This window comes from Orycteropus afer, unplaced genomic scaffold (assembly GCF_000298275.1).
Source record: "Orycteropus afer afer isolate SDZICR_OR568_19922 unplaced genomic scaffold, OryAfe1.0 scaffold00312, whole genome shotgun sequence".
NCBI classification, from domain to species: domain Eukaryota; kingdom Metazoa; phylum Chordata; class Mammalia; order Tubulidentata; family Orycteropodidae; genus Orycteropus; species Orycteropus afer.
This window is the reverse complement of record NW_006921899.1, coordinates 1,193,036-1,254,788: the sequence shown is the minus strand read 5'-3', so window position 1 is coordinate 1,254,788 and position 61,753 is coordinate 1,193,036. Positions and strand designations below refer to the sequence as shown.

The window sequence follows — 61,753 nt, the reverse complement described above, 5'->3', positions numbered from 1 at the left end:
AACGTGTTATTATGTTGCGGAAATTCCACATTTCTGGCTGTACCTGATCTTCTCATCCCCTTCCCTCATTTCCACTGCTGATATAGTTTTTCCCTATTTATTTCTTATATTTGCTTTTATTAATTTTAAGGACATGAAAAAGAATGTCTGCTAGCTTCATTTATAGACCATTAAACATAGATCACAACATTTAAATAACTTGCCCAAAATTTATGAAGGTGCCAATGTTTCTGCCAACAAGTATTTTACTTGGAATCCTAAGTGTATTTGCATTCTTGATTAATCAGTATCTTTGATCACTAAAGACTTTCAGAACGACAAACTGAAAAAGATTCACAGTGGTCCAGCCAACTTCACAACAAATCACTAAATAGCAACATTTCCAAGGAAGTGGAAAAGCAGACGTCATGCGGGTGTTAGCTTCACTGAGATCACTGTCCGTCTTCCAGTCAGCTTAATAGAAGTGCCTAAATTAGCCACACTGTTTTTTCTAGCCACACATTTTAAGAATACTTTGAACATGATCCCAAAAATCATCTCAAAGGCTTATAACAAAGAGGAGTCTTGATAAGCTGTGTGTTTTTATTACTGAAAGGTCGTAAATATCACTTGAAATTTATATTGCTGTGAACCCTTGTTTTCATATAAGTGTGAGATTTTTATGCACATATAGTAACTCCACTTTACCTTTCATTAAGGATTTAAGGGGCTGGTTTGACTTAATTCTGTTCTTTCATTATCACTTCCAATTCTGAAAATTCATGTTTATTAAAAACAAATCAATGTGAAAGGGCTATTTGTAATACACAAAAGGAAAAAGCAGCACACACAGGCGGACATCAGACACTGCGGGTTTGGTTCCAGGTCACGGCAAAAAAAGTGAGTCATACAAATTTTTTTGTTTCCCAGTGCATAGAAAACATGCTTACAGTGTATTATAGTCTATTAAGTGTGCAAAAGTATCATGAAAAAGTTTGAAATACTGTGAGAATTGCCAGGATGTGATATGGAGACACCAAGTGAGCACATGCTGGTGGAAAAAATGGCGCCGGCAGGGTTGGCGCCCCAAACCTTCAATTTGTTAAAAAAACAAAACAAAACAAAAAAAAACCCTGCAAGTGAAGTGCCATAAAACAAGGTATGCCTGTGTGTATATAAATACGTATTTGGTGAGGCCTTTTTTGTGTTAAAGTAAGAGGTCTGTTGGATAGCTTAAGTAAATGAGCAGTGGTGCAAAAGGGCTCAGAGAAGAGCTTGTTCCAAAAAGAGGTTTTGTTTTGTATCATTCTACACAATGGAAACAGCACACATTAAAGGAACTTAAGACTGGAGAAAGTGGCTAAGACATAGATAGGGGTACCTAGCAGTGAGTAAGGGAGCTCTGGTAGCATAGTGGCTAAGACACTTGCCTGCTAACCAGACGGCTGGCGGTTCAAACCCACCAGCCACTCCTCGGAAGGAAGGTTGGGCAATCCTACTTCCGTAGTGATACTGCCTCGGAAACCCAAGGAGGGGTCGCTATGAGTTGGGTTTGACTCGACGGCACGTAACAACAACAACCAGTGAGTAAAGTGTTAATTAGCTTTCTAGTCTGCGATCACCAGTTTAATCATCTGGAGGTCTTGCTTCCATCCACTGGGCATGCTGAGAGAGAGTTCTTTTATAGGTATGATTGTAATGCTTTGAATTGTAAAAGTATGTACAGGTGTGTTGTAACGCTTTTAACACACTCAAGCAGCAGCTTTGGAAGGATATAAAACTCAACCCACTACCAACAAGTCAATTCAGACTCATAGGGACCCTATGGGAGGAGCTCTGGTAGCGCAGTGCCTAAGGTACTTGACTGCTAACCAGATCGCTAGTGGTTCAAACCCACCAGTCACTCCTCGGAAGGAAGATGAGGTAATCTACTGCTGTAGTGATACTGCCTCGGAAACCCAAGGAGGGGTCGCTATGAGTCGGGTCCCACTCAACGGCACATTAACAACAGGGACCCTTATAGGACAGACAACTGCCACACAGGGTTCCCAAGGCTGTAATCTTTACGGAAGCAGGCTGCCACATCCTTTTCCCACAGAGCGGCTGGTGGGTTCAAACAGCCAACCTTCTGATCAGCAGCCAAGCACTTCCTAACCACTACGCCACAAAGGCTCCTTATTGGAAACGTACTATTCCAAATCTGTAAGTAGCTAAAAATCATTTTCCTCACTTAAAAAAAAAGTGTCCTATCACTGGTTGTCCGTGAGTTTGCTTTTACTGGCCTCTGCATGTACTCCCTTGACCACTTTGTAGATGAGAATATTTGCTTGGTGAAACATAACCTCAAAGGTTACTTTTAAAAGTTGTTTTATCCTATTAATTCAAACACCGATTGATTACCTACTAGGTGGAAAGCAGTTTGACTTCTGAGATACGGATAAACCAGCTACATTCTTCCTGAGGAGCTCACGTTCACAGTCCAGTGAGGGTTACCCAAGCCCAGCCTATTGAAATACAATTTGGGAAGTGTGACTCCGTTATGTTCAGTGGTGCTACTGCACCTCGAGTGTGCATGGGGTAGGCTGTGGGAGGCAGGCAGGCACCGAGGGAGAAATTCAAAGGCAGGAGGGCACGCTAACTCTAAATGATGAGCAGGAAGTTGTCAGACAGGCAAAGCAGAAAGGAAATTTTCTATGTTGTCTTGACACATCCACCTGACAAGGTCAAGCTGGACCAGTTAGGCATTAGCATGAGTAGTCAGGGCAGTGGAGTTTCCCGTTCAAAGCAGTTTGATATACCACGAGCCATTGGAATTCTGAAGGACTGAATGACAAGCTATGGCACAATGACTGGCAAGATCACTTTCTAAATTTTCTTTCAAGCCTGCATTTCTTTAAGCAGTGTTCAGCACTCAAATTTAGGCTTTAGGTGGAGCAAGATGGGTAATGGGCAGCAGACTTGGGGTGTTATCACATGGTTGAAATGATGGGGTACTGGCAATGCCAGGAAGGGAGGGCAATGGAAGAGTGACTAGGATGAGTTCGAACACTGGAAGACTAAACAAGGCCAGGATGAAGCTGGCCCAGGCTGCGGATACATTGGAATTTAAAATGTCCTAAGGGGGGTCACAGGTGATGAGTGACTCCAGGGAACATTCGCAGGAGTGGGCCCACTTAAAGGTCAGTCGAGCCCGAAGTTAAAAGAACAATGAGCCTGGATAATCCATCTCAGATGATGGAACTGATTAAAAATCCATTCTAAGTGCTGAAGTCCTCAGGGCAAGTGGGAGATTACCATCTGATTTTGGGTCCACTTTTGCAAGAATGGAGTGTAATCTTGCTGATTATCCAAAAATTGAGGTGGCAGTTATGCTGGCTGGGGACAGGTTAGGCCATCCCGAGGGAGATGAAGGTGTCTGGGAATGAACAAAGGTGATTCAAGCATCAGGACAAAAGCAGAGCCATGAGCGGAAAGCTGGGTTCATTCAAACTGCACTTCCCGAATTTCACTCATTCTTGAAGTTTTCACCTTTGTATCATTTGTCTATCACCTATAAAATTCTGCCATCACTTAGTATTTTTCTTTAAATATTAAATGTTACTTAAAATATACATTTAAGAAAACGTGTATGTGCCACTTAAAACCAGCTACCAACAGTGGACTACAGTCCTACATGCATGTCATACTCTGAAAACACTGCCTCAAACCCAGAGGTTGGGGTTAATAAAAGCAAGCTGCTGCTCCCGTAAATCCTTTCCTCTCCTCCCAAAGCATCTTGCCACAGTGCTCCAGGATTGCCTCTAGACTAGACCTGGTCTCTTTTCTTCCAACTACTACCTTCTTAATCCCTTTTGACATCACCATGTTTTCAAAGTACCATTCTTAACCCTTGTCCTCAAATTCTTTTAGCAGCTTTTTATTTCCCACACAGTACACTTCCTGATCCACAGCAAGGAAGGAAACGCGTCCTAGACTTGCGGGCGCTTCTGGACCTATTACTGCTTGCTTCTGCCAGCCAGTGAAAGGACGCAGATGCTCACTATGAGTGGTCCTTAACTGGCTACTTTACCAAGGAATTCAATCCTCATTTATCAGTTTCAAGAAAGTAACTCCTCACCTCCAAGATTCGAGGTCAAACTTCTAACTACTATACTCAAGACCAAGTAATCGTGATTTGGCCACTCACCATTAGGTGACCAACAAAAATCTTTCCTATTTACTTCAGAGTTTTGTACATTCACTTCAACACTCAAAAGAATTTTTCAAATAGAGAAACAGAAGAGGAAAGAGGCATGACGCTATTTTCTTCAAATAATGCAAGCATTCTACATTTGAAAAGTTTACTGAAAACTTTTATTGTAATCAAAAAGTGACATAACGGGGTTGTAATGAATTCAGCAAATCATTCTGCTGATATTTTAGAACTGATATCCGCTTCTGCCAGGCAATTAAAAAAATTCAAATGTGAAAATTTCACAGTACAGTAAACTCCACCCCAACTAATTAATGGTGGTTAAAAATAATAGGCCCTAGCAAAACCTCTCATGTTACATGGTCACAACTCACAATTCTGTACAAAAGTTCGTGTTATAAAGCTCTGATGTAAAAATCAAATAATCAAGCAGCAATATTTTAAGTGCAGCACAGGGTCTTCCATCTCACTATTTACAAGGTTTGAATCTCTTTACATTATAACAAAATTTAATACAGATGACTTAGTAATTAAGTCAATTTTTAAAATCTGTCCTTTTACACAGTGACAGATTTCACTTTTTGGTCATCTTTCTCCTTCTCCTTCTCTTTATCTTTGTTCTTCTTTGACTTCTTCTTCTTGTGTTTGTGTTTTTGGCTTTTTTCCAATTCGACGTCAGTGCCTGCATGCTTCTTATGCTTCTTGTGTTTTTTATGTTTCTTGTGCTTTTTCTTCTCTTTCTTCTTCTTCTTCTTCTTGCTGTCCTGACTTTCCGCTGAGCTGGCGCTGCTACTGTGGCTCCGGGTTTGGCTTCCAGAAGGGCTGTGACTTCTGCTCGGACTAACGCTGGGGCTGCTCTGACTCTGACTCCTGCTTATGCCCATCTGGCCAACTGCTGCTGGGACCAAGTTCTCTTTTGCCCTCTCTATCACTTTGTCTTTCAGTTCCTTAGAAGTCTTTCCTGTTGTTTCCTCTTCTTTTACAGATACATTACTTTCACTGTCACTTTCATTATAGTCTGGTTCAAAAGCAGCTTCATCAGTTTCTCTAGTTAAGTCGGAGGAAAGTCGAGAAGAATGGCTTAACTGGGGTTTAGGCTTGATGGCATTCTTGTCAATTTGCCCAGTAACTTGCTCTTTTTCAATCTGTGCGTCTGGTGGGTTAAGTATATACAGCAATTTATTGGCACTTAAGTCTTTACTATTCCTTCCTTCTGACACATGCTTCTCACGGTCTTTACAAGGATTTTTATCCACAGACTTTGTCTCTTCACTTGAGCGTTTAGTATCATAAGCGGCTTTGTGATCATGGGGTTTTCTGTCTCTTGAGGGACTTAAATTACTTTTTTTTGAGTCTCCTGTTCCTTTCTTAGGCAAATCTCTCTCGTCTCTGGGTTTATTTTTTTGTCCAGATGCAGAATCTTTACTCCAAGGAGGAGAGTCTTTTCTTCTTGCTGACTCATTCCTTTCATCTCTACGTTTGGAACTTGAATAATCTCTGTTGTCATAGTCGGGTTTTTTGTCTCTGCTGGGAGTGAAGTCTTTATTTGAGGAACCACGGACGGAATCATGCTTATCTGAAGTTCTCGTCTCTTTGGAAGACTGAGACAGACTTTGAAAGCTCCCTTGCTCATTCAGACGGTCCAAATTACTGTCTTTCTCTGGCTGAATGCTGCTCTTCCTCTTTTCCAGGTTGTCCTTTTCCAACACCGAGTGATCTCGATCTTTGGTTTTCCCTTTTTCACTAGAGAGAGAGTTTTTTGAACTTTTAACCTCATGCTGTATTATTTCGTGGCTCACTTCTTTGGCGAGTTTCTGACTTTTCTCTGATGGCTCACTTTCTTTTTCACTGTACTTGACTGTGTTTGATGGCTTAGTGCTAACATTTTTTATAACACTAGCAGGTTTTCCTACACTTGATATAGGCTGCGTAGATTTAACATCTTCTTCTTCAGATTCAAAGTCATCTTTATCCCACTTGGATTGAGGAACCTGAATCATAATAATAACATCTTCAGCAGGTGCTGTATTGTCATTATTATATTCTTCCATAGTTTTAATGACAGTTCGTTTTGTATCTGTTTTTTCTTCAGATTTCCGCACAGGACTGCCTCCAGTTGAGCTTGTACTAAAAACAATCAAGAAAGTTTTAATTAATGACAAAACCACTATTAATTATTAAAACAATGACAAATATAAATGCTAACATTGAGTGAAATTACAATTCCATCTGAATACGGTAAATGTCCTTTTAGTATTAAGTCAGTTACTCTACTGTGGTAGATATAAATAATTTAAATATATAACTGTATAAAAACAAATGGCTCTAAAGCATGAGTGTTAAAAACCACCACACACATCCTCAAACTCTTCTTACAACCTTGTCTTTAACAATCTTTCTTTAAAGACAATAAAAGAGTAAACTTGCCTAAACCCCAGGATCAGCAGATCCTTAATGTATTTCACTTTCATGAAAATTAAAAACACAGATAAAATGAAGGGAAATTCCCTACCAAAACATACACACCCACCCATCCATCATCAGGTACCTGGTATAATCCACAAGAGTTGAGCTGGATCCTTCAGTCCCAGTTACTTTTCGTCTGACCTTTCCTTTAACTTTTTCTTGTTTAACTTTGCTAGATGTTGACTCCAATTTTTCAGACGGTTCTTTTGTATTAGATATATTTTCTGTACTTCCAATTTTTTTCCCCGTTTCTCTGTTGAGCTTGATTTTTTTGGCTGGGGCAGTTGATGAAATCTTGTCCTTTTCAGGGGTTCTATCCATCTTTTCGATATCAGGCTCCATTTTGCGTTTTGGTGATGGTTTCACTATTTCAGTTACTTCTAGTTTAGAGATTTTCAGTGAAGATGACTCAAAATCTTTATCTACACCTTTTTCTTCAGCTTTTCTTTTTCTTTTTTCTCCCTTGCTATCAAGTGGCTTACTTTTCTCAGTAGGTTTCTTGGTCTTTTCTTCCTTATTAGTTAGCTTTTCTGATTTGACATCTTTAGGATAGTCCTTCTTCACTTTTTCCTCTTTGACTGGTTTCACCTCTTGGTGTTCTTTCACTGACTTGGAGTGAGCTTTTCTGGGGATACTAATGCTCTTGTCATCTTTCTGAGAGGAAGATGTTGACTTATTAGCACTGTCAGCCTTTGGAGTCTCCTCTTTGGCTTTTTTAAGTGGAGGCTCAGGTCGAGGAGATTTTTCACGCTCTCCGTCTACTTTTTCTGGAGGTCCTTTAGCAGGTTTTACATTTTCTTTTTTAGACACAGTAGAGCCATCATTTTTCCGTTTGGTCTTGTCACCTTTTGTTTTTGGCTTATCTTTTTCTCTCTTGTCTTTTTCAGATACTGATTTAAACGTGATGGAGTCTGCATCCATCGGTTCATCTCTAACAGGTGTTGCATCGTCTCTACTTGGGAGAACAAACAATGAGTCTGTTTTATTTTCCTCTCCACCTGTAGGTTCTCTAGATTTCCTAGATGTCTCTAGTAACTCTGGGTTCAGAAAACATTCACTCTCTTCTCCTTTTCTTCTTTTTCTATGTTTCTTATGCTTATTTCCTTTACCGTCTCCTGGAGCATTTTCACTCTCCTTCTCTTTTGGTTTCGTATTATCCTTTTGATTGTGACTGTCTCTTGTTGAAAGTTTTTCTGGATAGTTGCCACCTATGTTTCGACTTCTGTGACTCTGTCCAGCAGAATAATCTTCTCTGCGGCCCCTTGGAAAGGGAGAATTCCTGATATTAAGTGGTAAAAATCTCTCTGGAGAAAAGTTCTCTCTATTTGCCGAGGGTCTAGGCTGTGCTCCAGCAGCATAACCCTTATAGTATTTTTCATACCACTCTCTGTATTTTCTCTCCCATTCTCTGTAACGCTCTTTCTCAAATGGGTCTCTAAAGTCAACGCTCCTGCCATAGTAAGCTTTTATATCGTAAGGTGGTGGAACTTCTCTGTATCTATTAAAATATTCGCGTTCTGTTTCCCCTTGAGGTACATTACGTTTATTAGGAGACTGTCCCCTAAATGCTTGAGGAGATCTTGATCGCGAATGGTATCGTCTATATGGAGGCGATCTTGACCTAGATCGATGATATCCATGAGATCTAGACCGTGAACGGTAATTCCGACTCTTGCCTCTGCCTCTTCTGGGATATGGAGGTGATCGTGAATAGGAACGAGAGTGAGAGCGGCTAAATGATCGAGAATAAGAGCGTGAACGTGTCGAACCAGATCTTGATTTAGAGTAAGTATATGAACTTCTTGAATATGATGAACCACTATAAGGAGATTTAGACCTAAAAACAAAAACAAAACAATAGTTGATAGTTGAGAAATATATACAAAATAAAACATAGCATCTCAGATTCTAGCACTCTCCCAATGGTGTCATCTTTCCTTGTATCAAGTTTCATCCTAGGTGATTAAAGAGGCACAGCGACCTCTATTGGAATGGAATAAAGTATACAGAGATCAGAGCAATCAATCACTCTGCGACAAAATAAAAGTGAAATCTTAACAATTAGAGTGGAGTGCATTAATGTACTGTGAGAGTTATATGAGCTAATTGACTTAATGTTAAACAAAAGGTCAATTAAATTTAAATTTTACTTCCTATCTGACAGATTTTTTTTTTGTCCTGTAACGCTATAAAATGAAGCACACTGCAGGTGAAAGCTGAAAAACTAAAGTCTTTTTAAACTTACAGGGAATTTTTGTCATTCAGTTTTTCTATCAATGAAGCAATCTGTATTCTACTACTACTTCCTAATTACTCAGGTTAATGTTCCAGCAAGAAGCTGTAGCCTTATGGGAAAGGGTGCTCAGAAATGTTCTTTGGCTATTCCCTATCTCTTTCCTTCCACAGACAGTTCCCAATTATTTCTATAAATAACTTTAAGGGACAAGGGTAATTTAATCCCCGTAACTGCTAGTTCTACACAATAGAATTTACAGAGACATATCAATAAACAGATATTGAGAAATAAGCTACACCTCCATTTCTATAAGCCTAGACCGAATCAGAAAAATTCCTGAAGTGCAATGTTATTTATATCCATAGCTAATCCCTGGATATTCAAAGTCCCATTTGTAATTCTGTTGTGAAGGCTTGCAAAACACTAACCTGGAAAATGAGCGCCTACGCTCCTTTTGAATCTTTTTGTATTCCATCAATTCCTTAGCAAAATCATTTGTAAACTCATCTAGCTTGGACTTTTTCTTTTCCCTAGTAAAATAAAGTTAAAGAGTGAAAGTTAACAAAAACCATTTAAGAAAACTAACAAGACAAATGTAATTAGATCATGAATGAAATGAATGAAATTGCCATTAGTTTTCTACTTTCAAACTAAAAATAACTAGGAATCCCTGAGGAAGTTGCTTGTATGGCTCTGGTTCAATTTTTAGGTGATTTTTCTTGTACTAACTGGAAACACTGGAAAAGGTTCCAAAGATACCTATTTAATGTTACATCAGAGAATGGAAAAGTGTACAACAATTTCAAGTGAAATTACTTACTCTTCTTTTAGCCGCCGCTGCTCTCTATAGAATTCTTCCCTGGACAAAGGTGGTGCTTGTGTTGTTGGGATGGTATTTGAGTGAGCTGTCTGCACTCCTGATGACACCCAAGGTGTTGATAAATTGGTAGGAGCTGGAGGAAACCCTGGAGGAGGGACACTATACCCAGCAGGTGGTGGCTGGCCAGGAGGAAACTGAGGAGAAAACTGTGGTGGAGGAACACCTGGAGGTAGAGGAAGTGTGTGGGGAGGAGGTGGATACAGAGGCGGCGGCGGGACCGGCACAAACACCGGAGTGGCTGGCAGTGATGGGCCTTGAGTCCTCTGTGCTCTCTCGCTGTGGTGTCGGCCACGGTTTATACTCCTGCAGAAATAAATTCTGAGGTATTATTCATTCAAACTAAAATCATCTGAAATAAGTACACTAGTCCCTTCTACATATTTACAGACAGTGGAGCAGAATCAGTTAACTACTGAAGTATAGAAATGCTGATACCATCTATCTGTAAAACTTAACTCCAAAACAAAACCTTAATTTTTAAGGCCACTTAGGAACCACAATGATATACAGCTTACAGGATCTTCTCTATGTGGTGACAGTATATTTAAAATGTTCTCTTTTGTGACATTCAGATTTAGTATCACCCTACAATTCCCTACCTGCTGTGACTTCCTGGGAACTCTGGTGGCATAGTGCCTAAGGCATTTGACTGCTAACCAGAAGGCTAGCACCCACTCCTCAGAAGGAAGGTTGGGCAATCTACTTCTGTAGAGATACTGCCTCGGAAACCCAAGGAGGGATCACTATGAATTGAATCGACTCACTGCAGTGAGTTTAGTTTTTTTGGTTTTTGTGACTTCCTAACCTCAAGGAGCTCTGGTAGCATAATGGCTAAGACACTTGCCTGCTAACCAGAAGGCTGGCGGTTCAAACCCACCAGCCACTCCTCGGAAGGAAGGTTGGGCAATCCTACTTCCGTAGTGATACTGCCTCGGAAACCCAAGGAGGGGTCGCTATGAGTCGGGGCCGACTCGACGGCACATAACAACAACAACAACAACAACAACCTCACAGGAGCTGACAGGTCAATGCCTCTGTGGACCAGTTCTCCCAAAAATGCCTTCCAAGGCCAAAGCTTTAAATGAATAAAAACCTCATCCTGTCATCTTTTTGAAAAAGAAAGTGGGTAAAGACCCTTCAAAGTAGAATACTAGTTTTCATGTTTGTAATTAACAACTGAAAATCTCAGTGTTTTCTCTTAAAGAGTTAAGGACAAACAAGACCGCTGGTCAGAGTTTCTGAATTGTGCCTTGTGAAAGGGACAGGGAGCATATTTCTTTTGCGTTAAAGGGTTCTTCAAATTATAGGTAATCGCTACATAACAGCAGAAGCAAGAGTTTAGCTTTCAAGCTTCTTTTCAATCAGAGAGCAGTGACCCCATAAATATTATTTTCTACTAATGTGATCTAGTGATAAAGTAGTTAACTTTTATAAGTTTGGCAACTCTCAGTGGAGCACTAGAAGATAATCTTAATATTCTTGTCATAAAGTTAATCTGGGGGCTCCTTTTCCCTGGTGGCGACTGGGACCTAGACAGTTTAGGAAGTATGCTGTCCTCTGAGCTCTGCAGGCACCATGGCACTTCCATGGATTACTGCTTAGATTAACATGGCCCGTGTCTGTCCAGGGCAAAAGCCCCTAACAATAACCACGGCCTTGTCTTCTCTTCTGGAGAAGAGAAGGTGTGTGAAGACTGGGAAAGTGGAGTCTAGAAGAGAAAGAAATGTAACTCTTCTTCACACTTGGCGAGTGGAGCCTGTTAACATTCATATGATTGATCCAACACCTTCAATGGCTTTCTTTTACCCCAAAATGATTATTCTGCTGTGTGCTGACAGAGAGAAGAGAGTCACTGGGAAGGAGATAAAAGATACAGCCTTAAAAATCATTGTTTAAAATAATAAACACCAATTCTTCTTTTACAGACCTCTTAAGGACAACTGCTGAACAATCAAGTGAGATAAGCATAAACCAACTATCCTTCTTCCCCCAACCCTTATTGTTCTGTAGGCTCTCTGGATTATAGTTTCCTGTATGCTCATCAGATTATTGTTTTTCAAGATTTCCAGCACACCTTACCTGTAGCAGCTCCTCTCCCCTCTTCTAATTTGCTGTGGTGGAGATACCAGATATCCAAGTTTGTTGGAACTATGTGGAAAAAAAGATCAAATTGGCTCTGAGTAATTCTCCATGCATAATACAGGGCCTTTGAGTGCAAAGATTTTAACCCTTCAGAACACTTTTTTCCCCACTCCCATATATCCAGATAGATTTATGAGCAATTATTGCTCTTACTTATTTTTTTTGGTTAACTATAGTAGTAATTAGGAGTTCTGATAGCACAGTGTCTAAGGCACTTGACTGCTAACCAGAAAGCTGGCAGTTCAAACCTACCAGCCAGTCCTCGGAAGGAAGGTTGGGCAATCTACTTCCATAGTGATACAGCCTCAGAAACGTTAAGGAGGGGTCACTATGAGTCGGGTCCGACTCAGCAACACATAACAACAACAACAACAACGTAGTAGTACAACATAGTAGTAATTAGGAGCTCTGGTAGTGCAGTGCCTAAGGCTGGTGGTTCAAACCCACCAGCCACTTCTTGGAAGGAAGGCTGGGCAATCTACTTCTGTAGTGATACTGCCTCAGAAACCCAAGGAAGGGCCGCTATGAGTTGGATCTGACTCGACAGCAGTGAGTTATAGTGGTAATTAAACCTAAATATAGAGTATTTGGGAACTTTGGTGGCATAGTGCCCAAGGCATCTGACTGCTAACCACTTCTGGAGGTTCAAACTCACTAGCCACTCCTTGGAAGGAAGATTGGGCAATCTACTTCCATAGATGGAAACCCAAGGAGGGGTTGTTATGAGTCAGGTCCGATTTGACAGCAAGGAGTATAGAATATTACCTACATTATATTTAAATGGCATTCTATAAGTTATTCTGTCAACTTACAGAAAAGAAAAAGAGCCCTTTTCTCTGTTGGGCACTACACATCCCAACTCTACAAATGAGGAGACGGAGGCTAAGTTGTCAAAGTGCATGCCCAACTGCTATGTAGCCAGTAAATGGAGGAGGTGGGATTCAAACCTAGGTTGGCCTGTTTTCAAAGCCATGTTCTTCCCACCAGGGTACTCTGTTAGCCTCTAGTTTAACATAGCTTCTTTACAAGAAATTTAGTTTATCTTTCACACAAAATGACCAAAGCTTTAGAATATAAACCAGTCTTAAAGTGCGTTATATAAAAAAAAAGATTAAATAAGTAGAAAAACAGTTAATAAATTGATTTTTAATGCTTTAAAATATCTCATTAAGAAGTTAGGTTCTTTGTGCTTTAGGGTAGAAGACAGAATCCTATGGATTTTAATATGTAGCATGGGACCAGGGAGTGTTTTGTTCTGTTGTACATAGGATCGCTATGAATTGGAACGGACCCCATGGCACTTAATCACAACACAGGTTTTGTTAACACAAAGTCTTTGTGACAAATATTGGTTTTGGTAAACTTTAACTTTAATATGTACTATTTATTCAGATTAAATTTTGATCATCCAACTAAGGTTTGGAGACATTTTAACCTATTAGGAAAATGATTCAGTATCAAAAATAATTCTTTATTTAAAGAAGAGTGAAGAAAATCAAAGATTCAAAGAAACAATTAGTCCAAGGACCAATGGACCACACAAACCACAGACAGCCTCCACTAGCCTGACACCAGAAGAACTAGATGGTGCCCAGCTACCAAGGCCAACCTCTCTGATCAGGATCACAGTAGAAGGTCCTCGACAGAGAGGGAGAAAAATGTAGAACAAAATTCAAAATTATAAAAAGGACCAGAGTGAGTAGTTGGATAGAGATTAGGGGACCCCCAAGATTATATCTGTTAGACCCTTCAAACTTGGAACTGCACCCACTCCCAGGGATCACCTTTCATTCAGCCAAACTAATAGGCCTGTAAAGTGAACAACACCCATGAGGAATGGGATCCTCAGAGCAATCAACCATGTGAGACCACAAAGGGCAGCACTTGCCCAAAAACAAAGTTCAGAAGGCAGTAAAGATGGACGAATGGAAGCAGGAAACCCAGAGAGGAAATGGGAGAATATTCTTACACTGATGGAATGGAATCTAATGTCATAAAACAAAACGTGTATAAATTGTTGAATGCAAAACTAACTAGCTCTGCAAACTTTCACCCAAACCAAAATAAAATGTTCAAAAAAAATTATCTTCTCATTAACTGAGGTTCTACTAAAAATAACTATTTATCAGATATGAAAGTATAAAGAATCTATAGTATTTTATGTTTTACTATTTTAAAAAGGATTTTTTTAAAGAAAATAATAACTCATATAATCTTGAATTTGTAACATTTTGCATACAAACTATGTTAACCTGGCATATAGAAGAGTTTATAAGAAAAGCATTCAGTAACACATTGTCTAGTTAGAAAGCAACCATGAGAAGTTCATTTTCAATTCATACTTACTGTTCCCAGCCCGGTCGACCCCCACCTGGACGAGCTGCATTTATTCTTACTGGACCTTGGAAATAAAAACAAAAAACAGTAAGAAAATATGAAATTGCATGTTCTATACAGTTAAAATTATTTTTTAAAGGAAAAAGGTCCAAACCAAAATATTTTTACTTACCAGTTGTGGGAATCAATTGTCCATGCAACAGTGACTGTCCAAGCAAAGATGGGGTTCCAAGTACAGGTACTTGATAACCCTTTAGGAAGAAAACATGAATAAAAACTTTTGTTTGTTTAAAAAAGGAATAGTTAAAAACAAAATAAAAACCCTAAAAGCCTACCGTAAACAACTCCATCACCACCCGCAACTTAAAGTGCCAGTAACATTTACCTTCTCTTCCATTAGAGCAGTAATGGCGATTGAGGAGGCTCCCTTTGAATGTTCTGATGCAAGGGCTGCAGCTGGCAAGATTTTATTATCAGAATCCCTGGAAGACAATGTAATTTACAAAACATCAGAAAGTTATCAGAAATGGAAGATTAAGAGGAAAACAACCTGTTGTTACTAATCGTTTATGCTATCATCTACATTAGTATGAGTTAAGTCCAAGATGAGGACTTAACACCTGAGGAAAGTGAAAGTGGACCTTTGGAGAGCTCCTCCTACATAAGGAGTAAAGGGGTGAGTCTCCTGGGCAGTGTGACACGTGCGGCAACGACAGACACTGGCTTTGTGAACGACAAAACTTAAGAATACACCAAGTGTGGGACATACAAGGAAAAACGAACACCAGAGTGGGAGTAAATTCTACTTCCAGCTCTACCACTAAACTGAATCGTGTGCCTCTGCACTCTCTGGTTCTTATTCTCATCATCAATTAAATAAAAGATTAAACTAGATCAGTGGGATATTAAAGCTACAGGTAAGGGTCCAGCCCTAAAAACATCCCCTCAGTGTATCTGGGACAGGTTCCTGGCATCTGCGTTTTAAAAGGGATTGACTGAAGACTTTATGAGCTACTGAACTACATGCTCAAAGGTCCCTTTCATTTCTGAAACACTAAGATTTAAATTAATTATCACTACCTTCCTACATAATTATGTTCCAAAGCAATTACTGTTACTGACTTGTCTACCTCTACTAATGCTTTTTTTAAAAAAAATTTTATTATGGTAAAACATGTAACATACGATTTGCCATTTTAACCATTTTTAAGTGTACAATATGGTGGCATTAACTGTATTTACAATGTTGTACAACCTTCACTACTATTTCCAAATCTTTTTTTACCACCCCAAGCAGAAACTCTGTGTCAGCTAAGAAATAACTTATTTCCCCTCCCTAGTCCCCAGTAACCTCCCATCTACTCTTTGGCTCTACAAATTTGTCTCTTCTAGGTGTTCCATATAACTGGAATCCTACATTTGCCCTTTTGAGTCTAGCATATTTCGCTCAGCGTAGTATTTTCAGAGCTCATCAATGTCATGGCAGGTATCAGAACTTCATTTCTCTTTATGGCTCAGTAAGGTTCCACTGAACACATGTACCACCATTTTGTTTCCATTCATCTACTTCTACCTTTTGTCTATTTTTAATAATGCTACTATGAACAATGGTTGCAAGTACATATTTGAGTCCTTGCTTTCAATTCTTTTGGGAATAAAGTTGTCCCTCAGTATCTGTGGAGGATTCATTCTAGGGTGCCGTGTGGATACCAAACTCCACAGATACTTGAATCTGTTATATAAAATGGTGTAGTATTTACATATAACCTACACACATTCTCCTATGTTATTTATGAGTCAGATCCGACTCGACAGCAGTGAGTTTGATATTTCTTTGGTTTATAGTTTAGGTGAAAGTTTACGTAGAAAGTTACTTTTACAATCAATAGTTCATGAACAAATTGCTCCGTGACATTGGCTGCAATCCCCTAAGTGTCAGCACTCTCCCTATTTCCTCCCTGGGTTCCCTTTTCCATGTCCATCTCTGTCTTCTCATCTTTGGTTTTGAGCAAACAGTGTCCTTCTGGTCTCATGTAGTTGACTGTTCTAAGGAGCACATTCTTTGTGGATACTGTTTGTTCTATTACTTGGCTGAAAGGTGGTCTCTGGGAGCATTTTCAGTTCCAAGTTAGAGGGTGGTCTCGGGTTTCTCACTTTCAAATCAGTAAGTCTGATTTTTATTTTTTTAAATTTTGCTCTACACGTTTTATCTATTCTAACTGGGACCATCCATTGCGATCTTGGTCAGAGTCGGTAGTGGTAGCCAGGCACCATCTAGTTCTTCTGGTTTCAGGTTGTTGTTGTTGTTATGTGCCATCGAGTCAGACCTGACTCATAGCGACCCCTCCTTGGGTTTCCGAGGCAGTATCACTACGGAAGTAGATTGCCCCATCTTCCTTCCAAGGGTGGGTTTCAGGTTAGAGGATGGTTAATGTGGCCTATTAGTCCTCTGGACTAATTGTTTCCTTCAGTCTTCATTCTCCTTCGCTCCAGGCAATAAGAGACTAATAGTTGCCTCTTAGGTGGCTGCTCACAAGCTTTTAAGACCCTAGACACTACAAATCAGCCTAGGATACAGAACATTATCTTTATGAATTGTGTTTTACCAACTGACTTAAATGTCCCCCAAGACTACAGCCCTTAGCCCCTGGGTCCAGTGGTTCAGTTCCAACATTCTATGTTTTATGCCCTCTTCTCCACTTATCCAAATTGTTCTTAATCCTGTTCAAATCTACCCTTTTGTGTTGTTCTTGTTAGGTGCTGTCGAGTTGGCTCTCACTCAAAGTAACGCTATGTCCAACAGAATGAAATACTGCCCAGTCCTATGCCAGCCTCACAATCCTTGCTAAACCTCAGCCTATCACTACAGCCACTGTGTCAATCCATCTTACTGAGGGCCTTCCCCTTTTTCGCTGACCCTCCATTTTACCAAGCATGATATCCTTCTCCAGGAAATGGTCCCTTTAACAACATGACTAAAGTATGTCAGGCAAAGTCTGGCTATTCTCACTTCCAAGGAGCATTCCAGCTGCACTTCTTCCAGGACAGATTAGTTAGTTCTTCTGGCAGTCCCTGGTACTTTCAGAAATCATCACCAACACAACACAAAAGCATCAACTCTTCTTCAGTCTTCCTTATCCATTGTCCAGCTTTCACAGGCAAATGAAGTGATTGAAAATACCATGGCTTGGGTTAGGCACATCTTAGTCTTCAAAGAGGCATCTTTGCTCTTCAGCATTTTAAAGATGTCTTTTGCAGCAGATTTGCCCAGTACAATAGGTCGTCTGACGTCTTGACTGCTGCTTCCACTGGTGTTGATTGTGGAACCAAGTAATATGAAATCTTTGACAACTTCCATCTTTTCTCCATTTATTGTGACCACAAGTGAATATTCCCTCTTCTGGATTAGAGAATTCAACATTTAAAAGGGACTGTTGGCAACCTGTACAGTGTTTGGCCTTGGGATGCTCAATCATTATTTGCCTAATCAATCACCTTCGTCTACCTCTTCTTCCAGTAAAACTAAGTAGTTTTGTGTAAGTAGTCCCACCTTATGGTGCATAGTGGTCCAGAGAATGACACATACCACAGGTCACAAAAAAAAAAAAAAAAAAAAAAAAAAAAAAACCCACCCAAAACTGTTAAAAGCAGGTATGATAAAAAAATGCTACATCATCAATCTCATTTGTTCTCTAACAGTGAGAAATACACATACTCACCGGAAAGGTCCATCTGATTTTTCTGAATGGACTGATATGGACACTGTTGCAGTTATATCAGGAACAGGAGCTGGGGCAGAAGATGAATTTCCAGGCCCCGGAGGAGCCAAGGAAGACTGATTCGAAGTCAATGAAGATATAGATGGGGCTGGGTGAGCTGATGAAGATGTAACCGGAATCATCAGCGGATCCTGCTGTCTCGATATTGGAGATCTCATCAGAGGTTGTAGGTGCCGCTGAATAAGTGGTCTTGGAGGTGGTATTGGGGGTGGTGGTGGAGGCAGCTGTTTTCGTAGTCTTTTTGTATAACCAGTTTCATTTTTGAAGTTATTAACAGCCTAGAGAAACCAAACATTAAAATGTTACAGTAATGTAGTATTAACTCAAGTAGTTAAATCAATTAAAACATTATTATTTTTTTTTTTAAATAAAAAGGATACCTGTCGTAAAAATTTATTGGCAATTAAAGCATCAGGAGAGACATCGTTCTGGTGACATGTCGGACACGTGTGTTCCTCTGACTCCAGCAGTGCTGTCCGTATACCTGAGTACAGCAAGCGTCTGATTATTCATAGCAGCACAGGAAGAACTCATTACTTGTAGACTGCATTAAAGAGATGACCTGCATCCACTCTGTTACATTACTGTTTTCCAAGCACAATCATTTATACTCTTAGATTAAGAAACTTAAACAGGTAAAATCGGTCACCTATGCAGCTCTGGTAGCATAGTGGCTAAGACACTTGCCTGCTAACCAGACGGCTGGCGGTTCAAACCCACCAGCCACTCCTCGGAAGGAAGGTTGGGCAATCCTACTTCCGTAGTGATACTGCCTCGGAAACCCAAGGAGGGGTCGCTATGAGTCGGGGCCGACTCGACGGCATATAACAACAACAACAACATGCAGGTATCAAATCTGTACTCCTCTGCTCTAACATCTCTCTGTAACTTATGCTACTTTAAAAAGAGAAGCCATGTATACATTTGTTTAAACATTTAAATTGAGAGAAAAAACACTCTTTTCCAAATAATATTTCCTCTGCTAAGCTAGTAACAGTATTATGGGAGGGGGAACAAAAAAAGAAATAAGAGATGGCCTAGAGAGAGGCAAAAATTTTACATGGGCAAGTCAGAGGGAAAAAGCATCATATAAAAAGGACAATTAAAAAAAAAAGATGCATTATTCAGGCCAGAGAATCAGAGACACCTACAGCATAGCAGGCAGGAGTAAAACTAAGTTTACAGGTTCACTAATGATGCTTCACTGTGGTACAAATTCAGTAATAAGTGCAATAAGTGGTTTGAAAAATTCAAAACACACTCTGAAATAAATCTTAAGTGGCTTCTTCCTGACTTTACTCTTTACTGAACAGGCCTAAAAAAACAAAGGAGATTTGTATTTCAAAACAAGTTTAAGAAATTAAAAAGGCCAGAGCAGATTAAGCATTGAAATTTTCAGAAGACATTATTTTCTTTTAGGTAAGAAGAGATAAACTTAGGTTAAGTAGTAAGGAAAAAGTTAAATGCTAATTTAAGTGATTATGAAAAATAAAAGTCACAAGTAACAACATGGCAAATGTTAAATAGTACAATCACAAGAAGCAGGTCTCAGTAATATGTAACAAAACCTCAGTATAGTCACTCTGATGAAAGTATATACAAGAGGTGCTCAATTCAGCATGAGATACTATATAAAACATTGTTCTACCTCCTACTTTGGCGAGTAGCGACTGGGATCTTAAAAGCTAGCAAGCTGCCATCTAGATGCTCCTCATTCAGAGCAAAGAAGAATGAAGAAAACCAAAATTCATGGAAACAATTAGTCCTAGAGACTGGTGTTATCATCTGATCTGCAGCCTATACAACTATAAGATCAGAAGAACTAGATGGTGCCCAGCTACCACTGTCATCCACTTGGAAGAGGATCTATGTAGGAGATCCTTGATAGAGAGGGAGAACAATGTGGAACAAAACTCAAAATCATTTGGAACTGAAAAAAAAAAAAAAAGGGGTGGGGGGGACCAGGTTTGCTGGTCTTGGAGACAACAATCATGGGAGAAAGAAGGGCTGCTTATACACAGGGAGAGAGCTCAGGGGGCAGGAGTATATGGAGGGATGGACACAGGGAAGAGGTAACTATGGGGATAAAGTGGGAGGGGAGCTGTTGCATTGTGGTAAACTGTGGTCAATGAGATGAGACGACAGTATATGTGAACTGCTGTGTGGAAAGTGAATTTGCTCTGTAAATCTTCACCCAAATCACAATAAAAAAAAAAAGACAAGAAGAAAAAAAAAAAGGTGCTCAATTCTAATGTCTGAAAAGGATAAAGGATGTCTCTCTCTGTATTTAAATATATGTAATATATATTATCTCAAACAAAAACAGACTTCCCACCACTAAATGTTCATTAATTAACACTTATCAATAACCAACATTTTGTATTTTATTATCACAATACACAATATTGCTAACAGCCATTCCAAGCCAATATTCTGGCATATACATCTCTGAAGGCCCAACATTTCTTACATTCGTCACAGTAACTGTTTCCGCAGCAGGGAATGACAACTGCATCGGTCATAATATCTTTACAAATGAGACACAACAATTCATCTGGGATAGGATCATCTTCTTCTGAAGAAGAAGATGGTTCCTCTGGTAAGAAGGGTGGTTTTTCTTTCTTCCCAATAGCATATGCTTCTCTGTAAAAGAAGGTTTAGCGTTTTAACATAGTTAACAAGGTAGTTTTTCCCAAGACATGCTACATGTTTCATTATACCATAATGGAAACATAAAATCCAGTGCAATGCCCAATCAGTTCAGACAAGCATACCTTCCAAATTAAGGGTAAAGTTATGAACATTCTCCCCCACCCCACCCCCCAAAAAAATACAACAAAAGACACAAAACAAAATCCTAAGCAAATATAACATGAAAGAACAAAAAGTTTGCTATACAAACAGCTACAGGGATCTTAGAACCATGTAATCCACAACTAAGAACTGAGGGCCATATGAACATGCTAAATGCCCCAGTTACACGTAAATGGCAGTGAGACAGGATTTGAATGAACTTAACCATGAGAACACCTTAATCATAATTTTCTCTATCCTACCATGTTCCTAGGAAAAAAACCATCCCCCCGCTCCAGATTTTAAAAGTTCCCAACACATGTGAAGGTATTTAACTAAATGACACAAGATAGGAAACTGCAATCAGTGCTGACATCATATAGTTAAAAGATTGTTCAGAAGAAACATCACAGCACTACCACATAAGTAACAGAGTAAGACTTCAAAACTAGCCATCTACTTATAATTAGTATTTTCAAGGGAAGACTATTTATAGTCCATTAAACAAATGTTAAAGTCTTAAGTGATCAGACAATGTCTTACAAAAACTTCAAGTAAATCTTCATTAGACATTCCTGTTCAGCGTTTGCAGAGATGTATTTTACAGAAATACTGGATATTAAATACATTTCAAAACACCATTAAAAAATCCCCAGCTATTCTTAGACTTGTCCTACTGCTTCCATAACCCCCCCTTCCTGTTGTCAGGCAGATCTGTAACATAGGAATGCCTAGAGATATCCTTTCTAATTTCACTTCTGAACAGTGTGTTATCTCAATGCTGACAATGAAAGCATCTCAGCTGTACGGAGTAGGGTACCTGAGGGGTGTTATTTGTGTTGCAGCTGCTCCATAGACATCACCACGATTCCAGAAATAAGTATCAATTTGCTTATGCCCCACTGTTCCCAATTTGTGAAAGAGGAGTCTCCCACTGCCCAAAAGAGAGAAAAGAAAAGAAAAGGGGGGGGACAAAAAAAAAAAAAGGAAGAGAACAGAGGATAGAAAAAGAAACAGAAGAAGAGTCTGAGTTGCTTATCAGCGGTGTTAGTGGAGAGGGTGAAAGGTTCATTTACAGTACTTGGGCTCCCATATTTCCCCAGTATTTGCTGTGTGTTTGGCACAAATGGGGTTTTCTATTTCAGCATTCAAAAGCAATGAAGTTAATTATTATTAGGGTTCACAGGTGATGTTAATTTTTCCAACACAAATTTCTATTTTTGAAGTATTTTTACACAACAGATGAAGCGGTCTGCTCTTAAATAAACTGTGCCTGCAAAAAAATCACCAATTTAACCCTAACGCTGTGTGGAAGGAACTATGAAATGTCTCTGATCTAATAACAGTGTACCCACAGACTGCTCTACAATGGACCACAAAAACACAGGATGATGACTGATAAAAAACAAATGGGGTGAAGTTGAGGAAGTGAGCAGGGTTGGGAGTTGAGGAAAACATTAATTCTTATCTGTAAACTAAAACACCATATTTACTAAAGTATATACCAAAAAAAAAAACACTCCATCTTTTTACTATCATTCCACACGACAGCCATTTCATCATCCCCACCTGCTCACTAAGCTACCATTCAACATTTACAGCATGAAGCTGAGGAAAGATGTATTCTTATAGACTATTTTGTTCTGTCTGAGAAAATGAACACTTATTCTTTAAATTGATGTTTCTCAAAATATGCCCTGAGGACCCCTTAACGTCATAATCTCTTAGAAGACTGGTTAGAAATGCAGATCAGGGTCCTCACACAAAACCACTGAATCAAAAAACCGCAAGGCAGGGCTCCCAGAATCTTCTAACGCACTTTTGCGTGAGATTCTTCTGCACAATAGAGTTAGAGAAGCACAGCCCAACGGACCACTTAATATTCTGTTCTATATTATGAGTTCATAACTGCTTAAAGCAATTAACTTATCAGTAATAACAAGCAGGTAAAATGGGAAGTTTACCCAGATGAACCATGCTACTAGGCTTTTATTTATTCATTCCATTATAATCTGCTCGTAAAATAAAAACTGAAACAATTTTTTTTTTTTTACCAGTAAGCATTAGGATGTTTTATAGATAGCCGATCTGAACCAATGGCTTATAAAATAAATAATTTTAGAATCTTAGACTCACGTGGCATATCCAAACTTATTCAGCATACCTCAATAGTTCATTTATTCTTGGCACTTAAATTTGCCTCAACATCTCACAGAATTTTTTTCCTAAGTCTTTTGTTTCTCAAAATGATCAATTAAGACATCTGTTTTGTTCACGTACAAAAAATGCAAATAGCATATGTAAGATTATGTGCAAGTATGTATGTGAATGAGCAAGAAAGCAGGGAATGACAGAAAAAGAAAAATAAATTAGAAGACTACAGGGAAGTGGCTTTCATTGATTAAAAACCCCCGAATCCATTTTCAATTTGCTTTACATGGAGCAGACTGCAGCCTCTCATTCTTAACACAAATACTAATGGTCTTGGTATACTATATTCCCAGAGTCCAAGTAGCCAAGTTACAAGCCTAAGATGAGAGCACTATACCCTGGGTCTGACTGTAGTCTCCACAGGTTACACCCAAGCTGAATACTTACGCATCTATAGTGGGTATTGCATATTTTCCAGTGTTTGTAAGCATTGCACCTTTCATGTTAGGATCTTTCACTTCCATCATAAAACTTCTAGGAATTCCAGTGCTCTTTTTAATTCTAGGACCAGATTCAAAGTTCTTATCCTATTCCAAGGGAAAAGGGGAAGGAGAGAAGAGGAAGAAGAGAGAAAGCAGTTACCTTTAATAAAATTAGCTAATATTATGCAGTGCTAAGTGCTTATAAGGAGCTCTCGTAACGTAGTGCCTAAGGCACTTGACTGGTAACCAGAAGGCTGGCAGTTCAAACCCACCGGCCACTCCTCGGAAGGAAGGTTGGGCAATCTACTTCTGTAATGATACTGCTTCAGAAACCCAAGGAGGGGTTGCTATGAGTCGGGTCTGACTCAACAGCACATAACGACAACAATAATAAGTGCTTATATTGTTTATAGTGCTTTACATATATATATAAACCAAACTCACTGCCATTGATATGTAAACCAAACTCATTGCCATTGAGTTGAGTGTGACTCATACCAACCACCAGTGGTTTTCCAAGGTGGTAAACCTTTATGGAAGTAGACTGAACCATCTTTCTTCTGCAGAGTGGCTGATGGGTTTGAACCGGCAACCTTCTGGTTAGCAGTCAAATGCCTTAGGCATCATGCCATTAGAGCTCCTTTTGTATCATCTCATTTAATCCTCACAACAGCCATGTGAGGTTAAGCACCATTACTATCCCCATTTCACAGAGAAGGAAAAATAGGCTTAGAGAAGTCAAGTAACCTGGGTCAAGTTCACTCAATTATTAAGTGGAAGGGTTAGGATTTGAAGCCTGGCAATTTGGCTCTAGGTGCTGAGCTCATGTGACACTGTAATAGAGAAGGCATTATTTTCCAAGAAAAATAAGATGGGTAAGAAAGAATTCTAAGAAAACTAAAGTGACTGTATTACAGTATCTATTTTGGACTTACCCCATTTGTCGGGCAATTCTTAATGTAATGGCCAGGTTTGCCACATCGGAAACAGGTATAAGAAGGTGGTGGTGGACCTAGAGGCTTCTTCATGTAACTGAAAGGGGAGAAAAAAATTACATATACACAAAGACCTCAAAAAATGATGCTTTTGATTCAGGGGGGAAAGTCCCACCCCAAAAGTTCCTATTAGTATAAGGTATTTACGAACTTACTTGATTGGGTCGTATTCATGGCCAGATTGCGACATCATTGCTTTAATTTTATCTTCTTCAGAAGCATTGGCTTCAGCCAGATTGGCAGTCTGTTTAACAGGTAATTATTTGACATACACATTAGAAACACATTTAAGACCACACAGCCAAAGACAACACCACTCATCCTGTAAAGAGCAGTATCTAACTAACCTTGCATAAATACAGCTATTTACATGTATAACCGGAAGAGGTGTTGGGAGCTCCTTACATCATTACATGATGTCTGGGTGTTGGCAGGGCTGAAGAAAGTCTTTCTGGAGGCACTCAAACCTTAGACCCTGTTTGTACCTTACAGTTAGATTTGCATACTACTCACTCTTCTAAGAGTTAAGGGCCAAGGTTAAGGAAACACTTGATGATTTTAAACCTTAAAAATGATTCAAGTGTCACAGATTAAGACTGTAATTTGTACTTATAGTTTGGAGAGAGGGGCACAACAACTAAACATATTATGCAGCAAATAAAAGAAAGTCAGAAGGCTCTTTAGATAGTGGTGTCAGTTTCAAATCAAGTGCAAAAGATGTGCATTGAGTTCTCATAATTTTAGATTCAACTATCCAAATAAGTTTCCTGGACTTCTTATCTTGGGGTATTAGCTGCAACAGTCCAGATATAAGCAGGGTCTAAGGGAGTGAGTGATCCCTAGTAACCTGAATCTGCAAGCATCTAGCACTCACATCAGCCATTCAATGGGTTTTACCTTGACATTCATCCACAAAACAAGCAAACAGTTTTAACATTTTATTGTAATTTTATATACAAAAAATGCTTAACATTAACAGAGCTTAGAACAACAGTTAACATTTACAGAAAACTGGATTACAGATGTTTAACAACTAATTTGTTTGAACCCAAACATTAATTTACAAATAGTTAGAAAAAAAGAAAAAGAAAACCCACCAAACCTCCCCAACTCTTCCCCCCAAAGAAACAAAGGTAGGAATAGACCAAAATTCAAATATGGTCCTTACAGTACACAATAAAACAGTAAACTATAAACTGCTAAAGATGTTAGCTCTGTGCTAAACCACTTTGCATTAAAAATTTAAAAGAGGATGGCTTTAGCCCACTTTATGCTTTAGAATTGTCTATTTTAATGCTTAACTTTCCCGGAACAGGAGCTTAAAAAGCAGTATTTATTACTAGGACATTTTTGGGTGGGGTACATTCTAAGGGGAAAAGGACACAACCTCGAACAAAGCCAAGGACATGATAGGGACAGCACTAATGGGAAACCCATCTTTCCATTAACCTCGGTTGTAAAATTTTGTTTCATGTTTCTGAGATAGGAGGGAAAAAAGGAGTTTTAGAAAACTGGAAAACTTCCTTCTTGGCCTTCAAAAGAATCTGCCTGTTCTTTAATATTTGCCTTTTTTTTTTAAAGTATAATTTACAAGCTAAGTCTATTGTTTTAAAAATTAATCCATCACTAGTGCTTTCCCAAACAAAACGTACAATTGTTGAATAGAAAATGCAAGCAATCTTATCGCAAAACATGGCATATACAGTAATTTCAGGAGGTAACAGTTTGCCCCTCTGCCAAACATACACATTGGTATATTCCTGCAAACAGCTGTATACACTTATACAAGTCACATAGTCTGTGTTCAAACAAATTAGGTTGTTTAAAAGTTTTTCTAATGCAGACAGACTACAAGTCTATAGTATAAGAACAACTGAATCACATTTAAAATGCTGATCATCACGGGATCAATTGATATACTCATGAATAACCACACAATCGTCCATGTTAAGGAAAGCTTCTATTTTGGCTGCTTAAAGAAGTCCACATAATTTACAGCCAAAACCAGGGAACTCCAGAACTCTGTTAGTTTCCAATGTATAATTAAACAAAATGTATGAGGAAAAAAAAAATGAGTAAATGTAGCTTCATATGTTTCTTCTGTCTTGAAGATGAGCAATACTCCAACATTAGACTGAGGCTGAGAAAGTGCTCCCCTATCTTTCCAAAAGAGCAACTACTATTTACAGGAAAATAACAATACGTACAATTGCTTTGCAAAATAGATCTGCTCCCGCCCCTCTGAAAAAATGGTTCCACATAAAAAAATACGATGTTAGAAAAAGACTTATATTTTCAAGAATATATATGTATATATATATATATATATACCTTTGTAAGCTGGGCCAGAGAAATAGACGCAGAAGAGTCATCAATCTGTTCACAAAAAATTAAACACACATTCAAGTTCCACACTGAAAACATCTGAAAGTGATCATTTAGCCCCTATTGCCATTACTGTTCAAATACTGCTATTTGCTTAGTTTTCTAAAGAATGTATTTTCTGTTTTAAACCAGTAAGTGTAGCCCACCCTCTTTTAGCCTCTATATTCACACATGGTATTTATAAAAGTTAATAGTTGAGGGGGACCCAATTACTACAAAAAAAAATGGAGTAATGAAAAGTGTATCATATAGGAAATTTGTTCAGAATGGTGACTACTCTTATTTAGAGTACAGACTATTAGAATCCCATGACTCTCAATAGTCTCTAAATTTGATAATGCTCAAAGTCAATGTGCACTGGAAGAGAAAATACAAGAAATCTAACTTTTCCACAATGCCATTAAACAGCATTTTAAAAACAAGCAGGTCTTTAAAGGCCCAGATAATTGCTTTAGTAAATAATAGCCTCTGCATTAATTGTAACTGTTTTTCCTTTTTTGAACATGTGCTGATCAGTTTGAGTAAGTTTGTCTATTTTCTCACACAAAGAGTGACATAGGTTTCTTGCCAAAGAAACCAGTTTCATCAGGGCAAAGATGTTAAGCCAACAATAGGGATGCAATAGGTTACCCTGGGTTCTCTAAGGATTAACATAACTGTCACTTACTATGACGAACTCTAATATTTGGAAAAAAGAAAGCTTTCTAATCAAATGGAACAAATATGTCAAGGTATAAGGAGGTTTCAAAAAATGTATTTAAAAGTATATTTTTTAAAATTTTCATTATTTGATCCCCTGAAATGATTTTACTACGAGTAAAAAAAGTTTGTGTATACATGTATGCATGTGTATATATATATATATCTCTTTAGCATGTAAAGCTAAAGACATGATTTCCCTAAAAGTGTACCAAAATGAAAACATATGATTAGCTTCTTACATAGTAACTGGATTACTTATTTGATATGTTGTAAGTTTCTCAAGTTATTGGTCAGAATTCTTTTATTTAAAATGGAGAGAATGTGACAAGATGCCTGGATCAAAGAAAAGGAAAAACAAAAACACTCCAAAGAAGTTGTGTCTTTATCCAGTATTTTGCAAGTATTCCAGAGCCTTAGAGTATTAAAATAGAGTAGCATGACATGAAGCCGCAAACAGAAATGTAACCAGTTTCAATATGAAGTTCTTATTCTTAGTACAATGTCCACCACACTAGGAGCTGAATAAAGGTCAATGAAAATAATGTTGGCTAAATTTAAGCTTCTAGTATTTGAAGGTTTTTAAATGTTAGTTTGATGGAAATTATTATGGGGATACTTCTTTAGAGAGTTTTTTGCTCCCCGGTGAAGGACCGCAGAGTTGCTAACTCACTGACCTCTATTCCTGGCATATAACCACATAATCCACTTCTGCCCAGCTCTGGGGAAGTGTCTTTTCATAACGAACTCATCTCAACAGATAAGGAGAATAAAGACTATATAAACATCCTGGTTTTTATCCAGAATAAATTCTAACCTACTCAATCTCTTTTCAAAAGGATTGTATTTTACATCAGAGATTACCTGAATTTAGGAAACAAAAACTGAACAAATTGCTGCCAACCATCATCTATACTATGTTTCTAACCAATGAAACAAATTAATAACATTTAAAAGTAGTCAATTACTATCTAGAATTGGAATACTGATGACGTCTTAGAAAGAAGGCAACTGGTTAATTCTGTTGCCCTGGAACGGCAAAGCTGCTGACACTGTCTGACTCTCCCCACCCCTGACACTCTGATATGGGTGTCTTTTTGTTCTGTAGCTGGGTTTCCTGGCCTTTCTTTGTAGCTTTCAGCCAACCTGCCAGCAGTACTGTATTTTTATTGAGTTAAAAGTGCTTTCAGATCTGCAATGACATCTAAATAGCCTTTTTTCTACCATCACCACAGCATCCAAATACCTTATAATCCACAAGTATCATAAATTCAGTAAGGCATCCAATTTTTTTCCCCTACATATAGCAAAGGTAGTTAAGAAATGAGTTGAAAACGTTGACAAAGGTTTAAGACTAATTAGGGTTTTATATGGGCTAAATGTCAATAAAAGTAACTCTCAGTGGCTAGCTAGTAAGATAAAAAACAAAAAAAGCCACCATGTTAGAAAAAAAGAGCCTTAAAAAAAACGATTGATGCACACTGTAGGCATCATTAAAATTAACCCACCTCCCCGAGTTTAATTAATGGTATGGTTTTTGGGGGTAAGTGTCTAAAATAACATCTCTTATGACAAATATACTGGCTTGAAGTTAAAGGCTCCTACAAAATTTAATTCTGATGTTTAGCAGCAGGAAGAAGCACCAGTGCTGCAGTACAAACATGGAAGAGTGAGTGTGTGAAAGAAGACTGGGTAATTTTACAAAGAGCCATTCTTGTTTAGAGTTGGCTTAAGTTATCAAAACTGTTTATACATACACTAATCGGAATGAAAAATCCAGTTTAGCACCTCTATCTTACTTTGTTTATTTTTGTGAATGTGTACAAGCCACACGATTAAGCTTCTAAGGTGGGCACTAATTGTCGTTGTTGTTGTTGTTAATGTGCCGTCGAGTCAGCCCCTGACTCATAGCGACCCCTCCTTGGGTTTCCGAGGCAGTATCACTACGGAAGTAGGATTGCCCAACCTTCCTTCCGAGGAGGGCACCAATTAGGCTTGATGAATGTATTCTCATTCTAAATGTCAGCAATGTACTCCAAGCAAATAAATGATGAGAAGTTACCTAATGATTCTATTTCAGATCATTCTACCTAAAAATTAAAGCCACTTTTAAAGTATTTTTTTTTTTAAAAGAAGAAACTAAATAAGCTTAAAATAAACTGCTTTTTATAAATGTAATACAGACATGCCAGGGAACACACGAGGCTAAAAGAATGTTAACTTTATTTATGAACATGTGATTTGTGTTTATACACATGCTAATAAACAAAAAAGAAGTAATTGTTTTCAAGAAATAAAACTTCATCTATATTAGTTTAAATACTATATAAAATGTACTTTATACAAAATGTGTTACATTAACTACTACAGTCACCAGGATAGTCAATCTAATTTGTGCCAGCATTTGGATACATAAAAATCAGTGTTAAACCAATCACCAGCAAAACAGAAACTTGGACAGTTTTTACAGCAGTATGCTTAAAAAACAAAAACAAAAAACAACCCTCCCTCCTAAAAAACCCCCATTTACCCAAAGAGAAGGGAGGGGGAAAAAACCCAAAACAACTAAGAATTTTGATCTTTGAATCACTATGTTTAGTTCCATGAGAACTAAAGGCTATATACTTTAAAGAACAAGTCCAGAGTTCCGATATATTCTATGTTATCATGTGTAAGATCCAATGATCCAAGGTTAGAGAATCGCCTCACATACAATTAAAGATCAGTAATATTTAAAAAGGATAAAGTGAAACAGCAAGCAACACCCTTGAATTCTAAATGAAGATTTAAGACATCTTGGATTGTGTACAATACCGAGATTCAGCAATAAAACGTTTAGAGAACCATCAAGTTTACAGAGCCCAGGGACTATAAACCTGTGTTCTAGAACAGATCGTTCTCACCCCACAACTCAGGAATGCTGCTGCTTTGTAATTAAGAACTCAAAAGTCAAAATGGTGTCATAAGGTTAACTTGTGGTAACAAAAATTAAGACGTTACTCTGATTTAGGGAGCAACTTTGACGAGCTACAGCTTTCAGCTGGCCTACAATTAATGCAGCATTTTAATGTTTTGTAAGAAGGAAATGAACATTTAATTTGGACATCTGAACAGACTACATACAAGTGGAAGAACTCTCTATTAAATTTTGAAAGCAGTGTGTCCAATTGTTTAAAATCATTAAAATCACTGAGCCGTTTCTATGTTTCTGGGGGACCCAACTTCAAGTCTCACTTCGTTATTTATAGCATGGTTGTAAATAAAGAATAGGTGCTCAAAACTGCCACACAGGGTAAGGTGAGGTAATAAAGCCGCATCAGTGGTCCCTGGAAAACTCTTCTATATGATGTGTGTGAACCTGAAGAAAGCATCCAACTTTAATAGAAGCTTCACATGTCTCTAATGCACTTTTCAAGCAGGGGAAAAAAACTAACAAAAACTAAGTGATACAACGTGAAAATGGCAAAATATACACTCCAAACATTTTTTTTTATTGCAAGAAACAAAAAGCACACAACAGCCTGTACATACATACAAAATACTAACTATAGACAGACAGATGTAGAACATGTTATCATGTTCATCAGTGTCAAACCTACATGATCTAAAGAGGATCATACATTAACTGTACAACACAGTGTCATACAGGGATAATGCTCTCATATTTAATATGAAACAGTGTTTTGGGGGGCACAAATTACCCATCTCTACAAAATAGGTGTGCAAATTACGCCACATATATCCATATTCAACTGAGCTGTTGTCAAAATACATTTTATTTACAACATGTATTATGATTAAGATTAAATTCTAAAAAAATTTACTTCACTGCCACATTATAAAGGTAAAAGCAATGTGTAGAAAAAGTGTGAGATTGTGTTTTTACATACTGCTTTTGAAGTTCCCATCACTGGTTCAGTTCGACTTCTAAAACACAAACAAAAGCAACAAAAAGTAACATAAGATATGAGCAGTTATTTATGCATTTTGTATGACAATAAATCTCAATACATACATCTAATCACATTATTTCTAGGGACGCAATTTTCTTCGGTACTCTTTGGTACAAAGATTTAAAAACAGCCACTTTCTGAACATAGTAGTTTGGTTAATCTTTACCACTTTTCACAGTTTAAGATGCATTTATAATAGTTTAAAAAAAAAAAAAATCCATACTGAGGAATTCTAGAATAGGTGTAACCTTGCCACTTATAAGAAAAAAGGTTTCTCAAAGGTGGTATGGAGATATTGTTAAGAAAGAAACTCTGTGATTCATTCTTAATAGAGGGGAAATATCAAACATACTATTCCTCAATTTTTTAACAGATCCAGATGTAAATTTTTATACTCCAGATTTTCTTAAAGCACGCCCACAGTTGTCAATGTTTTTAAGATTTCTACTTCTGCTTAACCGTTGTGCTCCAAAACTAATTTTCAAATCCAGAAAGATAGATTAACAGTTACTTTAATTTTTACAACAACGATTATGGATTAAGTAAGACTTCTAACTTCCCCAAAAATGTAACATACAATCTGAGGGTATTTTAGTTAAAAGAATGAATTAAATGGTTGTAATGTACAATTGGGCAGACAATTCAATATTTTTAAAAGTACATATAAATAAGCCCAAGAAGAAACTCCATACAAGAAAGGGGTGGAGGGCAGGTTGCTAAATACAGTGGTCCCTCAGTACCTATGGGGGACTGGTTTCAGGTCTCGCAAGGATACCAAAATCTGTGGGTGCTCAAATCGCTTATACAAAATGGTGTAGTATTTGCACATAACCTACAGGAGTCCTCCGGTAAACTTTAAATCATCTCTAGACAATAATACCTCACACAATGTAAATGCTATGTAAATAGCACTGTGCTCCCTCTTAGTCTTTGAGAGATCACTCTGACTATGTAACTGCTTTTTAGGAGCCATTTCTTCACAGAAACAAAGGGCGCACACAAGTAGCAAACACATGGACACAATGCTCAGCTGACGAGCCCTGGAGAGAGACAGGATCTGTGAAATGGCGGGAGGTTACCGCAGGGGGCACTACACTTGACTTTACTCCTGTGTATTCAGTGTGGTGTTCAGTGCCCAGCAAATCTAAATTTTGCTCTTTGGAGCTTTCTGGAATTATTTTTCAAATATTTTGGATCTGCATTTGGTTGAATCCACAGATGCAGAACGCATGGCTACAGAAGGCAAACTGCACAGTTTTTAACTGCTCAGTAAATTTTAGCTTATGCTATCTTGGCTATAATGCAGTGTTAGCATCTGAAAGCAGTTTCTAGGTCTGTACACAATTTGGAAGTACTGAGATTAAGAAATCCTAGATGTGGCTTTATTTTATCTCAATTCTAAGAACACATTCCATTTCCTAAGGCTGGCAAATTCTAGAATTTGTCATCGACCAAAACCAAAATTTACCAAAATTTCAAACAAAAGTACCTTTACTACCTGTTACATAATTTAGCCCATTTCACATATTACAGTTCTGACATCATTACCAAAACTGCAAGGAAGAAAAAGTTAAGGGTATAAAGAATGTAAAGTTTTAATAATGTCCCTTTAGTAAATGTTAAGCTCTTAGGCAGTTCTGTGAAATTGCTGTTCTAACTCCAATAATATACTGGGTACCTCCCAAGGGCCAGGCCCTGTTCTTTGAATCCTTCCAACTCCCAGTTAAGTACTCATGTCCCCATTTTAGTCTGGAGGAAACTGGAAATATAGAGAAGTTAGGTAATTTACCCAAAGCCACATAACTGGTATTAAGCAGTAAAGGGAGTCAAACTTAAGCCTGATTTCACAATGTATGCTCATAAAATAAGGAGCTCTGGTAGTGTAGTGGTTAAAGCATTTGTCTGCTAATCAAAATGTTGGCAGTTCGAACCCACCAGCTGCTCCGCGGGAGAAAGATGAGGTAGTCTGTTTCTGTAAAGATTTACAGCTTTGGAAATGCTATGGGCCAGATCTACTCTGTCCTAAAGGATCACTACGAATTGCTACCAACTCGATAGCAGGTGTGGTGTTTTGGTTTTGGCTGTTGTTGTTGTTGTTATGTGCCGTGGAGTTGGACCTGACTCACAGTGACCCCTCCTTGGGTTTCTGAGGCAGTATCACTACGGAAGTAGATTGCCCCATTTCCTTCCAAAGAGTGGCTGGTGGGTTTGAACCGCCAGCCTTCTGATTAGCAGTCAAGTCCCTTAGGCACGTTCATAAACCCTAAATAACTTTATTAACCTCTGAGACAAAGTCCCTTAGTGATAGAGAGTAAATGTTAGCAACACTGAATATGCTTGATGCTGCCAAAACATATAGGAGGAGAGATCTCTTAAAATTATCTTTTTGGGATAAAGAAAACTGTTGGACAGAAAAATTTTTTAAAAAAGAAAAAGAACGTGTACAGGCAAATAAAAAACAAAGAAAAGTACAGGAATATTTCCTCACTGATTTGCATCTCATTTTCTCATCTTTATAAATGCTGCCTATATAGAGAAAAAATTCTGCCTAATAATAGCTCTTACTCCTGAATGGAAGAAGAAATCAGGAAAAAAAAGCCCTAGTTGTTGAGAAGATGTACTGGTAAAGGGCAAAGTAAACAAGTTCAGTTTTAAAACACACTTTTTCTTTTTCAAAAATAAGTCTATTTTGAAAACTTCAATAATATATATGATTTGATAAATACTCACATAACATATGTCTTGCTTGTAGATTTAACACCACCAATAGGAATTCTTCTAACAATTACAGATGAATTCTTAGGAATTAGAGCATTATCATCAGTGTATTCTGTAAATAAAAAAATAAAGAGTCGAATTTCTATTTGGGGATTTGGGTAAGCCACAGTCCCCAAGAATCAGAAAATTTCAACAAAATACAAATTTTACGGGAAATGGACTTTACTATAACAACAGTGATAACTCTGCCTTCCTTGCAGCTAGATGACTGATGTCAGAGCAAACATCAAAGCCACGAGGAGGCTTTGACACCAAGTGTCAGCACTACTGGTCTGGTACTTTTGTGGAACCCTACATCTCAGTAAGACTAAGTCCTTCTCTAGTTTATTATGCCAGAAATGCTGAACATCTGAGCTATGAGAAAAATCTGTTATTTAGAATAAAGAAATTCTGTCTCTCCCAGCCCCAAAACATGAGTTGAGTATTGTGATCCCTGCTCTCATGGAGCCTAGTGCTGGGGGAAGGCAGACTAAAAATTAAATTATGAATAAAGAGAAAACAGTGTGTAATAAAGAATTAAAGGTGGGATGCAACTTTGAATTTGAATAGAATATGGATTCAAAGAAGCCGTCTCTGAGGAACTGACATTCGAAACTTAAAGCCAGGTGCAAAAAAGCCTGAGGAAGAGTGTTTCAAGAAGAGGGAAAAGCAACTGAAAAATGACATAAAAAGACCTGAATGGCAAGAAAATGAAAGAATAACATGAAAAACAGATGGACAGATACAGGTTCTACACCACTTTATATGTGGTTTCTAACTACAACAGAAGTCACTGAAAAATTTTAAACCAAGTGGTGACATGATTTATGTTTTGTTTTTTTTTTAAACTATCGTTTCTAGGTGGAAAATGAGCTACAGGGAGACAGATGTACAAATAGGTGACTAATACAGTCCTCTACTGGGAGATGTGCAAATGTATACATCTCTCTTAATCACACAACCCAGATATTGGGGGTTCACTCTTTTAATATTAGGTTTACATGTTTCACTTAAGTTACTAAGCACAAATGGCTGGCTACTCATTTCTTTCAATTCAAGTTTATCATATATGCATGCATTTTAGGCTTTTCAATGAGTATCAAATTTTTTATTTTTTAGTCATATTTATTAGCATTCCATGTTTAAACTAAATAATTGCTTAGACAAGATTTCTGGCAGTATATTTCAAATAGCAGTCTATTATCTCACATACACCCAATTAGAGTGTGCCATATAAGACTTTATTATCTTGGATATGTTGACAGTCCCAAATTCTAAGCAAAGTCTGAATAAGAAAAATTGGGAACAGGGGGCACAGGATATTTAATGCTAATTCTGGAAACCAAAAACAACCAAACTCATTGACATCAAGTAGATTCCAATTCATAGTGACTCTACAGGTCAGGGCAGAACTGCTCCATAGGGTTTCCAAGCCTGTCATCTTTCAGAAGCAGACTGCCGTATCTTTCTCTCATGGGCAACTGGTGGGTTTGAACAATCAATCTTTTGGTTAGCAGCCGGGCACTTAACGACCAGAAACAAAACTTGGCGTCAAACGCCTAAAAGGAAGTTTCTGAATATCTAGCAACTCTCAAATGCGCTCACAACAGCTGTCAAAGACAATTTACTAATTTGATCAGCAAACTAAAAGTCAAGTATCCCAACGGGCCGCCCCTCAAATAGATGCTCTCAATGACCTCTCGAGTACCTCATAAATAGGTGGATCCTATATATTCTTACTTAAAATACCTCCTTCACAAGTAGACTGCTAGCTTCAAAAAGACATTCTCCTCCCCAGTGTAATTTTTGATCCCAAAACATGAAGTGGAAAAAAGATGAACTTGAGAAAAGGAGTGACAAAGATAACATGGGTCTTTTTTTCAAAAAAATTATATATATATTTAAAGGGTCTTTAAAAAGTATTTCACATTTAGCTTCTAAATCTCTCATACTAAGTTCAGAATAAAGTTGCATTGGGGGGGTGTCGGAGGGAGTGCTGTGCAGAAAAGTATAAGAAGAACAGAAAACACGTTTTTCTTGCATAACAAAGACCATTTGTGATTTTGAAATACAGTCTAGAAACAAGCAGGATTCTTGAGTCTAGAATATGAAATTATGTGCTAACCATTTCAGTCTGATTAAGATTTAATGGTTCTTACCATGAACAGAAGCCCTGGTGGTTAAAAGTACTTCGATGCTAACCAAAAGGTGAGTGGTTTGAATCCACCAGCCATACCACTGGAGAAAAATGAAGCACTCTGCTTCTGCAAAGATTACAGCCTTGGAAACTCTATGGGGCAGTTCTACTCTGTCCTACAGAGTAGGCTTAGAGCCGGAATCACCTCGACAGCAGTGGATTTTTTAAAACATAGACAGTTTTCCAAAACTGTAAGGAATGTTTTCTAGAAACACAGATCAGGTAATTTACAATATTAATTTAAAACAAGCTAATGTTCAGCATTCTCTCCAAGGCAATCTCCTACCTATGAAGCTAAAAACATTTATTTTGCATCCTTTTAATCAATGGATGATGTCAAACCAAGTGACATTCTTATGTCACCTGCACTGGGTACTATTTCCCTAAAACTCATGAAATAGCTGTTCTCCCCTAATTTGAAGATTGCATAAAAAGTACATTTTCTCCACCTCCAGCTCCCTCTCCCAATCAAACATCTAAACTGACCATGAAAGTTTTCTCCAATAAAAGATAGTTCACACAAATATGTAAAATATACTGTGGGACAAAGCACTTTTTATGGCTTTTAGAACTGGATTATATATGATATATTTATTTTCCCTAGACTAGAAAAGAAGTAACACAAAGTTACAAAGCACTTAATTTGATGCATAAAAATTTTTTCAATCATAACTTACTCTAGTCTAACAAAGTTATAGTCAACTGTTAGGTGGAGAAGATGGCCAAAGCCTAGCCCCAAATCCTTCAATTATGTAATACTTCATCAAAATATGAAAGCTAGTATATGATCATTAAAACTGCCTTAATACCCTTTAGTTGTAACTCCATTTACATTTTCTTTTCTTTCATTCAGTACTTATTAATCAAGATAGCCTAAAATGATAATTAAGTCCACGTGTTCTGTGAAATGTGACTAAAATATTTAAGGGGTAACTTTTGGTAATCTTACAAAAGGAAGAATATTTTCTTGAGGCATTTTCTTAAATACCTTAAGGTATTTTCTTGAATAATAGGTTAAAAAAAAAACTCTCCACTGTACATGACCACAAACAATGACTCTTCTCCTTAAGTACCAGGATGGTATACACATAATTGCAATTACCAAAGCCTCCTATGAAGTGTCCTTTAGGTATGACACCTGTTTAAGGAAAGAAGGGAGTATTCTTTCACATATTAACATGTGAGTAAATAAAGTTCTTCCGTAATGAATATTCTGGAGTCATGATGCACCAGACCTGCTGTTCCTTACCATCATACAATTAAACGTGTGCCTGGAAATGGAAAACTCCTCTCCATGACAAGACTTACTCTACCTAACGCACTACAGGCTGGAGGTGGGGGTCCTATTTCAACTAAATGAACTCATGTTACACTTTTAAACAAAGTTAGCCATTGATAAAATACTATAACTTAATCAGAACTTCCCTTTATTCCTTCTCATCCCATCAGTAAAACTTAAAACACGGAACCTACTGGAAATGACATCAGCATTACTGTACTGAGAAACAGAAACCAAAACAAGTTCAAAGTCATACCCTAAAAAGGCTATCAGCACAGCCTTAAAAACAAAGAAGTCAAATTTTCAATCTTACAACATACTTTTAGAAAAGGGAAAGAACTTAAAGATTCCAATCAGTGGCTTATTTTTACTCATATGGTAGCAGCCTATTGTTTTTCAATATCCTAATATCCACACAGGCACGTCGTCTAACAGCTACCCTATAAAAACCAGTACTTTTGATCTTGACCCACACGCTCAGTTTGAAGAGTATACTACTTAATTACATTAACGATTCTTGAACTCACAAAGCTTGTCACATCAGAAAGTACCAAGTTTCAAAGACCATTCCGACATCAACGGGTGGCTGGATTACAGCCCCAGAAACATCCATGTGAAGATCCCTGGTCCCCAACACAGGCAACTCTCCCTTATCCCCCAAGAACAGGGAAAAGGAGAAAGGGAGGACATTTTGCCATCAGTCCCCAAAAACGATGATCACAAAACTAGAGCAGTGTCTCTCCACTGCTGCTGTCATCAACAAGCCTTGTGTAAGCTCTCCTCCCTCCTTCAGACGGTAAAATGCTAGAGCAAGACCCAAAGAACCTGGCTGATTCTGCAGCCCTCAGCCTCGATCCTCATTTTGAAAACCACTGGACAGAATCGTGAAACGTCCACATTTGGGGATTCGCCTTGTTACACACGACAAACAAGCCAGTGAAACTCTTAAGGCAGGCTGCTGCTACCCCTGGTATCAAAGCTGTCTTAAGTATTAGAACCAACAGCCCCAGAAGAGACGTGATGGCGGTTAGCCTTCTGGCAAGCCCCTCACCACCAGTCTCTTTAAGGAGCAAGTATCTGCAGCCCGTTTGGCCCTTACCTTCTTTCGTCTGCGCGTTGGTGATCTGCAGGTCGCAGTCGGCAGCTTTCAGCTTCTCCCTCCCCATAATCTGCTTCTTTAAATCGCAGAGGGAGATGTGGAGCCCATCAAAGGTGACGGTATCATAGTTGAGTTTAGAGGAAAATTTATAATGCACACAGGACATGGTGCCAAAGGATTCCTAAGGTTCAGCGAGGAGACGTGGACACGCTCAACGTATGTATATTTATAAACTCAAGAGCAAAATATGTACACACACAAAACACTCAAAAAGACACTGAAGGACCCTAAGGCCTTAAATACCCCCCAACCAAAAGCAGGGGGTCGTAAGAACAATAATCCAGAACCCCCGAAACTCAGAATCATTTCATGTGGGAGGAGGCGGGTGAGGACAGGGAAGGGGAGGAAATGGAGAATCCGCCAGTGGCCACAATGTCACCCGGCTGGGTCCCCCTCGCTCATGCTAAGGGCCGGCAGGAGACGGGGACAAGCGATGCAGTCTGTAGCGGTCAGTCCACACGTTAGAGTCCGAGCGACCCCAGCGGGGTCAGGGGTCCATAGCGCGTCCGCACCTCCCGGATGGTCTCTTTCCGTGGATTGGGGTGACCCAGACCTCGGGAGAAGGCTGAGGGGAAAGGGCCTAGGCCCGGAGTCCACGAGCGGCCTCTCGCCTCCTCCTGGCTTCCGGACGAGCGGCGTCAGCTGCCCCAGGCCCAGGCCCCCACCACACACACAAACCGCCTGCTCCCTTGCGGCCCCGGGCAGCCCCGCGGCCTAGGCCAAAAACGCACGGTCGGCGGAGGAGAGGCCTTCTCGCAGGCCGCCCCCGGCTCCGGCTCCGCCTCCCCCCCGCCGCCGCCTCCTCAGACACAAAGCCGGTACTAGGCCTCAACTAGGCCTCGAAGCACTTCCTCACCAACCCCGGCCCCAACCAGTGACCGGGTGGTTTCGGAGGACCCCGGGGACACCGCCGAGGCTCCCTGACGCTTCCTCTCGTCGGGTGCTCCGCGCTTCTTTCGCCTTTCGGTTCCGTCGACTTTAGGCCCAGAACCGCGAGAATATCCCCGGAAACTGCCGGGCAACGGCAACGGCAAGGGCTCCGCTGGCTCCCCCTGTTTTTTTTTTAGCTCCCCTGCCGCTCTCGGCCCTCACCAATCGTCCCCGACACCTCCAAGCCAGGTACTATGGCGGACGCAGCCTGGCTTCGGGCGAGCGCCCCACTCCGGGGTCTCTTAAGCAGGAATTGCACGGGCAGCGCGCGTGAGGCGGGGCTGGCGTAAGCGGATAGGCGGGCCAAGAGGCGGGGCAGATGACGTCACAAAGCGCACCGGCCCGCCCACGTGACCCCGCGCTTTGTGACTCAGGAGCGCGGAACCTGAGCTAGCCGGGAGAACGGAAGAGACCTTCTGTGTCAAAAGGGAGGGGGAGACTCTAGAGTCAAAAGGACTGGCTCAGGCGGCGGTTGAGGGAGGGGATCTCAGATTTTAGCTGCTATGTCCACTTTCCACCAAACGTTGAAGTGCCAAGGTCCCAACAAGTCCCTATCAACTCCCCTAAGCTCCCCAATTGACCTAAACATCATGGTTGCTATGAAATAAACCACGGTTGCTATGCAAACACTCCCTAGTTTTCCCTTCTTATAAACTGGCTACCCTAAGCGCTTCCCGAATAGAAATTCTGGACAGCCGCTGCCTACAACTGATAACAAAGATTTGATGAACTTTACCGTGTGCCAGCCTCAGCAGCTGATTATCTGGGTTGGAACCGTAGTTCGGGGGGGCTCTAGATTTAACCCTTCTGCACCTCAGTTTCCTAGGTATAAAGGGTTTTAAAAAGTATTGGTGCACTGACTTGTTGTGGACTAAAGGAACGGATAGATTTATATTGTTTAGAACCGAGCCTGAAACACGATTCAGTGGGCCTCGGTAAACGTGGCTCAATGTCACCTTTAAATAAATAAATAAATAAATATCCCTAAGTGGTCAGCACTACCATTATCTCCAATGTATACCCACTGGTATCCAGTCGATTCCGACTTGGAGAGAACCTATAGGACAGAGTAGAATTGCCCCATAGGGTTTCCTAGGTTGAAATCTTTACAGAAGCAGAATGCCATCTTTCTCTGGCAGAGCCACTGGTGGTCGGAGTCCAACAACCTTTTGGTTAGCAGTCCAATGCCCTAATCACTGCATCACCAGGAACTGAAGCTAGTAATGATGTACCTTTTTGAATTTGCAGAAGGGAATTCCTGATCTGTGGCAGACTTCCAATCCCATTCCTAATTACAAATGCCAGGAACTGGGCCAAGAGCCCCCTCAGTGGCTTGAAATCTATTTTTCTTGGAGCATGGGAAAGTTATTGTTATAGCAATAACATTCATAATTTGTTGTTGTTAGGTGCCATCGAATGATTCCAACTCACAGCGACCTTATGTACAACAAAACAAAACATTGCCCAGTCCTGCACCACTCTGAGGACTGTATTCCACAGTGGTTGCACCATTTTACAGTCTTAGCACAAGTTTATATGAGGGTTCCAGGCTCTTCACACTCTCACCAGCATTTGCTGTTTTCTGTTGTTTTGAACTTTGCAATTAATCTTGGGATGAGATGATGTCTCATTGTTGTTTTGATTCGCATCTCTCTAATGGCTCAGGTAGCATAGTGCCTAAGGCACTTGACTGCTCACCAGAAGGCTGGCGGTTCAAACCCACCAGCCACTCCTTGGAAGGAAGATGGGGAAATCTACTTCTGTAGTGATACTGCCTCGGAAACCCAAGGAGGGGTCTCTATGAGCTGGCCGACTTGACGGCAAACAACAACAACAACAACAACAACAACGGCTCAGGAGAGGCAGGATATCCAGGTTAAAACGGGCGGGAGGCAAGCCTAGGCCCCAAGCCCCCTAAAGCCAGGAAAGGGAGGGACCAGGAGGGGCCTCGGGGACCTCAGGAGCAGTAGGATATCCAGGTTAAAAGGGGGTAGGAGACAAGGAAGGCCCCAAGCCCCCTAGAGCCGGGAAAGGGAGGGACCAGAGAGGCCGATTTCAGGTAGCAATTAGGTAAGAGGAGGGTGCAGAGGTTTCCAACAGCTAAGGGAGACAAACTTGTGTGTCAGTTTGTCATCTGTGGGGCTTGTACATTGCTGTGAGGCTTGAGGCTGTGCCACTGGTGTTTCAGACGCCAGCAGAGTTGCACAGGGTGCACAGGTTTCAATCAGCTTACAGACCATGACAGACTAGGAAGAAGGAGGAGGCCATCCACTTCTCATAAATTGGCCAGGAAAAACCTTATGAATAGCAGAGAAACACTGTCTGGGCATTACTGGGCAACTTTATGAATAGCTTGGAAATATTGTCCGACAGAGTGCAGGAAGACTAGCCCATTGGGTTGGAAGGCACTCAAAATATGACTGGGAAAGAGCTGCATCATCAGAGTGGAACCAACCTTAATGATATGGATAAATTAAGTCTTTCAGGACCTCCATGTGCTGATGTGGCATGACTCTAATTGAGGAATGTATGAAGTATGAATCTAGGAAAATTGGAAGTTGTCAAAAATGAAATGGAACACGTAAAGATTGATATCCTAGACATTAGTGAGCTGAAATGGATGGGTTTTAGCCATTTTGAATCAGACAACCATATGATCTACTACGCTGGGAATGACAAATTGAAGAGAAATGGTGTGGCATTCATCATCACAAAAGATGTTTCAAGATCTGTCCTGAAGTACAATACTGTCAGTGATAGGATAATATCCATATGCCTACAAGGAAGACCAGTTAATATGACCATTATTCAAGTTTATGTACCAACCACCAAAGCAAAAGATGAGGAAATTGAAGACTTTTATCAACTTCTGAAATTGACCAAACATGCAATCAAGATGTGTTGCTTATAACTGGTGATTGGAATGCAAAAGTTGGAAACAAAGAAGAATCACCAATAGTTGGAAAATTTGACCTTGGTGACAGAAATAACGTTGGAGATCGCATGATAGAATTTTGTAAGACCAATGATTTATTCATTGCAAATATCATTTTTCAACAACACAAATGGTGGCTATACACGTGGACTTCATCAGATGGAATACACAGGAATCAGATTGACTACATCTGTGGCAGGAGGCAATGGAAAAGCTCAATATCTTTAGCTAAACCCAGGCCAGGAGCTGATTGTGGAATAGACTATCAACTGCTCATATGCAAGTCAACTTGAAGTTGAAGACAATTAAAACAAGTCCATGAGAGCCAAAATATGATCTTGAATATATCCCTCCTGAATTTAGAGACCATCTAAAGAATAGATTTGTTGCATTGAACACCAATGACTGAAAACCAGAATAATTGTGGGATGATATCAAGAGTATCATCTATGAAGAAAGCAAGAGGTTATTAAAAAGACGAGAAAGAAAGAAAAGACCAAAATGGATGTCAGAAGAGACTCTGAAACTTGCCCTTGAGCAAGGAGTAGCTAAAGCAAATGGAAGAAATGACAAGATGAAAGAGCTGAATAGAAGATTTCAAAGAGAAGCTTGAGCAGACAAAGCCAATTACTATAATGAAATGTGCAAAGACCTGGAGTTAGAAAACCAAAAGGGAAGAACATGCTTGGCATTTCTCAAGCTGAAAGAACTGAGGAAAAAATTTAAGCCTCAAGTTGCAATACTGAAAGATTCTATGGGCAAAATATTGAATGATGCAGGAAGCATCAAAAGAAGATGAAAGGAATATACAGAGTCACAGTACCAAAAATAACTGGTCAATGTTCATCCATTTCAGGAGGTGGCATATGTTCAAGATGGTATTGAGGGGAAGGTCAAAGGCTCCTAGCATTGACAGAATACACACTGAGATTTTTCAACAAATGGTTGCCCCACTGGAGGCACTCATGCGGTTATGCCAAGAGATTTGGAAGACAGCTACCTGGCCAACTGACTGGAAGAGATGCATATTTGTACCCATTCCAAAGAAAGGTGATCCCACAGAATGTGGAAATTCTCAAAACAATATCATTAATACTGCAGGCAAGTAAGATCTTACTGAAGATAATTTAAAAATGGTTGCAGCCGTATATTGACAGAGAACTTCCAGAGGTGCAGGCTGGATTCAGAAGAGGATGTGGAATGAGGGATATCATTGCTGATGTCAAATGGATCTTGGCTCAAAGTAAAGAATACCAGAAAGATGTTTTTTTGACTATGCAAAAAACATTTGATTGTGTGTATCATAACAAATTGTGGATAACATTGGGAAGAATGGGAATTCCAGAACACTTAATTGTACTCATGAGGAACCTGTACATTGACCAGGAAGCTGTTGTTCAAACAGAACAAGGGGACACTGCATGGTTTAAAATCAAGAAGGGAGTGTGTCAGGGTTGTATCCTTTCCCCATTACTTATTCAACCTGTATGCTGAGCAAACAATCCGAGAAGCTGGACTATATGAAGAAGAACTTGGCATCAGTATTGGGGGAAGAATCATTAACAACCTGCAATACGCTGATGACACAAACTTAGCTTGCTGAAAGTGAGGATGACTTGAAATAATTACTGATGAAGATTGAAGAACACAGTCTGCACTATGTTTTACATCTCAATATAAAGAAAACAAAAATCCTCACAACTGGACCTATGAGCAGCATTACAATAAATGGAGAAAAGATTGAAATTGTCAAAGACTTCACATTGCTTGGTTCTACAATCGATGCCAATGGAAGCAGCAGTCAGGACATCAGACGATGGAAACGACATCAGCACTGGGCAAATTGGCTGCAAGGGACCTCTTTCAAGTGCTGAAGTGCAAAAGAAGATGAAAAATCTCAATGTGTATTCTATCAGTGCCTGGAGCTTTGTTCCTTGCCAATTCCCTCAGTGCAGCTTCGACCCCTTCCCTCAATACCATTGGTTCTTGAACATATTTCAAGTGCTGAAGAGCAAAGATGTCTCTGTGAGGACTAAAGTGCATCTGACACAAGCCATGGTATTTTCAATTGCCTCATATGCATGTGAGAGCTGGATAATGAATAAGGAAGACCGAAGAAGAGTTGATGCTTTTGAGCTGTGGTGTTGGTGAAGAATGCTGAAATTACTGTGGACTGCTCAAAAAACTAACAGGTCTGTCCTGGAGGAAGTGCAGCCAGAACGCTTCTTGGAGGTGAGAATGGCCAGACTTCATCTCACATACTTTAGTCATCTTGTCAGAAAGGACCATTCCCTTGAGAAGGATGTCATGCTTGGTAGGGTTGAAGAAAGAGGGGAAGGCCCTCAATGAGGTGATTGACATGGTGGCGGTGGTGATGGGCTCAAGTGTAGCAAGAATTGTGGAGCTGGCTCAGGACTGGCCAGTATTTTGTTCTGCTATGCATAGGGTCCCTATGAGTCGGAGATGATTGGATGGCACCTAACAACAACAACAACAATGGCTAATGAGTACCACTAATGGTGCTGTGGTTAAAGCATTGGGATACTAATCAAAAGGATGGTGGTTCAAAACCCACCAGCTGCTCTGTGGGAGGATGATGTGTCTGCTTCTGTAAAGATTTACAGCCTTGGAAACCCTATGGGGCAGTTCTACTCTGTCCTATAGAGTCGCTATGAGTCAGGATCGACTCCATGGCAGTGTTTCTGGTTTTATAATGGCTAAAGATCATGAGCATTTCTTCATATGTTTGTTGTCTGCTTCAATGTCTTCTTTGGTGACATGTCTATGCGTGTCCTTTGCCTATTTTTATGTTTATTTCTTACTATGATTTGGGTACAAATTTACAAAGCAGATTCATTTCACACTCAACACATTTTGTTTCATGGCACCGATTATAATCCTAGCAATAAACAGCTCTTCTCTTATTTCCTGGTTTTTATTTTTTCTTCCTATTTTTTAATTGGATTATTTATCTTTTTGTTGTTGAGGTGTTGAAATTTTCTACAAATTTTAGAGATTTGCCCCTGGTCTAATATGTAATTGCCATCAATGTTTTCCCAGTCTGTGCATTCTCTTTTTACTCTTTTGGTGAAACCTTTCAATGTGCTTAAGTGTCTAATTTTTAGGCGGTCCCAGTCATGTATTTTGTCTTCTGGTGTTTGCATGTTTTTAGTTATGTTTAATAGTGTACTCATGCCATATATTAGGCCCCCTAAGTTTGTCTCCATTTTCTCTTTGATGGGCTAGTTGTACATTTATTTTTTTGATCCATCTTGAGTTGGTTTTTGTATGTGGTATGAGATATAAATCCTGTTTCTTTTTTTTGCAGATAGATATCCAGTTTTGCAGGATAATTTGTTAAAGAGACTATCCCTTCCCCATTAATGAGTTTGGGCCCTTTGTCATAGATCAGTGTCCATAGGTGGATGGATTTACTTCTGGATTCTCAATTCTGTTCCATTGGTCTATGTGTCTGTCATTGCACCAATACCAGGCTGTGTTGACTAGTGTAGCTATGGTTTTGAGATCAGGATGTGTGAGGCCTCCTACTTTGTTCTTTAGTAGTGCTTTACTTATCTGGGCTTTCTTTCCTTTCCATATAAAGTTGGTGATTAGTTTTTTCATCTCTTTAAAGAATGATAATGGAATCTAGATCAGGATTGTACTATATCTGTAAACTGCTTTGGGTAGTCTTGACATTTTCACAAATCAAGTCTTCCCATTCATGAGTATGGTATGTTCTTCCATTTATGTAGGTCTCATTTGGTTTCTTAAAGTAGTGTTTTGTAATTTTATTTAATAGGACTTTTGTGTCTCTGGTTAGATGTATTCGTAACTACTTTATCTTTTGGGGTTATTGTAAATGGTATTGTTTCCTTGATTTCCTTTTCAGCATTCTCTTTGTTAGCATAAATAATCCACCTGATTTTTTTTATGTTGGTCTCACGCCCTGCCACTTTGGTGAATCTTTCAATTAGTTCCAGTAATTTTCTAGCTGAGTCTTTGGATTTTCCAGGTATACGATCATGTCATCTGCAAATAGAGATAGTACTCCTTCTTCTTTGCCAATCTGGATGACTATTGTTTCCTTTTCATCAGTGCTTTTTATGTATAAAAAGTCTCTTCCACCTTTTTGGTAGCTCACTAAAATTTATTTACCATTCTGTCCATGTCAGAATGACTGCTTTTTCTTGGGGGAGGGGATCAAAACCTCTGTGTGGATGAAAAGAAGAAGATCTATCTAAAATAAAATATAACTGGACAAGAAAATAAATCATCTTGGTAGTCACACCTCAAAAGTGGTGAATTTATATCCTTTCACTGTTGTTGTTGGCTTGCAGCAAGTCGGCCCCAACGTGACCGATGGGTCGTGTCCGCCCATGAGGTACATTGGCAGGAATTGAACCCAGGGTCTCCTGCATGGGAGGTGAGAATTCTACCACTGAACCACCACTGCCCTCTGTATCTTTTCACTGTTGTTGTTGTTATGTGCCGTCGAGTCGGACCTGACTCATAGCAACCCCTCCTTGGGTTTCCGAGGCAGTATCACTACGGAAGTAGATTGCCCAACGTTCCTTCCGAGGAGTGACTGGTGGGTTTGAACTGCCAGCCTTCTGGTTAGCAGTCAAGTGCCTTAGACACCATGCTACCAGAGCTCCTATCTTTTCACTAGTTTTTAGTTAATCCTCTTATTTCTAATTTCACAGTTAATTTAGGCTGATATGGACCACTGTTGGCACAGTGGTTAAAGTTCTCAGCTGCTAACTGAGAGGTCAGCAGTTCACACTTACCAGCTGCTCTGTGGGAGAAAGATTTGGCCGTCTTCTTCCCTAAAGATTTATAGCCTTACCAGCCTTGTAGAGTAGTTCTATTCTGTCCTATAGGGTCACTATGAGTTGGAATTGATTCAGGTGGTTTTGTTTCAGGGGTTAACCTCATGGTTCTCAAAATTGGCCACAGTACTCAGAAGCTGGGCAGAGGTCATTGTAAGGAGTACATATAGTCAATTATATTTCGGTCCAACCGTTCTCAGTCAAGAGCCCTTTTCAAAACTGGACACTCTAGGTGCTCTTATGGGGATCTCACTCTGTATCACTTCAAATATGTCAAAATGCACCCACACCCACATTAAATATACAGGAAGTCCCTGGTTTACGAATGAGGTCCATTCCTAAATCTGTCTTTAAGTTGTATTAGTAGTTAAGTTGGAACCGTTGGATATGGTTTGTATTTAACATCAGTCAAATATTTGTCTGAGTATATTGTATGTAAGGAGTTTTGGTGGCATAGTGCCTAAGGCATTTGACTGCTATCCAGAAGGTTGGCGGTTCAAACCCACCAGCCACTCCACAGAAGGAAGACTGGGCAATCTACTTCCGTAAAGATTCACTATCTCGGAAACCCAAAGGGTTTCTATATACTCACCACCTGGGTTAATTTATAGAATATAATGAGCACCCCCACTTTCATTGCTCATGTTCTTAGAAACAACCACCATCCTTACGTCTGAAACAGTACTTGTGTTGCTTTTCTTTTCAGAAAAAAAGAACCAAAAAAATCAAACTCAGTGCTGCCAAGTCGATTAGACTCATAGTGACCCATCCTTGGGTTTCTGAGGTGGTATCTCTATGGAAGTAGATTGCCCAACCTTCTGTCCCAAAAGAGTATATGTCAAGGGTATCGTTCTGTTTTGTCTGCTTTTGACCCTTATAAGGATGGATGGATTCAGATTGTATATCCTCCTGGATGTCATTTCTTTCACTTTGTATTATGCTTGTGAGATTCATTCATATTGGGAGTAGCTGCCATTTGTGAATTTTCATGGTCATAAAATAGTTCATGATGGGAATACATCACTATTTATCAATCCTACTATAAATAGACATTGGTGTTCACTCTGGTTTTTGGTTTTTCAAGTCTTGCTGTTATGAGCAATACTTTCCTGTATATTTTTGCACTTGTTCCTGAAATACAAGTACTACATGAATTCTGCTGGAAATTTACCTAGAAATACAATGCCAAGATACTTTCCAAGCAACTATGCTAATTTACACATCTACCAGATGTGTATCTTCCTGTTGGCCCACCAGTTTATGTCCCTGTTGATGCACATCCTTGTCAATATTTGGCCTTGGCAGACTTTTTAGGTTTTGCCAATATAATGGGCATGTAAATAGCTTCTCAAAGTTTTGATTTCAATTTAATTTGAATTTCCTTGAGCATCTTTTCATATATTTATTGGCCATTTGGATTTCCTCTTGTGAAATGCCTATTCACATCCTTTGTTCATTTTTCTATTGAGATATTGCACATTCAGAATTTGATGTATAGGAAATATCTATATACTCTGGCATTAGTCTTTTGGTGATAATCTATGCTACAAATATCTTCTTTTTTAAAAAAATTTTATTGTAATTTGGGTGAAAATTTACAGACCAAATTCATTTTCCGTACAGCAGTTCATACACATTTTGTATCATGACATTGACTGCAATTCCCCACAGTGTAATAGCTCTCTTCCCAGTTCCTCCCTGTAGTTATCTCTTTCTTGTGTCCTTCTTTCTGCAAATATCTTCTGATATTCCTTTTTTTCATTATATTGTCTTTTTTTTAAAAAAAGTTTATTTTGATATAATTTCACACTTAGAGATAGATGTAAGAACAGACTAGTTGCAAGAATAGCACAAGGAACTCCTATTTACCTTTACCCAGTTTGACCAATTGTCTATGTATTATTCTCTCTATCATTTTTTCCTCTCTCCATCTCTCACTATGTGTGTGTGTGTGTGTGTGTGTATTAGCATGGAGACCTTATGGTGCAGTGGTTAAGTGTTCAGCTGCTAACCTAAATGTCAGGGGATCAAACCCACCAGCCGCTCTATGGGAGAAAGATACGGTAGTGTGCTTACAACCTTGGAAACCTTTTTGGGCAGCTCTACTCTGCTCTATGGGAGCTCTGGTAGCATAGTGGCTAAGGCACTTGACTGCTAACCAGAAGGCTGGCAGTTCAAACCCACCAGCCACTCCTCGGAAGGAAGATGGGGCAATCTACTTCCGTAGTGATACTGCCTCAGAAACCCAAGGAGGGGTCGCTATGAGTTGGGTCTGACTCGCTGGCACATAACAACAACAACAACAACAACAAAACTCTGCCCTATAAGCTGGCTATGAGTTGGAATCAACTCAATGACAGCAATGAGTTTTGGCTTAGTTTTAGCATCCATTGAAGATTCCTACTGTAATCAATGATTACAATAATAGCTGCAAAATGGTGATTTTCTAAGCCCATCATTCTTTCTTCATTTTTAGTTGTGAGTCTAGATATACTTTCATGAGTAGAAATGTATAAATGTAGTATTGCCAAATTCAATACTTTCCTGTACAGTTTGTGCATTTTATACCTCATTTATAAAACCCTTCCCTAAACTAATGCTATAAATATGGTCTCCCATCTTCCAGAAGCTTCGTACCTTGCCTTTCATACATAATTCTTTTATCTAGCTGGCATTGGTTTTGGTGTATGATGTCAACTACGGGCCCATTTCATCTTATTTTCCACATACGGAGACTCAAATAGCCCAGCACCTGTCATCTGAGAAGTTTGCCCTTTTCTCGTGGATCATTAACTTTTTTTTTTTTTTCCTCCGGATAGCCAATCCTTTTATGCATCAGAGCCATACCAATTCCCTGAAAGTCAGTTTTCCAAAACTAACATATACAATTCTACCAAAGGTACACATTTAGGAACTTCACACTGACTTTGTTCTTCCAGATCAGGGGTCTGCCAACTAGGGCTTCCAGGCCAAATCCAGCCTGCCACCTATTTTCATATTGTCTGTGAGCTAAGAAAAGTTTTCATACTTTTTAAAGCTTGAGGGGGAAAAAAAGCAAAAGAAAAGTAATATTTTGTGGCATGTGAAAATTATGTGAAATTCAAATTTCATGGTCAATAGGTTTTATTGGAAAACAGACACAATTATGTCTGCTTTTGTGTTAACAACAGCAACATTATGTAATTGCTATGGAAACCATCTGCCCTGCAAAGACTAAAATACTTACTATCTGGTCATTTACGGAAAAAGTTCACTTACCCCTGTTCTAGAAGATTCTTCAATAATTTCATTCGTTGACAGATGAGCAATTAACTGAATATGGCATTTACTAAAGTTTCACTTTTTAGCTATAAATTTGACAGCAATTTGTATTTGATAGGATCATTTTAGTTGTTACAAGATTTTGCTACACTATAGTTTACTATTTTTCATTTTCCCTTCTTAGCAGCATTTGAAGGAAGGATCAATTTGATGAAGGCTAAAGATCATGATTATTTCAGTCCTTATTTGAACTGTTTTGTTTATCTAATTTTATTTTTATTTGGGTGAAGATTTACAGAGTAAATTCACTTTTCATACAGCAGTTCACATATACTTTGTCTCATGTCATTGACCAAAATTTACAATGCAACAGCTCCCCTCCCATTTCCTCCCCATAGTTACCTCTTCCCAGTGTCCATCCCTTCATACTCTTCTTCTCCCTGAGCTGTCTCCCTGTGCATAAGTAGCCCTTCCTTCTCCCATGATTGTTCTCTCCAGGGTGTGTGTCTACTTGAGGTAAATGTTTAACTCACTTGCCTGTACTTTGTTTGAACTGTTTTATTTTTTAAATTTTATGATGCAGACAATCCACTGTTTCCCCACTATTCATTCATTTACTCATTCAGCACCCATTCAATTGGTAAAATTAGAATATTTGAGGATGCTATGAGATTGGAATCAGTGGAATCCCTTAAGCATAGTTGGCAAAACACAAACAGGGAGTGGAACAATCTTTTGGGAAAAATAATTTGGCATTTTCAAAAATTTGGGCATTTCTATACACTATAACTCAATAATTTCACTTCTGGTTATATGACTAAGGTAAACTTTAACTCACATAAAAGAATTCTATGAAATGTTGACATAATGTGAAAAGTGTAACCAAGGTCATTGAACAATATGTTTTGAAGTTGTTAAATGGGAACCTAATTTTCTAGGTAAACTTTTACCAAAAACACAATCAAATATTATTATTTTTTTAAAGAAAGAGTTTCATGGAAGCTGTCTTTCTCTCTTTTTAGCAGCAAAAAAACTGAAAACTACTCAAATGCCCATTGACAGGAAAATGGATAAATGTATTATGGTGTATGCAGACAGTGGAACATTATACAGGAGTGAAAACAACATGGTGGTAGGATCCTTTAGTTGGTCATGCATCAAGAAAGAAATCTCAGCAGATGAAATATGGTATGATATCCTTCTATGACCTTTAAAACCAGGTACAATTAAATAAGATGTTATTTAGTTGGGGTAAATTATTTAATTTATTTATTCAATTATTTAATAAATTTGGAAAAAGGAGTGGAAAACACACAATTTAGGATAGCTGTTACCTCTGACGTAGAAGAGTGAGATGGGGAGCAGCCTCAGGAGGTGTGGGTTACTGGTAATGAATTTGTTCCTTGGTTGGTCACTGTGTTCACAGTTGTTCATTGCTTCTGAAAATAAACAAACAAAAATAGAATAATTAGACTAAAAGGAAGTTATGCACAAATCAATGATGACAATGTGCCACCCAAGGATGCATGTGTGTAGACACGAAGGAGGAGCACGTATGGGATTGTTACTCATGCCAGAGCCAGGGCAAAGTGGAGAACTTTGGAGAAGCCCCTTCTCTTTTAGGTGAATGTGATCTCATTTATTCCTCCAAATACTTAATGAACAACAACATGTGTCAGACACTGTACTGGGTGCCAGGCATTCATCACTGAGCAAATCAAAGCCCTACCTTCAGGAAGTTTGCAACAAATAGGGAAAAATATGTAATTAAAATATAATATTTTATTGTGTTTTCAGTGAAAGCTTACACAGCAAATTACTTTCCCATTTAACAATGTCTGCACCAATGGTTCAGGGACATTGGTTATATTTTTCACAATATGTCAACATTCTCATTATTTCCATTCGGCTTGCTCTGTTTTCAGTACTAGTTTCCCTCCCCCTTACCTTCTCATTTCTACTTGTGAGTAATTGTTGACCTTTGGTCTCATGTAGGGAGCTCTGGTGGTGTAGTGCCTAGGGCATTTGACTGCTAATCAGAAGGCCAGAGGTTCAAACCCACCAGCTACTCCTCAGAGGGAAGACTGGGCAATCTACTTCCGTAATGATACTGCCTCAGAAACCCAAGGAGGGGTCACTATGAGTCAGATCAGACTCGACGGCAGTGAGTTTTGTTTTTAGTGTTTTTTTTTGGTCTCATATAGATGAGTGCAGTATTCACAGGTGATATTCTTCATTTTGTGAGCTAATCTGTTAGTTAGCTAAAAGCTGACCTCAGGGGATGCTTTCCGTTCAAGGTTTTAAAGGCTTCTCTTGGAGATAGTCTCACAGAGTCCTCTACACTCAGTCGGTTCAGTACATCTGGACTTTTTAAGAATTTGAGTTCTGTTCCACATTTTTCTCCCATTCTGTCAGGATCCTTCTATTGTGGCCCTGGTAAGAATGGTCAATAGTGATAGCTGGGCACCATCTAGTGCTTCTGGTCTCCGGTAGACAAGGCCGTGGCTCGTGTAGGCTGTTAGCCCTATAGACTAGTTTCTTCTCTGAGTCCTTACTTTCCTTCTTCCTCTTTTGCTCTGGATGAATAGAGACCAATAGTTGTAACTTAGATGATTGCTTACAAGCTTTTAAGGTCCAGACACTACTCAACAAACTAGGATGTGGACCATTGTCCCATGAGACTATGGTCTTAAGCTTTCACACCAGAAAACCAATCTGGTGAGGTATTTGGTTATGTCTAAGAAATATCTGCAACTTGTCCCCTTGTGCTTTATTATATATACGACTATACATTCATGCACACATATGTATGTATATACATATATGCATATACATATGCACACATGTGTCTACTTATACACTTACATGTTACTGTGGTTGTTAGGTGCTGTCAAGTTAGCTAGGACTCATAGTGACCTTACATAAAACAGAGCAAAACACTGCCTAGTCGTGTGCCATCCTCCCAATCCTTGCTGTACTTGAGACCATCATTGCAGCCACTGTGTCAATCCATCTTTTCTTCTTTTTTGCTGACCCTCCACCTTACCAAGCATGATATCTTTCTCCAGGGAATGGTCTCTTCTGACAACATGACCAAAGTAGGTTAGAAGAAGTTTGGCCATGCTCACTTCCAAGGAGCATTCCTGCTGCACTTCCTCCAGGACACATGTGTTTGTTTTTCTGGCAGTCTATATACTTATGTGCATGCATACATATGTAATCACACATATATTTTTGGTTGTTGTTGCCAAATTATATATGTCATAGCATTTACCAAAAGTGCTCTTTTTTCTTGTGTACTTCTTAGTGGCATCCTTTATTTTGGTAAGTGAAAATCATATAATTTTAATTCAAGCTGGGCTTGAATTAATTGCAGCTTCAATACCTGCTCTGTGACCTTGGAAAACTTACTTAATTGGTCTGGGCCTTGGATTCCTCCAAGCCCTGTTTCATGGGGGTGGGATCTGTGCAGTTGCACAAGGCCTCGTGTGTAGAAGGGCCACAGGCTTGATTTTATGCTCTGCTGTTGCTGTCTTGATGTCCTTAATTTTTGAACAAGGAACTCCACGTTTTCATTTCGCACTGGGCCCCATATATTAAATAGTTGACCCTTTTTTTTTCTGCATTTGTTGTTGTTGTTGTTAGTCATTGTTGAGTTGACTCCAATTCATGGTGACCTTAAGTATAACAGAAGAAAACATTACCCAGTCCTATGCCGGCTTCATGGCATGTTTGAGCCCATTTTTGCAGCTACTGTGTCGACCCATCACGTTGAAGGTTGCCCTTACTTTCACCGATCCTTTTCTAGTGATTGATGTTTCTTGATAATGTGTCCAAAGTAAGTGAGCTGAAGTCTCTCTATCTTTGCTTCTCAGAAGCGTTCTTGTGTTTCTTCTAAGACTGAATTGTTCATTCTTTTGGCAATCCATAGTATGTATATTCAATATTCTTTGCCAATACCACAATTCAAATGCATCAATTCTTCTTCTATTTTTACTGTCCAGCTTTCCCATGCATATGAGGGCATTCAAAAGACCATGGTTGGGTTAGGTGCACCTTAGTTATCAAAGTGACATCTTTGCTTTTTAGAATGTTAAACAGACCTTTTGCAGGCTTTGTCCAATGCAATAGATTGTTTGTAAAACAGGGTTAAAATAGTACCTTCCTCATACCGTTGTTAAGACAATTCAATGCCAGTGCCTGACAAACAAGCACTGTATAAGTGTTGTTTGGGTTTAAATTCAAGTGGCATATGCTGGAGACATCTCTTTGAACTTGAGAAATATGACGACAACAATAAAACACCAATGCTTTGACTGTTTCCTCTTCCCCATACCCTGTGACAAGCACTCTCAATGCATTTTGTCCTTACATCTTCCCAACAGTCCTGGGAATGAGTCCCAATATCAACCCTGTCTTATAGACGAGGCAACGAGGTTCAGAGAGGTGAGTCAGGTGCTTGAGGTCACAAAGCTGGCAAGCGGTGGAGACACAATTTAAAGCTGGGTGTGTCTGGCTGGGAAGAGCCATGTCTAAAGCTGACTCCATTTTATTGTCTCCCATTGGAGGCTCGTGGGTCTAGGCTTCCCTTGGGGGCCCATGGGAGGGATCCTATCTTAGTTACTTAGTGTTTCTATAATAGAAATGTCATAAATGGGTGGCTTTAAAACAGAAATTTATTTTATCATTGTTTAGGAGGCTAGAAGTCTGAATTCAGAGTGCTAGCTGTGGGAGAAAACTCTCTTTCTGCTCTGAGGAAGACCCCTGTCTGTTTTTAGCTCTGTCCCTTGCTTCCTTGGTGATCTTCACGTGGCCTAACATCTGTCTTCCCCCATCTGTGCTTGCTTCTCTATGAGTAATCTGCTCATTTTATATCTTGAAGGTGATTGCTTTAAAACACATCTTACACTGGTATGATTCCATTAACATAATAAAGATTCAAATCTCAACACAAATGTCATCACCTCACAAAAGCCTTTCCTGATCACCCAATATTATGGCACCCTCACCCACTAGCCCCACACTCTCCATCTCAACACCCTGTGTTGTTTTAATAGGATTATATCCACAAGGATAGGAGTTAGTGTTTACAATACATATTTTTTGGGGACACAATTGAGTTATGACAGATCCCCCTCTTTGGGGACTAGGTGTAAAGCTGATCGGCTTCCAGTAGACTGCCTCCTACCACCTCTCCCCCTCCCACTCAGCCTCTGTTATCATTCGCCATGTACTTCTACCTTGTCTCTGCTTCTAGATTAAGTTCCCAGGGGAAATCTTGTTTGCCTCGTCTGTGTCTTCCCCAAGGCACCTGGCAAGCATTGGCAAGCCATAATTATTTGTGGAATTCCAAAATGACTCTTGATAAGTGGTTTCTGCCTGGCTTCTCCGGTGGTAACAAGCTTGGTCCACCACCACAGACCAGTGGCCTTGAATTGCCCCTGTACTCCTAAGCCTCCCTTGAGGAAGTGCACAAGAGGACACTCATCCAAGACGTGGTGTAGCCCAGGTGCCATTGTTCACTACAGATTGTAAGCCAGCCTGTGCTCACCTTGCTTATTCGGTAATTCGCTCCTGCCTGTGCTGTGCTACATACGTAATGTGTATCCTCTCTTTTGTCCTTACTGTGACCCTGTGACTTAGGTCCTGTTCTTCTCCCTGTTTTATGGAGGACCGCTCAGACTCATAAAGGGAGCGCAAGGTCATATATCTCAGAGATGTGAGTCCAAGGCCTCAGTGAGTAGCAATGGAAACCCACCAAACCAAACCCACTGCCATTGAGTCAATTCGGACTCATATTGACCCCGGTTGGGTTTCTATGGCTGTAAGTCTTTCCGAAAGCAGACTGCCTCATCTTTCATCCATGCGACGACTGGTGGGTTTGAACCACCAACCTTTGGTGAGCAGCCAAATACCTTAACCAATACACCACCACAGCATTAGAAAAGTAAAGAAAAGGTAACTCTCGAATGTGACAACAGCTATGAAGAAAATAACACAGGGTGTTGAGATGGAGAGTGTGGGGCTAGTGGGTGAGGGTGACATCACATTGGGTGATCAGGAAAGGCTCTGGTGAGGTGATGACATTTGTGTTGAGATTTGAATGATGGAAAGAGTTAGCCATGAGCTTTCTAGGTGCAGAGTAAGGGACCTGAGGTGGGGCTGAAGAGTAGATGATGAGCCATAGGCCAGAGAGATGAGCAGGGACCAGATAACACAGGAATATAAAAGTAAAAAAAAAAAAAAAAAAAAGAATGTAGATTTGAGAGAGGAATGTCTTAGAGGGTGATGAGATCTCAGGACCCTGTGTCAGCCTTGTGGGCAATCTGAGTACAGTTCATACCATGGGTTCCTTAGACCTTCAAGTCACAGCTGAGCTATAATTACCTTCGGACACATCTTTGGAGATCCCAGGAACTTGCAGGATCCAGGGTGGCCTGGTGTTGTCAGGTGTGGTTTATTTAAAAGTCAGAGGTTGGGTGACACATGTATCATGGCTCACAGCATCTTTCCCAGTGGTCATGTGACTGGGATGACAGCTTCAGACAGGTGAGAAAGGATGACCCAGAAGATGGCCGTTCCTTCCTGGAGCTCATGGTGCTTGTTCCACCTGTCATGCGGGCTGGTGACATAGAACTGCCAGGAATGGGCCAATGGCAACACCAATCTAGGCTTGCAACTTAGCAGAGAGCCCCAAAAGGAGTTGGAAATAGAAATCCTCCCCTCGGAGGCAGGAAAAGACATGGATGGGGAAAGGAACACCCATATTTAGCATTGACTCTGTGGTAGCATAGTGCCTAAGGCACTTGACTGCTAACCAGAAGGCTGGCGGTTCAAACCCACCAGCCACTCCTCAAAAGAAAGGTTGGGCAATCTACTTCCTTGGAAACCCAAGGAGGGGTCGCTATGAGTCGGGTCCAACTTCACAGCACATAACAACAACAACAACAACTGTGATAAGGTGTGGAGCTTTTTCCAAATACAAAGGCTAGAGGTTCTCATTCAGCAAGTCTTTCTAGTTGGGCAGGTGATTCTAATGAACAGCCAGGCTTCAGAAGCACTGCTCTCTAGGCGGAAGAATTGCATGTGGTCTGTGCACAGATGCAGGCACCTCACAGCCCTTGTTCAAATCCCAGCTCCCCCACTTACTACACAGGGCCAGTGTCAGATTACCGAAGAAGCAAGATAAGCACCAACTTACTTATGCTTACTTACTAATCTGTAGTGAACAATTTCACATTTATTCACTATGTGAACGATTCTGCTTCTAGGTAGGCCTGGCGTCTGTCTCTCTCACAAACCCACAGCACCTTCCTACAGAATCCAACATCTTTCCAAATTTACAGTCCCTGACTGGGACATCATGTGGTGAACCCCACATGAAATTTTTCACTATGAATTAGTCGGTAAGCACAATGAAGCCATGTTTATCTTGCTTATTGGGTAATTCTCCCCAGCACAGGGCTTTGTACTAGTTCGAACTCGTTCAGTTGTGGCTGATGAAGTGGAATTGGAACGGGCCCAATTTTTAAAAATTTGGGTGAAGTGGAACAATAGCTGGAACGTGAAAAATTACAGGTGGAAATCCTGGAATGGGAGACTCAGAAGAAGCACTGGGAGCCTTTTCAGAAGCCTGTGAGGGAGACTGGATTATTGGCAGGATTGTGGAGAATGGCACACATTTAAAATGGCCTGCTTAGCCACTGTCTTTGAGGGCGGCACTGTTCCCCGTTTTCTAAGGAGAGTAAGTTTCTAGCATTTAGTTCTGGTTCCGGTTCACCCACATTTTACAAATTCAGGTTGTTCCGATTTCACTGCACGGGCCACAACTGAACTGAGCAGAAACGGCTCAAAGTTCGGCAGTACATGAGTGACACTAAAGCAATTACTTCAACTCACTGTGCCTCAGTGTCCTTGCTGCAAAATGAAGTCACTGATCACAGCACCTCATTTACAGGCTGTTGCAAGGAATAAAGCTCTGAGAGCAGTATTTGCAAAGAATAAGCGTCAGGTCAACACCGACCATCATTGTGTTAACCTTCATGACAGCCTTGCAAGGAAAATATCATTATTATTCAGATTTACAAATGAAAGCCGTGATTAAGTGACCTTCCCAAGGTCACAGTGAAATTATTTCATTTGCCAAAATAAGCAAAAGAACCAAAAACATACTTTATCTCCTGATGCTCAGATTATCTGGGTCCAATGGGTCCATTTTACCCATTGCTCTTTCTGGGAGGGTTGTTTTGAAGGTTAAATGTGACAGTTAAAGGAGTGAGGGAGAATTCCGCTCCCAGTTGGGGACAGGTAACTCCTCCAAGATCAACGTTCCACAAATACCAACCATAACAGTGGACAAAATGTAAAAACCAACTACCCAAGGACACGGAGGAGCCACCCAAAACAGGCAGGTGCCAGAGGGTGTGCCACTGCTTGGAAGAAGAGGATGGCACTCGGCCACGTGCTCTTTTCTGAGGGCAGGCAAGTCTGTGCCATGGGAGAGGGTGGCTAAAACTCTTCTAGGAAACCTGGTCTTATGGGCCCAGAGAACCAGAGGACTGGCACAGGTGAACACAGCCTCTGCAAAGGGAGGGCAAACCACGGGAAGGAGAAATCCAGAAAAGGTGGTCCCCAAGTGTGACCTCTGCCCAAATTTCTAGCTGAACGCATGTGTGCAGCTCAAAGTCCAGCTAAGGCTAAACAAGCAGAAATGATTTCAGCTGCCGCCCCCACTGCAGGAGAGGCAGTTTGAAGTTTGAGTTCAGCCAAGTTAACGGCCAGCTTTAAAAAAAAGGAATGAGGCAGCCTGTTATGTACTGATAAGGAGGGGTGTCAAAATAAGTAGTTAAGAGAAAAGTATAGTAAAAACCAGTGTATAACATGCCACCACCCTTTTTAATATACATATATATTATATACTAATATGATATATATTAATGTACACATATAACACACAATTATATATACATCCATAATTATATATTGATATCATACATATTATATATTAATATACATATATATATATATATATATATGTATATTAAACAGGGTGGCAACATGTTATACACTGGTTTTTACTATCTCTATATATGCATGTTGTTGTTGTTGTTGTTATGTGCTGTTGAGTCAGAACCAACTCATAGCAACCCCTCCTTGGGTTGCTGAGGCAGTATCACTACAGAAGTAGATTGCCCAACCTTCCTTCTGAGGAGTATATATATATATATATATATATATATATGCATGATACTTGTAAATGTGTACAGTATTTCTGAAAGGACACACCGGAAACTGGTAACAGGAACTGGCGTCTGGGAAGGGAACTGGACGGCTGGCAGAACAATATGAAAGGAAGAACCACTTTTTCCCCTTCAGTTGTTGTTTTTTTTTTTTTTTTAAGTCAGATTCATGGAAGTAGAATTTTCATGCAGTAAAATTCATCTTTTTTAGTGTGCAGCTCACTTGTGTTTTGGTAAATACAACAGCTCCCCCAGTTAAAATATAAAACAGTTCTAAACCCTTAAAAAACCAAAGCCACTGCCATCGAGTTGATTCTGACACACAGTCACCCTAAAGGAGAGAGTAGAACTGCCCCGTTGGATTTTTAATGCCATGAATCTTTGCAGAAGCAGATTTCCTCATCTTTCTCCTATAGAGCAAACGGCTAGTGGGTTTGAACTGCTGGCCTTTTGGTTTGCAGCTGAATGTTTTTAACCACTACACCACTAGGAATGCTCAGAACAGTTCTGCCATCCCCCAGAATCCCTTGTGTTCTGTAGTTAGCCCTTCCCTGTACTCCCAGCCCCTGATAACCACCAATCTCTCTTCTGTTCCCATAGTTTTGCTTCTTCCAGACATCATGTAGCAGGTAACCCTTGAGCCTGGCTTCCTTCATGCAGCACATTACATTTCAAATTCATCAGTGTTATTGTATGTATCAGTAGTTCATTCCTTTTGATTGCTAAGTAATACTCTATTGTATGGGCACACCACAGTTTACTCATCAGTGGGAGGACATTTGGATTACTTCCTGTTCTTGACAATGATTAATAACACTGCTATAAAATGATGCACAGGTTTTGTATAAACACATATTTTCATTTCCCTTTGGTAAATACCCATCCAACACCAAAAAAGGGAGCTCTGGTGGCATAGTGCCTAAGGTATGGGTTATTGGGTCATATGGTAAGGGTATGTTTAACCTCACAAAACTGCCAAAATGTTTTACAAAGTGGTTGTATCATTTTTCATTCTTACCAGCAGAATATGAAGTTCCAGGTGCTTTGTCAGAATTTGGTACTGTCAGGTTTCTTTTTCAATTTTAAGCCACACTAACAGGCATGTAGGGGTATGTCACTGTGGTCTTCATGTACATTTTCCTAATGACTAATCAGGTTGAGCATCCTTTCATCCTTATTTGCTACCATATATTTTATTTTTTAAAACAGATTTATTGAGATATAACTTATGTGTCCCAAATCCACCATTTGAAATGGTACTATTCAGTGGTTTCAAGTAGACTCATTGAGCTGAGTACCCATCACCACTATCTAATTTTGTAACACCTAAAACATGAACATTTTGTAACACCTATAAGAAAACCTGTACCCATTAGCAGTCGTTCCCCATTCCCACTCCCTCCCCAACCCCTAACTCAGTCCTAGTGTGATGGTTAAGGCTGTATGTCAACTTGTTAGGGCCTGGTTGAGTGGCTGGGCAACTGGTGGTAGTTATTCCCCATGAGGAGAATGGCAATCAACTCCATGGTAGGATCTACCACAAACAGCTGAGTAGCTGCTTTAGGGATGTGGTCTGCTTTCTGTATATAAGAAGTAGCTTTGGGAATGGTCTCTAGCTTATGGCACGCTTGGACCCTGCATGTAGCCATGTTGTTGTTCAGCAGCCTGCCATGCTGTGGCGATCTTGGGACTTTC

The 61,753-nt window shown here is 39.6% G+C and overlaps 1 protein-coding gene across 1 annotated transcript; it reads right to left on the bottom strand.

The window, feature by feature from the left end:
* Positions 1–4,728: 4,728 nt before the first annotated feature.
* On the bottom strand, positions 4,729–38,967 carry RBBP6 (RB binding protein 6, ubiquitin ligase). The gene is made up of 18 exons (XM_007951798.2): positions 38,802–38,967; positions 34,200–34,299; positions 31,407–31,443; positions 26,764–26,808; positions 24,588–24,676; positions 24,373–24,469; positions 23,403–23,542; positions 20,482–20,654; positions 18,392–18,495; positions 17,952–18,289; positions 14,618–14,714; positions 14,405–14,483; positions 14,242–14,296; positions 11,833–11,901; positions 9,694–10,056; positions 9,302–9,403; positions 6,720–8,474; positions 4,729–6,298 (listed from the first exon to the last, which is right to left on the bottom strand). The coding sequence occupies exons 1-18, from the start codon at positions 38,965–38,967 to the stop codon at positions 4,729–4,731; spliced, it is 5,379 nt and encodes a 1,792-aa protein (XP_007949989.1).
* Between the last annotated feature and the right edge of the window lie 22,786 nt (positions 38,968–61,753).

Excerpts from the sequence above, each read along its gene's own strand:
- RBBP6 (XM_007951798.2), bottom strand. The coding sequence starts at position 38,967 with ATGTCCTGTGTGCATTATAAATTTTCCTCTAAACTCAACTATGATACC. Across the intron at positions 34,300-38,801 it reads CAACGCGCAGACGAAAGAAG|AATACACTGATGATAATGCT; the intron begins GTAAGGGCCAAA and ends TTTTATTTACAG. Across the intron at positions 9,404-9,693 it reads CAGCGGCGGCTAAAAGAAGA|GGAAAAGAAAAAGTCCAAGC; the intron begins GTAAGTAATTTC and ends TTATTTTACTAG.